This window comes from Ixodes scapularis, unplaced genomic scaffold (genome assembly GCF_016920785.2).
Source record: "Ixodes scapularis isolate PalLabHiFi unplaced genomic scaffold, ASM1692078v2 PGA_scaffold13__105_contigs__length_92229423, whole genome shotgun sequence".
Lineage (NCBI taxonomy): Eukaryota > Metazoa > Arthropoda > Arachnida > Ixodida > Ixodidae > Ixodes > Ixodes scapularis.
Window position 1 is genome coordinate 20,291,217 of NW_024609839.1, and position 72,089 is coordinate 20,363,305.

A 72,089-nucleotide genomic window follows, 5' to 3' on the forward strand; every position below is an offset into this window, starting at 1 on the left:
TTTACAAATCAGGCGAAATGGCCCTGTAATGTTTTGTGCACAGCGGACACGTCCCTGATGCACACGCCAAGTGAACTGATCTGCTTGCATCGTGGTGAAAAGGAATTTCGGGAATGTTCACCCCGCAGAAGAGCTCTGAGAGGCTGACTATACCATTCCGCGTTATGCATAACGGGTGTACGAATAGCTAACGGATTTCTTCGAGAATAAACGTCGCGGCGACAACGATGTGGGCCTTTTTTTTTTCTTTTTGCCGTTCGCGGCATTTGCTGTATTTTGTTAGGACAACTTTTAGCCCGAGATTCGCCCTCAATATATGCCATCTCTAGAACACTGTAATGCCAACGTATGCTTCGACGAAACTTCGCGGAAATAGACCAGAGCCACGATGACCCTGTTGATATCTATTGTAGTGGGCTAGATCGCGGTTCGGGAGCCTGTCGCTGGCACCACCGGTGGCCATTGCTTTACACCAGGCAATACACACAAGTTTATGGGAGAAAGACAAGCAAGAAAAGGATTTTTGAAGCTTGTATGTGGTGTTCAAAGGCAAGCATTTTATATGTGATGCGATCATTATATCGGGTGTTTGGAGATTGGATGGGTATTTGTAAAGCATTTGAACGCCGATTAAAAAAAAAAATCGGAAGTTCCGGAGCACCACCGACTCTGCCAGTTGCTAGATAAATGATGCTCCAGTTGCTCCAGTTGCTAGATAGATGCTCCAGTTGCTCCAGTTGCTAGATGCTCCAGTTGCTAGATAAATGACACGTTCAACGAATGAACGAAACGCTCCGAGCTTTAGTTTATCACAAAAGCCTTCACTGCAGTTCATAGCAAAAGCTTGCACCAGAAGTGCTCTGTACAAGCGCTTGAAACGATGCGAATGTTCCCAGTGAATTCCTTCTAGCTTATTGCCTGCTAAGCTATGATGACTTAGAGATCACCAGCCACTCCACATTGACTCCGGCCAACCCTTGTCTCGTACCACAACACAGTTGACGCGCAAATAAAGTCGCAACCCTCAAACCTTAACAAAAAACAATAACATCTATAAAAAAATTATATCCTAAAGCCTTTGGTATTTCCTCAGAAGATATTAGTTGTCATTCTCGTAAAACACGATAAAAGTGTGGTCGTCGAGAACAACCTACTAAGGTAAGAATTCGCAGTTTTCCCCCTTTCTCCGATAGGGTCCCGTGCATTAGCTGGTGCCCCTTGGCCCCAGCAAGACAAGCCTAGATCCGCGATCCATCCTACTAGAATAGATATCAACAGTTAACCCGACCAACGTTATCATCCGAACGCTTCCCTATCTGAAGGCGATCCTGCGGTGACAGCCCGCTGCGCAATGGTGGAAATAAAAGCAAATGTTTGGTGCGATTGTGCTCAACAACCTTACCGATAAGATGGCGGTCGGTAGCAAGGTCGAATATAAGACGCTTGTCGTGGGCCCAGTCATTATCCGACTCCTTTTTTTTTTAGTCACATTCGCCCGTTCGGAAGTCTCCACAGTCCCCAGGCTCGTCGCGAGCAATCTCAGCGTGGTGGGCGCGCGGTGAAGGGTCGCTGCCTCTTCGTTTTGTTCGCGTTCTTCCCCCAGCATCAACCGCGCCCTCGTGGCCGAGGCGGCCGCGATGAAGGCGACCAGAGTTCTGCTCCGGGTTCCTCGGCGGGCGGCCCACCCGGGGCCTGCGGCAGGTCCGTCGGCCAACGCCTCCCGCGGCGGCGAGTCAAGGGTCACGGCTAGAGCCCTGCGTATCCGCGGATTATCCGCGGATATCCGCAAATAACGGCAGCAAACTGGTGGATCCGGATAAAAATTAGACGGATTTCGGCGGATTGCGGATCGGATGCAGATGTTAGGGGCTGCGGATGCGGATATCCGCGGATCCGGATCTAAAGTTTTGCCCGGTGGCATTCAGTCCGTCGACTGACGTTTCATCTACAGATCGTTTCGCCAACATGCGACGTTTCATCGAAAGACTTCTCGTGTTCGTTCCATCGAAAACCCTGAGGTGTTTCGTTGTACACAATCCTGATATTTTCGTAACAAACATTTTGCGTCTTGCCTGTATTACAGGGGGGAGGGTGACATGGTTTGGTTAAGCACGTCTTAGTGAATCGCGCGCTAGCTTTTAGTGGCTTAGCAAAGAAATACGTTGTCGACAAAGCGTCGCCGGGGCATCTGCCCACGAAACGTACAGCGTCGACGAACCGTGTGCCGTGAAATATATGTCCTTGAAAAGTTGTCCACGAAACGTATTTCCACAAAACGCGTTTCGAAGAAACGATAGGGATCCGCAGAAAAATCTGATTCTTACTGGATCGCTTCAGTTAGTGCATTTCATCTCGTCAAAAATGCTATGTATAGAAAAAGTAAAAGTAAAGAATGCAGGGCATCAGTCGTGCCGAGACAGCCAGTTCTTTGTGAGGGAAAAAGCGGAAAACTTTCTCGGAAAAGGAAAGTTCAAACGAACAAGTCACAAGAAAGTAGAAGTAACCTCCCCCTCTCCGCAGAGAGTGGTGTGGTCATGATATCAAAAACAAAAGAATGCTTCGAGAGCGAGCGCGACCCTGTGGCGCCATGGCTTGCAAAGTTTCGGAATCAGCGGCGCACGCCCATAGGCAGCCCTTAAATTGTTTGTTTCTTTTTTGTATGCTTACAGTTCTAGCCAAGAAAGTCTGGTAGTTTATATTCGTCCGGTTACGACGCCACAGCGCCAGCAATGGCAGGGGCTGCCGCGCGCAACCTACGTAGCTGCCCCGAGCAAAAAAAAAAAAAGTGTTCTTTTAATATATATATTTGGGCGCCTGCGGGCCGCCATCTTTCTCGAACAACACTTTAGTGGATCCGATCAGGACTTGGACTCTGACTTAGCGGGGTATCTGCTCGCTGGCTGACACGAACACCGTGAGACTCGAGGCGGCCGCATACGCTCGTTAACATTACAGAAAGGATTTTCTTCCAACACTGCTCCTCCTCCTCTCTTTCCGAACTTTTTTTCGTGACCTTTTTTTTTAGGCGTTCAGACTTAAAGGGAGAGTTAAGGGGCCACAGGTGAAAGTTTCCGATTCCGCGTGCGGCGGGGAAGTACGCGGTCGGTGTGATTTCCGCTGATTTTGCTACTTTAAACGTAATTGTAACCTCTGGTGGTTAGCAAGAACGTCGACATAGTTCCACATTTTGCTGATGCGGTTCGGGCACGGATACAAAGTATGCGAATGCGGATCGGATGTGGATACAATAATGTAAAAAGTTTGCGGATGCGGTTCGGATGCGGATACAAAGTCTGCGGAGGCGGATCGGACGCGGATATTCAAACTGTTATCCGCGCAGGGCTTTAGGACTCACGGCCAAGCCCTTCGGCCAGATGCCCGCGTACCGTCGTTCCAGCTGGTCATCAGCTCGTGGATCTACTGGCCCCTCGTCGGTGAGCGCATGCCCTCTCGGCGCAGCGCACTAGCACAGATTTGGCCAATCATTGGCCAATGGCTGGAAATAGTCCTTTGGCCAGTACCCAGACAGTGGCCACCCATTGGCTCATGACATGCCTTTCTCTGGCCATTGGCGAATGGCCACTGGCCCTCAGCCGTCGGCCAAGCATTGGCCGATGAATGGCCAATCTTTGGCCATTGGCCAAAAGACGATCGCCAGACATTGGCCAATGCTTGGCTAAATTTCGTGCTGCTTGGGAGGGCTCTCTTTCACCATAAAGCCGCAGCGACACTGATCGTAGATCGTACACACGAGACGCGGAGTTTCTCCGTAGACACGATCACAGAAATATCGGCAACGCGTCTCAAGAATGTTGAAGGGCTTCGTGGATGTGTACGCTCCAAAGATACCTGCAGACAGCGTTTGTATGCCTCACGGGAGCGTCGTGCAAATAAGAACCACGTCTCAGGCTAGGCCTGCAGACTTCTTTTTGCACATTGTGTTAGCTATTTGACTTAACCGTGTTTCACATGCAGCGGTTTTGGACCTAGAGCGGCGCGATTTCTGCCGTTGCGGCGCTCGTGCCGCTCAACCGCTGGTGCAGGCCAGAGCGCCGTGACGGCAGAGATCGCGCCGCTCTAGGGCAAAAACCGCTGCATGTGAAACACGCTTTAGGTTTACCGACGTGGCCAATCGAGTGACAGCAAAAGTGCATAGTCACGGCGTTTGTCGTCCGAACCAACTGAGGACAGTGCACGGAAGCGCCTCTGACCTGGTGCGTTCTGTCCGCGTTCCTGTGTGTCTTCTGCCCTTCCACTGCGCTAGGCATATTCTATATTGAAGTATAGAAATGGGAGGGAGGCAGCGTGGATTCTGCGAGGACAGATTCCGCGGGTGGCGTGACTGTCGTCGCCCCCAACGTAAATTTCCTGAAGCAATTTTGGCGACGATTGTTTTGAAGCGACCTACCTTGCGAATGCGATGTAACGCGACGAAAACTTGGTTTGTTTTCGCTGGGTGTATATAACAATGCTCAAGGCGTACACTGTTAGCAAGTCCCGTGTATTTGGCGAATATTTGGGGTGAAAAACACGCCATTTACACAAATTACCATAAATTTAGACGATGAGTAACGGATAATTCGTTCAGAAATCATGCGAGCTTGTAAAAAACGTGTTTTGGTTCGGTCATACACGAATAGCCGTGTAGCCGACCTCGAAAACACGCATCGCCCCCGTCGACGACCGCGGCATTGCCGGCTATCGAAGCACCGAAATGCTTGGGGACACACTTAGAAAAAACCGTCGAGACAAATGCCGCGGAAAGAAACATGTCTCGGAGACAGATATGCACCAAAAGCAATTGCGCCATGTCGCAGGACGTTGGCGAAACCCACGCTTACCGGGCTCGCCGCCATCTTCTGGTCGATGGCAATGCGGCTTGCTTCATGTCGCCCATGTTTGTATTTAGTTTAGGGGTCCTGATAACAGTTTCTTAGACACCACAAATAAAGTTATGGGTCTAATTATTCGTTCCAAACAGTTAAAATGGATATAAAAAGCGTGTCCTCGATGTGAACACGTGACATTGCAGTTGGTTTCGTTTTTGCTTCAACCTTCAACTGCAAGCGATCTGGCGATCTGGCCACGGCGCAAGCGCAACGCCGATGTACGCTGGAAGCAAGCGCCGGTTGGCTTTCGTTGTTTTTGTTTGACCGGAGAAAATCTGGCAAGTACGCATGGCGTCGCTACTGTTTTGGTTTGACGGGACGCGAGAAGCTTCGCATAGAGCTTCGGAGTTTGCGAGCACATAGTGAAGACGTGACCGGAGAAGTGCCCCTGTGATGTTCCTGGAAGACGAAAAGTAGCATTCGTAATCGTCGTGTGTGCTTTGAAAGCGAAGGGAGTCACCGGGTCCACGAGTTCGATACCACAAGCCAAGGTTCACGACAGCGCGGCGTTGACTTCGGCGATTTCGTTCTGTTTGGTGCAACCCGGCGATGCGAAAAAGAGCTGAAACATTCGTCGTGTGTGGTGCGGTGCTTTGTATTCCGGGTCTGTTTGAACCACGATTTTAACACGGAGCGCAAATTGTTTGCTGCGTGGTGGAGGTTCAACGGGTACAGTCCCGTCGTCGTCAGCTGATCCGGTCCAGCTGGTCCGGGAGGACGCAGCGAGCGTTTTTAAAAGTAAATCTTCCCTCGTTCCGTTTCGAACTGTGGAAGTATCCCGACACATACCGTGAGTAAGAAGCAGCGGGCGTTTTCAACAAAATTACGTTGTTTTAATTGAATAATGGACTCCGAATTGTTGTCTTAAATCTGCCGTTTTTTTATGTTTCGTGTTGAACTGCGTTTGCATAGCGACGCACACCGCTCGAGTATGATTCGGTCCTGCAACGACTTTGTTGCGGCAATCATGCGGCGTGAATAAATAAGGGCAAGGTTTCCTACCTGCCCACAGATGCATGTACTGAGACCATTTTTTATGTTGTGAACGTAGTGCTCTTTCTTTATTTTGGAAGACGCGTTGGTGCATTTATTATGGTACAATCACTTGAGAGTTGAGAAATTAGAGAGCGAGGAAGCTTTCTCAACTTTGTCTCTTTCTCTCTGGCACTGCCCTGTTTCAGTTTCAGTAGGCATATCTACTAGCAGGTACAAACTGCTCTAAAGCAGGTAAAAAACGGGAAGCTTAGGACGGTGCGGACTCCGTGTTTCGCGCTTTTCGCAAGGTGACAGGGTAAATGCTTTTGTGAGATATGCGGAATATGCAAGCGATTTTGTTACGCCCGTCGTTTGCGTCTCTCCAGCAAAACGAATAAGATGATCTACTACAAAGGCGCAATCACAAGCCAAGATTTAAGATAGCAGTCGTTTGCTTCGGTGATCCGTGTAGCTGCATTTTACCCTGCTCTCTGCAACACCATGTCATGACGAAGAGCTGGAATGGTCATGGTTTGTGCTGGCCTCCCGGTTGACAGAAACCCGCGTCGCCCGCATCGGCACCGAGTGCGCTTGAGCTGTTGATGCTCCAGCCTTTCATCCGCGGCTTGTCGCCAGCTCATCCTGCTGCTCAACGGTGAGGAAGCGGCGAGAGTAACCTCGGAAGTGAATGTAAATCCTCGTTCATTCAGTTATCCGGTGTCAAAGTGTGGAAGATGTCCAACGTGTACTGAGGGCGGGAACTACGAGCGTTTTGCCTTGCTTTTATAACCGAAACCAGAACAACGAGATATCTGCCTTGCGTACTCTAAAATGACGGAAGCAATAAGTTTCAACAGGTCGAGTACGTCACCGGGGATGTAGGCGAGACGGTGCACACTGTTTAAACGCTTGCAGTATCCACGAGTGGTACCAGGAAAGCGACGTCAACAGAAAGGGAGCTCGCGATTCAGCATAATACACTGCTACGGGCCCGTGTATCTTCAAAGTTCAGGGTGGCGGCAGTATAAAAAAAAGACGTATCAGCGCCCCACACCAGTGTTCACGAATAACACCGGTCACAAACTCCCAAGCCCCACAGCTCTTCTCGACACCGACACGACATACGACAACAAACTGCATCAAAACGCCCCAAAAGTGAAGGCGTCTGCTCCCGTACTGCAACTGCTGCAACTAGTGGAAGTGAAGTGTTGGGCGGATGTCCGGATGTCCTTCACAAAAATATATAAAAAATGCTTTGCGCAAGGATCATGTAGGGATCGCTTGAGAATTTTGTCGTTTCCTGGAAACTGAGTGAATCGACCTTCAACCGTTCGGATGGGGGCACCCCGACGGCTCGCCCCGAGCATAGGGGGATGAGCGGCTTGAGCCCTTTTTAATCTTTGGCCCGGGAAGGAGACAGACATTCTTGCCTGTCGCCGCGAGGTAGTGGCATCCTCCCCGGCTTTGTCGTCACGGTGCGTTCCCAGTGACGGCTTGTCCAGTCGGGAGACTGCTACAATGAGGTTTTAGCGATGAGGGGCGCCGGTCTGGGTCCACTTGGACTCTATACACCTTTTCCGCGTAGTCGTCGCCATCTTACGTGGTGCAGTGACAGCCGCGCCGTCTGGCGTACGGTTGTTGTGCGCCCATTTTGGAATGCGGAGAGCAGCGTTGTTCCTAGCTCCCACGTTGTCCCCATTGACCCCGTGCATCGTGTCTTCATTGTTTTGCCTTTAGTGAGTTCTTAATTTCTTTCTTATTGAAAGTGTGAATTATTGTTGTGTTCTGACGTGTTTATTCGCCTTCATGGCGCCCGTTGTTGCGCCAACAGCGCCAAGAGGTTCGTCGCCAGCGTCGCGGGTAATCAAATTCGGAGGCATGTTCACTTTTCCTGAGGACGTTTACCAGTGTTTACTCTTCGCATGTTGTTGTTTGTGAAAAATGACAGCCTTCTGCGAATGACTAACGGAGGGTTTCTATGCGCGAGCGAGGGCGACCCTGGGCATAGAAGTATCATCGCTTAATCGTAGAAATACTCACAATGGGATTTGGCGACGCGGGCCGAACTGTTTATTGTTATGGTGCACCGTCGGTAGGAGAAGCTCCTCCCACAAGCGTGATGCGCCCGTTTCAAATCTCTCCGCAGTCGAAAGCGTTCATTGGAAACGCTCCTTTTTCCGCTTCAATGAATTCCAACTTGTCTCCGATCCCACTTTTTAAGAAAGCGACCTAATCGAGAGGGAACCGAGCCCCTGAAAGCAGCCTCTGTATCCATCGGAGGGGGAAGCTAATCCCCGAAAGTCGTATTTGTTTCCATCAGGGGGAGGGGGGGGGAGGGGGAGGGGAGGGGAGGGGGGGCGGACTCTAATCTCCCTCTCGTGGCTTCCACAATGCTGCTAAGTCAAAGTCGAAAGATAAAGCAAATATGTACAAAAGGCAAGACTCTTCTCGCGCGTTGGCCGCGACGTCACCGAAACGATGGGACGCTATTGGATACGGAGGTGGCGGAGGGATATATGATTCCCTTTGAGGGGCATTTCCCGCTACCTTCTTAACCTGTACCCGACTGTAGTTACCGGGACATCTCTACTTCGTATGACGCCCAGACGCGTCGGAACTAGAGTGCCTTCATGTGCGCTTCGCATAGAGTGATGCCAACTGCCTGTTTCCCTTTCCCACACCCTCTTCTACCGCCATTTTGTTCCCCTCATTGTTTCCCCGTGCGCCGGAAGGTGGCCTTTGTGTCCATCGGTAATCCCATCCGAGGGGAAAAATGCTAATCCTCCCTCCGTGGGTTCCACAACGCTGCTCCGAACTTCTGAAATAAGGTGCTTGTTTCCGGGAGGGTTATAAGTAGGGTGTGTACTTTCCGGTGTTTATTTGTGAGAATAATCGGCGGTTGTTTTTCTGTGTTTATTTATTTTCAAAACACCGGTGTATATCGGTGGAACGTCTCATGACGAGGCTAAGATCGGTGATTATCGGTGGAAAAAAAGCGATTGATCACGGACAAAGATTTCCAATTTTATTCACATATAGTTTATACACTTCTTCTCTAGGAAGACACTATTTCTCACACTTGGTTATTATAGTAGATGCAAGCATACTTTCCTGCTTGCATCTACACGCAAGGAACGTGCTGCCGTCAAAGTACCACGTTCCTTGCGGTTCGCAACCCGCATTTATGAAAACGCACGCTCCTGTACGACACGGACGTTGGCAGTGTCTTCCAGGAACCACAGCAACCTCTAAATACATGGCTTGCACCGACATCACTTGGCCAGACACAATGAGGAAAAGGCACGTGAGAGCCTACCCTCCACTGCGTTAATTTGTCCACAAAAGAGGGCCATGGGAGACACTAGGGGGGAAAGGCGTTTGAGAGCTTAGCTTCCACTGCGTTCACTAGATGCTTTTGACCCCCAGAAAGGAGGGCGGACTGACGCCACCTGCAACCCATGTATAAACACTGGAAGAATGCAGGATTCACAAGATAACACGTTTGACGAACCTCTACGGGGAAAGGGTTTCGCTAGGTCGGAAACTAGCAACGACCGGTGTTTTTCGGTTTTAACCAGGGCGAAAATATCCAACCACCGGTGTTTTTCAGTTTTAACCGATTTTATATTTTCGTCACCGACGGATGTTTATCGGTGTTTTTCGGTTAAAACCGGAAAATGCACACCCTAGTTATAAGCCCCACGGATTATCGCCGAGGAACAAAATGGCTGCTGGTTTGTCGGCGAGTGGTATTACAAAGGGTGGCATCACCCTAGCAAAGCGCACATGAAGGCTCCCTAGTCGGAACTATTGAGGAGATGGGGGTGAGAGGGGGGGGGGGGGAGCACGACGACGATTTTGCGCCCTCTTTTCGTATTGTTTCCATTAACGTATTTTAACGGGCGTCGCTACCGAGCAACACACAAAATTTAGTGCACATCCTCGTAGGAATGAACGAAATGAAAAACAAAACTTGAGTAGCCAATAACAATCATTACACCCAGGGTCTTACATTTCCACAAGCTGCAAAATTCGTCCTACATTTGACTTGTCGAGGCCTATTACTGCACTTGTAGATGTCCGTGTCTATACTGCCTAATTGCTTTTATGTGCTGATATTGCATCGCTTCCCGACTGATATCAGCGGGGAAGCGATGCAAAGTGTATACGTTACAGCCGCATTCGCTTTGCGACTTCTTGTGTTCGGTGCACAATTTGTCGCGCGCTACCTTCCGTTTTCGGAAATTGCTGCTGCAGCCAACGACTGCGCAGTGGCAGCCCGATGACCAAATATGCGCGGACATGATACATCGACGTATTAATCCACCTTATTACAACTCACTTCGCTATCAAGGGCTTCAAACCCCATTTAACGCGCACCACTTCAGCATCTTGCCAGCCGCCTAGGCCTGCTCCCGCATACCGGAAGTGTTAGAACCGGAAGAACTATTCCCGCTGTGCGCCGAGTCGAGGCTACGCACGTTACGCGCTGGGTCGAGGTTAGACGGAAAAGGTGTATTACGCTTTACTCGCTAAGTTCGAAGGTCACGGCGCCAATTTGTTTTGACGCAGCGAAGTGGGGGGTGTTTTCCCCGTAAAGCGGTAAAGTATCGCCCCGATTGAAGAGTTCCCCTAGGGGTTTGGCATTGTTTCTCTTCTTAGAAAAGGGAAATAACGAGTTTGGTGGCCTTTCTGTGATTTGTGGAGGACCCGCTGGCACTGGGGCCAATAGAATTGTATAATCGTCCTGATTGGACAGGCGCTGTGTCAGCGGGGAGTTTTCTCGTCCGCGCTGGCGAGGAAACGTTGAGTTTGAACAAGCCCGTGCGCGGAGCAAGTTATCTCCCGCGGTCCTCCGGTCCGTGTAGCTTTGTCGCGAGCGACGAGCAGTTTTTTTGAGCCTCACCGTGCGCGGTGGGCACTTTGCGCCAAGGCGCGTTTTTTTCGCCTTTCTACTGCCGTGAGCGGACAGTAGAGTCCTGTAACCAAGTTTGCTGTTGTCGTTTTAATATATTTGTTTTTATCAATCGTTGCTCTCGACTTTGAGCGTCTTTCTTCGAGGCTCCCCCACCACCAATAAGCACCGAAGCGACCATCCAGCGCGGCAGTCCACGATCGCCCGGCCCTGACCTACGACTTCTAGGAAGGACCGGGACAAAACAACCTGGTGACCCTCAGGGAGGGACGCATTCTTTAGTGATCATTTTCATTTATTATTGTATACGTAATGACAAAATCCCAATAATTTGTTTTTCTATCTGATTCATGCTAGTCGGACTGCTCATAACACTGGTCAAGCAAGAAAATAACAAAAATTTGAACTTTTTCATGACCGGTTTAAGATTTATTGTTAACATATCATTATTTATTGCAACGGACTAGCATTATAGATTTTGCCTCCATACTTTTTAAATGCCAACAGTTCTAACACACGGCTGTCCATCGCGCCGTGTTTTGTGTATTCTTCTATAAATCTGTAATGGTCAGTGACCAAGGAGCTCACCCGCACATGTCAAGCTTATATGCGCCGCGGAGAGAAATGGATATCGAGTAGGAAGTGTCGGGCGTTTTGTCGGTTGTTGTGTTTGTGTATATGTTGGTGCCGTGTAGCTGTGTGCTGTGTTGCCTGCGTTGTATGTAGGGTTGCTGTGTGGCTGTGGTCGTTCCCAGTGTTAACAGACTCGTCTTTTTTAAAAAAAACAGGCTGCTAGAAATCTCGATAGGTGGCGCAAGTTACCGCCCGATTCTAAATAGTTTGCTCAAGTTATTTATTCATGTGAGTTCGGCATTCGTTTTTTTCTTTTTTTTTGTCTAGCGGCTCGTTGAAGCTATTGACGCCGCCGACCGCCGACAACACACGTACGTACCTTTGCAAGTAGCTGCGTCTGCCGCTTAAAGACTTTACTGTGTATAAAAGACATCGAACGGGAACTAACGCGCCCTGTGTGCTTTCAATTCGGCTGAAAGGCGCGCGGCTCGCTGGGCTCGTCTCTCGCCTGTTCTCGGCCGCTGGCCGCCATGCTTCATAAGGAACACGCTCGAAACGGTTTTGCGGAAGGCAGACACGGTGTAGCGTGTTAAGTTTACACAGCACCTCATGTGTAGACGAAAAACACAGATGGCCTCGTGTCAAACGAACACGTTTCGACGTGTCCGCTATTGGACAACGGTTTACACGTCTGGGCGTGTTATTTTTGCTAACAGTGTAGCACTAAAAAGTTGTCTTGAAGTGCTGGTTTATGTGGCATTACGGAGTGAACGTGTATTTGCAAAAGAGCGCGGAGAGTGGACACTGCCGGAATATGTCGAATATTTCGCAGTTCTGCTACTTTTCCCTCCTAAGGCTGACGGGGAATCTAGTTTCGCCATAAACGCACAATTTAGTTTTGAATTTCACCCAAAATCATCAACAAGACAGTAACAACTGTTTGAACCTCCTGTTCTAAAAGCTCGTGTAAATAAAGTTGTGACATATCTGTAGTGCTAACTTTATTATTATGATATGTATATGCAGGGACAGAAAGATAAAAATACTACTAAGTTATATTATGCAGAACTTCAGCATTCAAAGAAAGAAAAATAGACCGAAGAGAAGAGTCCCATACAGCCACCTCAGTGTTGGTCCGTCCCTCTGGCCGGTTCCCTCGGTCTCGGGAATCCATTATGAACAATATCTCTTCGCTTGCTAAATTCACCAACGTTCGAACAACAAAAATGATATTCCTGCGTGCCGCTTAACGGACCCTCATATTATTGCCAGTGAAAGAAATCTGTTTCTTGTTAGAAGACCCGGAAGAACGAAATTTAAGAAAAAACTGAAATGCTTTACATCTAGCAAAAACAGTAGCGGTTGGTTACGGCAAAATACGACAACAATAATCTTTCAATTAGCACGCGTTAGGGGTGTTAGCAGCACTGACCCGCAGTGAATTCAGAATAAAAAAAAACTACAAAAAATGTTTTATATAAATGTGAAAGACCCTGGACGACGTTTCACATGTACAAAATTCAAAACCTTCGTAACAAACAGTAAGATATTTTTCTTTACATCAGGCTTTGCATATCTATCATGGTGATCAAAACTTTTTTTTGGTGTGAAACGTGTTTATCTGCGTCGTCACCCAAAGCAATTAATCTCTTGGTTTATCTTCGGTACTTCGTCGATTTTAGGGTTACGTCTGCTTTTAGTCTAGAAAGTTTCCCTGAACTAGGGGGTGTCATTTCTTTTGGAATTCTTGTCTAGTTCTGTAAATGCCGTATACAAAAAAAACTAACTTTTGTGTGTGTGTGTGTGGGGGGGGGGGGACTTTGTATGGACGCGGTCAAGCGCAACTGTGTGTATTGACCTACAGCCTCCTACATACTGACAAAGCCTGGCAAATCGCCACAAGAACCGGACGCCGAAATGGAAAAGGTAGAGCGGCAGACAACGCATGAGAAGAGAGCCACGTGACTGGCGCCCCGCTGCGGCGACACGCCTAAACACACTTCTTCTGAGCGAACATGTGTTTCAGGTCCTCGCCGCCGCAAAAGCTGCGCGCTGACGTTCAGGTTCACAGAGAATTGGCTCTTGCATGCTCTGTGCTACCAGCTCCTCGCGCTCCAAATCTGCGACCGGGCACCCTATGGCTCCGTCGTCGAACTGACAGGCTTTGTGAGCATAGAGGAGGCTATGGTGGACCTTATTTTGTTTTCGTCAACAGGATTTAATGCCGATCGCGTTGCGAGCATCGCTGTCGCAGTACGAAAAGCAATAAATGCTGCGTACTGCTCTTGTGTAACAGGTGAGACAGAACACCGTGATAGGCCTAACGTGGCCTCCATCAGTTTTGCTAACCTATGACATTACGCAAGTATAATAAGATATTTATTGCACTTTTGGGGCGGTCCTGCTCAAGGACGTGCTGCGTAAGAGCGAACGAAGTCTTGGATTCACGCTGGGGCGTTTAGCGATGGCCTCGTTCCTGTACGCAACACTTCAGTACACCACAGGCGCAGAAAGAACTCGATGGACGGAAGGCTGAACGGATGTACAGGAAATATCAAGGCACGCCAGACGAGATCTGACAGAATCTTTGTGACACGGATCCTGAGGAGTACCGGAAACGGTACGGGCACGTCAGCCTGGAACAGTTCCTGCAGCTCTTTTCAAACGTGGAACCTGAATCGTAGGATAGAGCAGCGAAAACACAATGGTGCGCCAGTTTTGTTTTTCTCATCAGAAAAACAACCACAACAAAAAACTTGCGTTTTCGTAAGTTTTTATTTTCATAAAACAGAGGTCAAAGCCCTCCGTTTTATTTATTCCGACTATTCCCCTTACGCTAGCATATCAGGATTTCGCCAATCAGCCAACCTTGACACTCTTTCTTTCCGCCAGAGGGTGTCTGGTATTGCTCTTCTTCATCGGATACTTTATTACAACAGTCATATCAGACAAAGTTTTCTATCGCCTCCTCACCGCATTTTCCCTCGTCTCAATCATTCTTGTAAACTCCGTCCCATTTCATCGTCAACCGTCACTCACCAAATGTCTACTTTACCATTGGCCAGTGACGACTGGAACTCACTGCCTGACGTAATTGTGTCCTTATCTGACACTAAGAAATTTTCTGCAGCCATTAGCTTATTTTTTCTAACCTATAACTAGATTGCAGCGTGTTTTTGTTAATAAATAGTTTTTTTTAAGTGTTCACTCCCTTGTATAATGCCCCCTAGGCCTCCAAGGAATAATAAATGATGATGATCATGATTTGTAAAAAGGCAGCACTGTGTTGCGGGTTTTTTTTTATCCAGAAAGTCATGCGTCACAGCATAGAGGCAGGGGATCCTTAAAAACATGTATGCCTGTAATATCCGTGGCCGTATTTTGTGATGCATAAGGGAATATCTGACGGACACGACTTTTCAAGTTCGTCTGATTCCTTTGTTGATTCCTTTGTTGAAGAAAACAGATTCCCACAGAAGGTGTTTTAAGTGTGACTTTATTTTTGCTAACAATGAATTTACTCGCACGCCTGCTGTCACCTTCTATTTTATATTATTTTTAAACAGACAATACACACACTTCATCATCTTGTATCCTTTCTAGTTGCACTTAGTTAGCCGTAAACAAACTTTCCAAGTTGGTCGACGAAAATTGGCTCAAGTTATCTGCTTCAAAAACGGTCTGCATGCCTTTTTCTTTGCGCCGTGGTCTGTCTTTGAATTTCTCCCTGGACTTAAATGAAATTTCTATCCCTGGTTATGAAGGAGCAGAGATCTATGTTTATATTTGATAAAAAAAATGATTTCGTACCTGAAAGCGCCGACGCATAAATGACTTCACTCCGGAAACCTTTTGAAAGTTTTATCTCTGTTAAAAAAAAAAACTGATAGAATGACTTTGTACGATTTCGTCTTGGCTGCGGTGGAGTCGTGTATGAACCGCTCGGACTTCTGCCCTAAAATGTTGGATTCAGATCACCGTCTTGGCCTGCGACTCGCAACAGGAGCTTTACGGACGTCCGGTGTCCTCGATTTGTATGCAGAATCCAATGAGCTGTCAATAAACAAACGACGTAGATCTCTTAGTTTAACACATGCTTACAAGGTTCCAAGCCAACTCTCAGCATCCTACTTACACTTCACTTACGAAGTCGAGGCTTTTGGCGGCTTTGTAAATAAACCAAGCATTGTAACACTGTGAAGCTTCCTCACTGAACATCTTCGCACTTCGCTGCACATTTCTCTGGACCAGGTCTGCCTCGTTCGGAACTTTGACAGCATTCCACCCTGGTAGACACAGAGAGTTGATTCCGACTGGTCTCTCACAAGGTTCAACAAGCACGGCATTTCCCATGCTGTAATTAAGTAAGACTTTGGTGAACTGCAAATTAAGTATGATAGTTATATTCATGTTTATTCAGATGGCGCCAAGGCTTTCGATTTTGTCGGTAGCGCCGGTTTTATTAATACTTATCCAAGATTCAACGACTTGATTGTATTTCCAGCATTTTTACTGCGGAGCTCTATGCAGTATCAATGGCGATTGAATTCATTATCAATAGAAAAATACTGAGTGTGGTTCTGTTTGTTTACTGGCAAAGTAATTCTTGCAATTTTCTTTCTAAAACGTACTAAAGTATGATTGCACAACAAATTCGATATAAACTTAACTTTGATTGGCGTGATGGTCAAAATATAAAATTTTCTTGGGTACCAAGTCACGTCGGCATACTAGACAAGGAGGAAGCTGACAAGCTTGCGGGTCTGCAGAAAGTCTTCCCGAATCGCTGTCCTGTTTACCCTATTAAATATAAAGCCTTTGGTCAAGTCTTCGATTCTTAACTGCTGGTAGTTGGGATAATACATACAGTGCACAAACAAGCTTCAAGTTACCAAACGTGCTTTGAGAGTTTGGGAAAGCTCTTTATGAAATACCCGACTTCATGAAACGTTTTTGTGGCGTCTGAGAATTGCACACTTTCTTATAACCCATAGGGATCTGCTTTGGGGGGAAGATCCACCGGTCTGTGATCAGTATGGCGACAAGTTCATTGTTTTGCGTATCTTGTGGTTGTGCCCCGGCCTTGAGCTTTATGCGCGGCATTCAATTTCCTAAAATTTTCCAACATCATATCCCATTTCATCCGGCTCTCCTTTTGGGAGAGAATCCTCCAGTCTTTTTTGAACGAGTAATTAATATTCTTGGTAGTATTGGCCTATTGCACTAATTCTATATCGTTTTATACTTCTGTCAAAGCCTTCCCATAGTACAGTGATTGTTTTAATTAGTTTAGCTCACACGGCCTCGTAGCTTTTGAACCATACACCCCCCAAATTTGTCTATAGATGCCCAACGCAAGCCAGTGAAGCTAAATTGCTTGCCGTATTATAAATGAGGTGGATTGATTGATCGATTCGTTGACGTTTTATATCGATATAAATGCGGCACCCTATTTACACAAAGGAAGAATGAAAATCACAATTCAGTTTAATGGAACTGCTAAAGAAATACTTTATGTGACATGCACTCTTCTTTTTACATACACCTTGCATGCAGTAAGAAAAGCGACATCCAAAAAGAATGTTAATGAAAAGCTACCAGTCATACTGGAACAAGACGTTTCATGATCTGCGAGATTCTCGCGTATGCCTTTGAACCGGATGGACTGCATCTTCTTTTGCCGTCGATCGTCTTCTATTTGGTGAGGCCTTGCTCGGTCCTTCGAGGCCTCGATGAACCGGTACGCGTAAGGACATTGAAACCCAAGCGAAGACTGGATGCTCCGGTACCGTGCTTTTACACCGTTGTTGGCCTAAAGCCTAGGTCACACTGCTTATACATCACACAAAAGACAGTCGGCATACAGATTCGAACGCCAGTCGCCGCGAGATCCGTGCTTCGAATGCCGCATGGCAATGAGGTCGGGGAGAAGCTTGGCATGGGGCATTCGAACGCCGGATATGTCGGTGACTCGTGTTTGCAGACTGTTGTTTGTATTGTGTATGTGCAGTGTGATTCGCGGCTTTGGGAAGCTCGTCTACAACGTGCCCATGACATGTGGGGTATATAACCAAACACGACCCTGACATGGGGCCACTGCGGCGCCCACATCTCGTGTTTGTAAACATACGGGTTGGCCTACATGTAGGTAAGAATATAATCGTGTGACGCTAGATAATAAAACGTAACGGTAGTACGAATGTTTTGGTGAAAATGTTAGCAGTGAGTATTTCCTTTAGGAGCGTGGTGCCAATGAAGTTTCTCACTGCGAGAAAGCAGCGTGGATCTACGTTCGCCCTGTTTCGTTGCTAAGCTGTTTTGTGGCGTGCTGTTTAGGCACCTGCTCTTCTGTAGCTCTGCTGTTTTGACGCCGGGGGCTGTTTTGTCGCGTGCTGCGTTGACGCGTGCTGTTTGGATGCGGTGCTTTTTTGACGCGGCGCTGTTTTGACGCGAGTTGTTTTGAGGCGTGCTATTTTGACCGTGCTCTTTTGTCGTGTATTGTTTGATGGACTTCCCGTGAAAACTGGCTAGGAAACACCTTTTTATTGCAAGCGCCGACAGATGGCGGGCTGGGTGCGCTCTTTCGACCTCCTGGGAGGCTCCTGCCGCCAGCTTTGGAGACGTGTGACCGCAAACGGGACGCGGTTCCCTTCTTGGATCTGCCGCGCCGTTTTTGACGCGCAGTCTCCTTACCATGTCACCAGGCCGCTAGCGCAAGGTGTCGTCGGCCCCATATGCACCACACGTCTGGCAACGCAAGGCTCATAGCTGGGGTCACACTGATTATACAAAATGTTTCAGTTTCCGATGCAACACTTTTTCTTTTCGTTCAGAGTTACCCCATACATTTTAGCTAATTAAAAGTATGCAACGATGTTCTTTCCTTGTGAACTGGGCACTGTATTTATATTTCGTATCACTTCAGATGTTAACGGATATGTGTATTATTATTTTTTTCAAGTCATTATGTGCTTTATGTCACCCAGCTGCGCAAATGTTTGGCTTATCTTCATGTGCTCAGTTTAATATTTTTTGTATGGAGTCGCCGTCCTCTCTGCATTTCTCATTCATATTAATCAGACTGTACAGTCCCCCCCATGTGATGCCGACGGGCCTTTGAGGTTCTTTAAATAAACAAATAAATGCAAGGGGCAGTCTGCATGCAGATTCAAAGGAGAGCCACCTCGAGATCCGTACTTCGTATGCCGCATGGCAGTGAGTTCAAGGAGAATATTTAGCACGCGGCATTCGAACCATGGATAGTCTAATTCGTGTTTGCAGACTGTCTCATGTATGATGTATGAACAGTGTGACCCCGACTTACAAGAACCGGCAACGCCTTTTGCGCAAAATCGCCGACTATTCACCTCAATATTAAACGAACGTTGGTCGTGATTAAATACGCACAACAAAATGGCTCTGCAGTTTTATGTGCATCACGCACATGTCCTTGATGCACACGCCAAATGAACTGATCTGCTTGCACCAGAGTAAACGCGGGTTTCGGGGATGTTCACAGAGCATAAAAGCGCTGGGAGGCTGCACTAACCATGCTGCGTTACGTATAACAGGTGTGCGAAATGCTAACGCATTTCTTCGAGAATCAACAATTTGGGCCTTTTTTCTTCTTTTCGACAATCGCGGCATTTACTGTGTTTTCTTTGGACAGCTTTTAACGTGATACTCGCACTGAACCGAGCGCTCCATATTCCGACCTACGCTTTGACGAAACTTTGCGGAGAAAAGTCCAGAGCCACGATGGCGCCATTTATCTCTATTGTAGTAGGCTGAATGCGGATTGGGAGCCCGTCTTTGGCCCCACCGGTGGCCATTGCTTTACAGCTGGCAATACACACAAGTCTATGGAATAAACACACACAAGGAAAATGAATTGTACGTGGTGTTAGAAGGCGATTATTTTATATGTGATGCAATCATTAAATCGGGAGTTCGGAAATCGGATGGGTATTTGTGAAATGTTCGAGCGCCAATTAAAAATAATCAAATGTTCCGCAGCACCACCCACTCTGCCAGCGTCACTTACTTCATTTGCTAGATAAATAACACTTTCAACACTTTCAACAAATGAACGACACGCTTAGAGCTTTGATTCGTCACCGAAGCCCGCACGGCAGTTCATAGCAGAAGCTTACACCAGAAGTGCTCTGTACAAGCGCTTGAAACGATGCGAATGTTCCCAGCGAATGCCTTCTAACTTATTGTCTGCTAAGCTATGATGACTGGGATATCACCAGCGACTCCACATTGACTCTCGGCAACCCTTGTCTCGTACCACATCACCAGTTGACGCCCAACAAAGTCGCAACCCTCAAACCTTAACAGAAGGACAACAACAACATCTATTAAAAAAAATGATGTCCTAAAGTAGTTGGTATTTGCGCAGAAAATATTAATTGTCATTCTCGTAAAACACGATAGAAGTGTGGTCGTCGAGAACAACCTACTAAGGTAAGAATTTGCAGTTTTCCCCGTTTCTCCGATAGGGTCCCGTGCATTAGCTGGTGCCGCTCGGCCCCAGCAAGACAAACCTCTATCCGCGATCCACCCTAAACAGCGTACCTTTTGCCGACAAACCAGTGTTGCCTACCTCGTTACCATGCAACCTCCGCTGTTTTCGTCGACCATTTTGCCACACTCGCCGGTCGTGCGCTCGCACTACGCCGGTAATCCTCGTTAGGGCTAGGGAGCGCTCACCGCTCTTGTTCCCCCGGCGAAATTTCGGCGTTCAATGCCGGTCTGTTGCGTTTCATTTTGTCGCGGGAACTCGCGTTTCGATAAAAGCAACTCGCACTTCCTGCTCGCAACTTCAATATATGAAACACCCGAATAAAGAGAGCGACAGTTACAACTACCGACATCCCGCTGAGCCTACGACTCCTCTTCTGAACGGAAACGGAAGTGGCCTCACAGTGTTGTCGGTGTGACGAGACTGCATAAACTCTACATTGTTGACGTTTAGCCAAATAAGAAGTGGGGAAAAATGGCGGTGGGAGAGGATCTGGGAAAGGGTAACAAAATGTTGTCGCCACCCCAAAGCGTAGCAGAAACATGTAGGCACCCTACATCCTACTAGAATAGAGACCAGTAGGTGAAACAACGTTATCATCCTAGCGCTTCCCTATCTTCGATCCTGCGGCGACAGCCCGCTGCGCAATGGCTGAAATAAAAGAAAATGTTTGGTGCGATTGTGCTCAACAATCTTACCGATAAGATGGCGTCAGTAGCAAGGTCGAATATAAGAGGCTTATCGTGGGCCCGGTCAATATCCGACTCCTTTTTTTTTTTATAGTCACATTCGCCCGTTCGGAAGTCTCCACAGTCCCCAGGCTCGGCGCGAGCAATCTCAGGCTAGTGCGCGCGCGGTGAAAGATCGCTCCTCCTTCGTTTTGTTTGCGTTCTTCCCCCAGCGCCAACCGCGCCCTCGTGGCCGAGGCGGCCGCGATGAAGGCGACCAGAGCTCTGCTCCGGGCTCCTCGGCGGGCGGCCCACCCGGGGCTTGCGGCAGCTCTGTCGGCCGACGCCTCCCGCGGCGGCGAGTCGCGGGTCACGGCCAAGCCCTTCGGCCAGATGCCCCGCGTGCCGTCGTTCCCGCTGGTTGGCAGCTCGTGGATCTACTGGCCCCTCGTCGGTGAGCGTACGCCCTCTCTCGGTGCAGCGCACTAGGGCTCTCTTCCACCAGAAAGCCGCATTGACACTCCTCGTTCATTGTACACAAGAACGCGGAGTTTCTCCGCAGGCACTATGGCAGAAATGTCCGCGGACACGTCTCGAGAATGTTGGAAGGCTTTGTGCGTGTGTACGCTTGGAGCATACCTGCAGACAGTGTTTGTATGACCAACCTGACTCACACGCTTGTTTTGTCTTGCGTGCTGGTTTCTGTGGCATTATGAAGTGAACGCTCGATTGCATAAAGGACGCGGAGGGTGTACTTTGCTGAAGTATGGCGAATATTTCGCAGCTCTGCTACTTTTCTTTCCTAAGTCTGACATCGCATCTAGTTTCGCTATAAACGCACAATTTAGTGTTGAATTTCACCTAAATCATCAACAAGAAAGTAACAACTGTTTGGGGCCCGATGCCAAGAGCTCGTGTAAATGAAGTCGTGACATTTTTGTAGTGCTTACTTTATGAATATGATACGTATACGTAGAAAGAGAAAGAGAAAAAAGACTAAGTTATGTTAGGGAAAACTTCAGCATTCATAGAAAGAAAAATTGCCCGAAGAGAAGAGTCCCATACACCGACCTCAGTGTTGGTCCGTCCCTCTGGCCGGTTCCCTCGGTCTCGGGCATCCATTATGAGCAATATCTCTTCGCTTGCCAGGTTCACAAATGGTCGAACGTCAGAAATGATGCTTCTGCGTGAAGCTTAACGGATCCTTCGATCATTGGCAATGAAAGAAATATTTCTTCTTAGAAGACCCGGAAAAACAAAATAAAAAAAAAACTGAAATGCTTTACATCTAGCAAAAACAGTAGCAGTTGTTTACGGCAAAAATATGCCAGCAAAAATAATTCAATTAGCATTCGTTGGGGGCGTTAGAAGCAAATAACACGTAATGAATACAGAGTAAAAAAAGTGTGTGCATGTCTCGTTGTATGGATTGTTGATATACCGACTGTGCTCATGTTTAAATAAAGGTTTTGTAAGCATTCATTGAGAGTCGTCAAGAACAGAGTCATACCGCCTTAAACTTCACTATTATGTATGTAAATTGATATTTATGTTTTATAGCGGAAAACAATAGCCGTGTGCGATTTGCTAGTGAACCTCGCGCTCTATTTGGGGAGAGGTCTTATCGTAAACTATTGTAGTCCACCAAATTGTTCGTCCGGCGGGCGCAGTTTTATTACCGTCGCTTACATTACGGCTGAACAAAATGCGTCAAACTCAAAGTCGCATAGACGAAATGAGAGCCGTTTACAGTTCCCTGTTACGCCGAATTAGAGCGCAGCTCTTGAGGAGGAGGAGGGGAAGGTACGGAGAGCAGGGTTTGTCCCTTCTCCTTCTTGCTTGCCTCTCATTTAGGGGAAAATTTTCTTTAAATATGGCGGAAAGTGTTTTCTGTTAAATTTAGCGGGAAACGTTTTCTGCTAAATTTGGTGGGTAAATTTTTCTACTAAATTTAGAGGGGAAATTTACCCATAATGCACCGCGCGGTTACGCCGACGGCGACGGCGACGGCGACGCCGACGCCGCTCAAGCCGGAATCGGGCGCCTAAAAGCTGCGCTCTAAAAAAAAAAAAAGCCACGAAAAACTGTCATATTTAAATGTGAACGACCCTGGTCGACGTTTCAGGTTTCACCTACAAAACCCGACACATTCATGAAAATGCACTATATTTTTTTTTAGTCAGGCTTTACGGATCTCGGACACCTGTCGGACGGACCACTTAGGCTCCTTTAGGGACATTGTCCCAAAAAGAAGAAGGAGTTCGTGCCACACGTCACCGCAGATCCTCCTTTCCCGGAAACATCCATTTCGGGAGAGGAGCTCGCTAGCGTCCTTCAGCACAAAGGGAGTACATCATTTTGTCTTCCTGGGGTTAGAACTTTGAATGACTTGCCCCATTATTGTTGTTTCTTGAGGGCAGGGATGGGCAGTATTTCAAATACAAGTATTTGAAATACGTATTTCAAATACTTTGTGTATTTTGCTATTGTATTTAATTACAAATTGGGTAATGTATTCGACTTGTGTATTTAGATACTAAAACGTGGGTATTTCAAATACAATTTTAAGTAAATACAATTTTGTGGGAGAAAATACATCCCTCAAATTTATTGTCACTGTCCAGAGCAGGAAGAAAGCTACGTTCTGCACCGAATGCAGTGTCTCTCAATCAAGCCCAAGCATTTAGTGACTTTGTGATTACGGTGCTAGTCCAGGGAAAGAATAGTGACGAAATCGACGTTCACAGGCAGACTGGCTAAATATGTGCCTGTGCCAACTCGTGATGCTTTCCAGCCTGATTTTCATCCATATTTTTGCCTGGAACATTCTAAATGCGCGGGTCGTCCTGATTTTCGTTATTGGTGCGAGTTGCAACAATAAAAAATACTCTAGCTAGTGCTGCGCGTCTTGGTCGTCTCGGTTCTTTGTTGGTCTATACCAAAGTGTAATCGACAACAAAAAAACTGCTTGAAGCTGTGTACTTCTTTAACCTATTACGTCCAAGCTGATTACATTTTTTTGTGATTATATTTCTATTGCGTTACTACAGTCTGGCACACTAACTCCCGAGTGTGCGATTCAAAATTAAAATGAGATACCCGGAAACCCCGTTGCGGGTTCCCTGAAGTCGCTGACGCAAATTTTGAGGAATGTATTTGGAAAAGTATTTGGAGGAGATCAAATACATTTGGTTGTATTTGTATCTCGTACTTAAATGCTTTTTTAGAAATGTAATTAGATTTTTAATGAAATACATTTTTGACGAAGTATTTTGTATTTGTATTTCGATACATATTTGCACGTATTTTGCCTATCCTTGGCTGAGGGTACTGTACCCTTCAAAGGTCTTCGTTTTATACTAAAACCTTAGCTGCATCAGAGACGATATGTACATTCTTCCTTCTCACGCATCTCGGGCTATTCCACATTTTGCCCGCGCGCTCAGACCTCTTTCGGCTATTGCTGAAATGAAGCACTTAGCGTGGAAGTAAATACTTTTCGGATTTTAACCATGGAAAAATATTAGTTTTCACTGATATATAGGTTTCAGTAAGCAGGGAATAATGTTGTGCGCTGTGAATTTGTGACACGGTGACACGAAAGCTTCTTGCGAATGTTTCCTTTCATGTTTATTTGAATTATTAGCGTTTCAAACATTGCCCGTAGAAGAGGCATTAACTTGTAATGTTTTAAATGGTAATAAAAGTTTAGAATATTTTTAGTTCCGGTTTTAACTTTGTGTAAACAGTCCAAAGGAATCAATACCGGTGGTAAATAACATTTTGTTGGCCGTGCAATAGCAGCTCCTCTAGCAGAATATTTTTTAGTGAAAAGATTAGTTAATAAAATGGAGCTTTGGGGCGTCGTCTGACTGGTGTACAAGGTGGGGATCACACATTTCGCGTTGTGAAGCGTGCTCTTCTGAGTCATTAGCTAAAGCGAGTAATCTTCTATGTAAACTACTGTACTTGTTCCTTGATTTTAGGGTTACGACCGTTTTAGTGCAGAAAGTTTCCTCGAATTACGAGGTGTAATTTTGTTTAGATGCCTTGTGTAGTATTGTAGATACCTTATATCAAAGATTAAAGTTATGTTTTGCGGGTCTATGGTGAAACCGAAACTACCGGCTCGAGAAGATGGCAACCCGAGTCGCAAGCTGCATAGCCATCGTGTCGCGCAAAGTTGGTACCGCGGTACCGCAAAGCTCTGTTTCATACTAAAGCCTCGCTCACGCAGAATCATTTGCTTAGATACTCTTACGGCATGTGATAAGTCACCGGAACATCCCTGTCTCCAATATCATGTCCAATGTTCCTCATTAAACTCGCTGCCACGCTTAATACGAAGCATAAGTGTCCCGGTGAATCTCAACGTAAGCCGACGTAAGCTTCCTTAACATAACGCAACTTAATAAAAGGTGCCGTGTGAACCGGCCTTTATACTCCGTTCACCCTTAAAGGGGCGATGCCACAATTTTTGTACTTTGCGCAAATACCGCTTAGAACGGATCCCTGACATTAATGGCCTATGAAACAAGCGTTCGTTTTTCACCCCACGCAATAGAAGTCCCAGAAAAAATTAAAGAAAAACGAGCAGGCAGCGTTCACCCCCCCAACTCGCAGCCAGAACAAGCGGCCACGTGATCTGGAGCCGATTATATGCCACCAATGTAGATCATAGCCACGCGCTGGGGGATGGCAAAGCACAGAGCACGCGCTGAGTTCCAGATATTGTTATGGCTCGGCTTTTGTCGTCGTTGCAGCGATTGGACACGGGCCACTACCCGGATGCTTCTCGAACTAGTAATTATCACGAGCCCAAATCGAGTGCCCACGCAATGCTCGGGTCCAATCTATGAACAGCATTCAAATGTCGTCATATGGGTGTACTGCAATCTCCACGTTACGTCATGAAATTTTGCAACGGAGAGATCGAATGAAAATGATCGCTTTTGTCCTTGAACCTACACCGCAACAAGGGAGTTTCTTGGACAGCGGAGTTGCGTGTGAGTATCCTTGAGTCCCAGGTGTGCCAGTAAGCTCGTGTCAAGTTAAAAACATTCCAATTGAATATCGTTGCACCGCTCCTTCAAGGTGAGACTAGAAGCTGCGCCTTCAACGCGAGCTTTCTGCCCTCGCTAAAACAAGTGTGAACGCGCAGGCAGGCGTAACCAAAGCACTGCAGAAGCCAGTGGGCTCGCGCCGAAGGCGGAGCTTCTAGTCTTAGCTTAAGGGTGAACGGAGGATAGTGTGCGACGCTGTCAAAGGTTCTGGTGGAAGCATGGGGTTTGATCTCGCAGATCATTTTGCGCGCGTTCTCGCGCAAACGAAATTATGGATATAGGCACGCGCTCGCGCAAGTAGCTTTCACCGCGTTGTATTCGCGATGTGCGCGGCCAAGAGCGTCGCTGCGGTCAGCTTTCCACGATTGGCCAAACCATGGGCATATGAGCATTGTCAGATTGTCAACTTTGACGGTGTTGGTTTCGGATTGCGATGGCTCCTAGCTTCTACTGTGCTTTTTAAACACACCATCGAACTCGTCGTCCCTCCCGATGGTAAGTAGCCAGAACGACAACTGGTGACGTCACGGCGAGGCAAATCCCAGTCGTGACGTCACGGAGGGAAACCATTAGAGGGCGCCACCGAGACATCTCGGCGCTATACGGAGTATAGGCGACGTGAGCGATCGTAAGCGTCGCTGCGAACAGTCTTCCACCATTGGCCGAATGCTGAAGATGACGTCACCAAAGGATGTCTCGTCGACGGAAATAAGAGTAATGGAAGAACTTCAATTTTGACGGTGTTGGCAGTGTTGGTTTCAGAGCGCAATGATTTCAAGCTTCCACCATGCTCATAACAAACACCATCGCACTTGTGGTTCGTAATGTAGTGACGTCACAAGAGGACTTCATACCCCTCGGTCGAGCGATTATTGTTTATGGTGTTATGCCCCTCCGACCACCAAAGTATTGGAAAGCGACTTCGCGCGTGTTTTGGTTATTTTTCCCTTCCTGCTTGTCGCGTCTACGGCTTCTCGTGGCGGGAGATATTGAATCGAACCCTGGCCCCGAAACCCGAAGCGCTAATGTTCAAACAACAATCTTAGCAACTATGAAAAGAATTGCAGTGGGCCAAACACAAATTATAACTGAGACTGCTAAAAGATAAGCAGAAAACCACAGATGCCAAACTGCAACAGCTATCGGACAAAGTGACAGCAATGGAAGCCGAGCTTGCGCAGTTTAACTCCTAATCTCCATCCCTCTTGCCTGCTGAAACCATCCCGTCACTGGGATCTAAAATTAGTCCTGTTTTCTGAAATGTCGCTAGATGCGACGATGCAGGAAACAAACTTCGCCGTTGTAACCTTTTGGTTTACGGTATCGCAGATTTTAAAAACGAATCGTGGGCCATGAGTGAAGCAAACATTTTTAAATTCTGCACGCAAAAACTTAAACAGACCGTAAGCTTTGATTGTGTTGAAAGGACCCATCACCTGGGACGTTTTTCAGCCGGAAAAAATCGTCCAATAATGATAAGTGTTCCCGATTCAATGAGAAAAAATTGGATTTTAATGTCCGGCCCATTGCTTAAAGGGATACCTCAACGAAATTTAAAATATTCCCGTCGTGTTCAAAAATAGGTTGAATATGATCCACAATATCCGTAAATGATAATCGCACGTTTCTATTTTGAGCCTGGTTGCTGTATTTTTCGTTATAAACGGCCCACTCTGGCAAACGCTCGGAGAAGGCCCAGCGGAAACCACGTGACATCCAACGCAATCGTGACCTAGGTCGTCTCAAGACGAGCAAAGCTACGGCTAGAGTCACTAAATAAGCTACGCTTAAGAGTAACGACACTGTGGAGCAGCGGCGGCCATCTTGGGGCGTGAGACCAATGTTGCCAGATGGCATCGAATCTCACAAACTTAGTTTCGGTTTCTCTCGTGCGTAAACGGGGCAAGGGCAAACCTCATACACGCTCCCGATGCTAGCGAAAAGCAGTGTTATTTTTGTTTTCTGCTGGTTAATTCTAGTCAAAGTATTATTACTGTATTTTTGATAGTTAGGTTCAAAAATAAAAATGCAAACTTTGCCGCAAGAAAAGTGATTTTCACAACTGGCAATGAATGATGGAATCCTTCAACTATTCCAAAGGGATCTCAACTTAATTTTTATTTTTCAGTACGGCAAGTTTCGCGGACAGTAGTATGTCGATTCTTTCTGTTGGGTAGTGTTCGAAGCAAGGCGCGCTTACTACCTAATCACTCGTTTGGGTCATTCTCCCTGGGTAGACAGGGAAACATCGGTGGATTTTCGAAGAGTACAAGTTAGACCACTGCAAAGCTGCTGACTCGCGTGTATACTTTTAACAGTTAAAGTTTACGAGGTTATAATTTTCGCTAGTGTCACTAAATAAAGTTACGCTTTATTTAGTGACTCTAATCTTCGCGCATCTCAAGAACTGAATAAGTAGCGCAATTCAGGGACACGCCAAAATTCCGCCTTTCATCCCTGATACAAACTGTTTTCACTTGATCAGCGGACTAAAATTGTTATGTTTGTTTGAAAAGTCGCTGAAAGTTTGCAAAATGAGCTCAAGAGCAGGGAATTCCCACCTCGAGTATTACAGATGAGTCACTACCACTGCTAAAAATAGTTTTGTACAAAAAAAAAAAAAAAGTTACAAAGTTTGAGAAGACAAAAGGAACAAAACGCTTTATTTACACCTCAGCAAAATTTCTAACCGTATATACATAACAATGTGAGAATCATCTGCAGAAATACCACTGTCGCACAAAAATGCAATATGAGTAACGGCATTGGCAAACTAAGTATATACAGTTTGTGCCGAAAGAAAACCCGACATCTGTTGTAGTTAATACTATTTTACCTTGTGGCCAGCTGGCAGTAATACAGGACAGATAAAACAACTCGAAGCAATGCATAGCCCTCCGGTGACTCAATTTTGTGAAACTGCTTAAAGGCCGAAGACCAGTTCGCGCTTTCCACTTTTGCCTTGCTCTCTCCTCTCCCCCGTTCTACCCTGTCCACCGTTGCCTGTTTCTTCCTCCGCCATGGTGAGGAGAATCTTCTGCCTTGCAGAGTCTCGAGTTTGGTCGTCGGCCTTTAAAGACATTTCACAAGATTGTCAGGATCATGATAATGTAATACGGGTTCACCAACAAAAGCAAGAAGAAAAAAAAAGCAAAGTTCAATCTCTGGCAAATTGGACATCAGACACACATAAACTATAGCTGTTCAACCTCCTGTGCTTTGAACTAAGCTTGCAAAGCCATACATTGTACATAAACACAAATGGGATGCATTAATATAAAAACCGTTCGAGAGTTATCGAGCTCAGACGAGCTAAATATGACGATTCTTGAAAAACAAAACAATCCTTTCCCACCTTCTGCATGATATAAATTCACACAAAAGTTTTTCAATCCAGCTCCTAGAAGATGACAATTGGGCAATGTTTTTAAAGGGATACTTCAACGAAATCTGAAATTTTCCCGTCGTGTTCAAAAATAGGTTGAATATGATCCACAATAGCCGTAAAAGATAATTGCACGTTTGTATTTTGAACCTGGTGGCTGTATTTTTCGTTATAAACGGCCCACTCTGGCAAGCGCTCGGAGAAGGCCCAGCGGAGACCACGTGACATCCACTCAAACGTGACTTAGGTTGTCTCAAGACGAGCAAAGCTACGGCAAAGCTGACGTCGAGAGGATGGCCTAGTCGCTCCAGCCACCAAAGCGGCTGCTTTTGTACGAATTTTGAGTGACGGGTTAATCTTCTATAATCTTGTAGGGGGACAATAGCGACCTCTCTGACACACAAAAGGCATTCTCGGGAAGAGGGGAGTTCCTCCTTCCCCTCTTCTTTCGTCGTGGCCGGAGGCGAGACAACCTCCGTCACGAGCTGTCAAGGTTCCTAGACGAGCATTACAAACGAGGCGTTAGCGACATCCACCAGGTGCTCTTTGCTAATTGTTTGATTCGTTTTAAAATACCTTGTCGAGACTTTTTTAACAAGATATCGGTATGTTTGATCTGATACTGCTCCTTTGAACACATATAGACCAAAAAATGAGCGCCAACATTTTGTTGTAGTATCCCTTTAAGGCCCCGATTGTATGTAACAAGCGGTCGTAAATATGTGCTTTTAACTTTTTCGCTAAAATTTTAAGGTCGCAGATAATTCTACAAGTTATCACAATAGAGTTAATACAGCTGGTATGTTGCTACAAACAATTCTAAGCCTCAGTACCACAATGCTCAGCGGATTAGAGAAACAGCTGCTCTCATCCCGACACTTTTCGACCCACATTTTGACTTGACGGCCTTTGCCTTGCTGCTTAGCTTTCGGAGGGTGATCCGCAATCGGAGCATCAAGAAAGCTGTGGTCAGATGCTTCTCCAGATCATGGCAGCGAGGAAACTCATCTGGAAGTTGGTGAGATTCCAAAGTCGCTTTGATCAGGGAGGCAAGTGAAATGTTCACCACTTTGTGCTCACAACTGCGGAACACCTTGTCCGCATGCTGCAGCAGGTTGAACACATGGCGTGATGGACGGACCAGGGGATTTGGCTGAGACTGAGATCGGTAGGACTTCAATTTTAAAAGGCTATCACTCTGCTCCACTGGGTCAGTCTGAAGGAACTCCTTGCACAAGTCACAAAGCTTGTATTTTTTACACACGCTATGGGTGATGTACCCCGACAGATACACAAGAGACTCTGTCTTCACCTCGTCAATATCTGGTACTCCATCCTCTAGGAAGCTGTCCTCAAAAAAGAAGTCGTCTCCTGCACCAATGTTCTTTTTTGAGGCAGACTTCTTGATTTCAATAAATTCAAGTAGGTCGGCGCTGTCGTCAATTGCATAGCTCCCTTTGCGGCTTGGTCTGAAAAACTGACTCAGCATAATCAGCCGCAGCGTGAGTTTGAATTCGAGGGCCCTAGGCACCGGATTTCTTGAGCGAACGCACGAGAAAAGGTTTTCTAGAGCGTCTTGCGTGAGCCGACCCAGCAAGACGAACTTGAACTTGTGAATGCTTAGAAGCTGGTACTGGATAGAAAGGGCACTTGATGTGGATACAAGCACACCAGCTTGTACAGGCTTGAAACACGGCCCCTGGTTTTTTTTTCCTTATAGAAAGGCGGGAGAAGATGGTAACAAACTCTTCAAGGAAAGCGACTGCTTGGTCGTGCGAGCCCGGCTTGAACAGGCTCATAGCCATACTGATTCCTCGTGACGTCATTAGGGAAAACCACCGGAACACCTGTTCCACAAACCAAGCTGTAGTTAGGGCTTCCGAGGGAAGTTGTCCTAGGCACACAAGTACGCGGATGGCAGCTCCCACACTGTGGTTTAAGACAGCCACTGCTGAAGACACGTTCATTTTTTCGAAGTGGCTTGGATCCAGGTAGCTCGGCTTCAGGTGAGGCGCCAGCTTCAAGTCTCGTGCTGCATCGATTTCAGCAAGGGCCTTGATGTGCACCACCGATACCTAACAAAGACAAAAAAGAATAGAAAATTAATGAATGATGGACTGCTGGTGTACCAAAGTTCAAATAAATATGCTTAATTTATTGCTGAAAGGAATTGACAACTTGGAACGTACACCCACTCAATACATACATTCGAAGGAGTTAATAGCTCGGGTGTTATTTTTCAGTCTGCATGGCAAAACATACGGCATTTGACCGGAAGAACCCGTTTTCTTATGGCAATTTTTGATCCTGCCTTACTATACTAACGTTGCTTTTGCCATTGGTGAATGTAATGAGACAGTTACGAAAGCTGGTTGTAGCTCAGGCTGTTTTTATGCAATTAAGAAACAGCCAGCATCACTTCAGTTTGCTCATCTTCGTGCCCTCAAGTAGGAGAAAGTTTATTGCAAACTTTGTGACAGCACGTAATTGGTGATTAGAAGTCTAATGATTTATGAATTACTGCAAAGGGTTCAGCAGATACAGCGCACTAAAGATTACTTTGCAAACATGCGTATATAGTACTTGTTTAAAATGTATGAATTTGACTCTTCTGCTCACTTCACTGGTTGGAAGGCCGTACTTGGCCACGATGTCATCTGGCAAGAAGATCGATTGTCCCCTGACCAGGTGACCCCTGATGTTCTTTAGCACATGGGGTGCATCAGCCAGGAAGTACAGCTGTCGGTTGGTGTCGGCTGCGCAGGGGTGGTTGCAGGAGACTACAGGCGTTGCTGACCGTTTGGCGGAAATGCCACATTTCTTCCACAGTGCCTTGTTGCTCGGCCCCATATCCGAAATCACAGCGTCCACATAACAGCCTGCATCTTCACATTTCTTGATGACCGAGAAGACGAGGTCCTTCAGGAATGCACCGTCAATGGAGTCCCCTGGCGAGCAAGATAAAGTTAGATAAGACATTAATACAGAGCACTTACTGAAATATCCAATCAAATCAGCTTTTGGATTATAAGTATACAAGCATAAGCAAGTATATAAGCATACAGTAGTCAGGGTGGGAACCGCTGCACCGATTGGGCCATTCTGCGCCAGAAGCATTTGCCTGTGCCATTCTGTGCCAGTGAGTGCAAACTGCGCCACAACCATTTACTTGTGCCATAGTGCGCCAAACACTAAACCCTGCGCCAAAAAATGCATTTCCTTTAGTTTCAATTTCTACCGACTGACAATACGGTTGTCGGTTGGCAACGGTGAGCATGTCTGGCTTGGCTGGATTTGCTATTTTGGTATAGAGTGACTGTTGCCGTTTTGTCTTTCTGGTTTTTGTTGGGTGTCTGTTGTTGCAGTTTCTTAAAGTAGCCTTCGATGGTGTCATGTCCCTGCACCATGTGGACTGCGCTCTACGCTTCCAAGCTCTAAGCGTGCGGAAAACTCCTTGGTTGGGCGTCGGGTTTAATACCCACAACCACCTGGCTTGACAGGTATGTCGAGAATCCTATCCGAAAGTTCTTTGCCCAGGCCAGCTGTTTGGTGTGCTTCAAATTCGTTTGCTTATGCTGCTAGTTCTTGTTACAACAAAAGCAATCGCTTCAATTATTATGGTCTGCCATCTACAATATAATCTTGTTTGAAAAATATCATGAACTGGAGCTGCACGTGCATCGGATATGAGTGATGCGCATCATGCAACCTGTAAGCAGCAGCTGAGTTTGAGCGGTCAGCCTAGTAACTGCGGTGAGCTCGGTTGTGGCTGAGTTACCAAAATCGGTACTTTCAACGCACTGTAACAAGCTACTTTGATAGAGTTGGTTGCCCTATTTCGTGCGAAGCACGCATGTCTCTGTGACTCGTGGTCGCATCTTGACGCAAGGCTCCGCAACGCAGTAAAACCCCAAGTATCTGAACCAGACTTTAAGCTTAGCTCTTCAAATTGAAAATCACTTACACTGCTCAGAACCACATTTTGAGGAGCCCAATTTCTAAATTATTTTCGCAATCCAGTTTTTTTTATTCTGAGTGTGGATTGGGGTTCCTTTTTGTATTACGACTCTAAGGGTCCTGCATTTTTAAAAAGAAAAAAAGAAAACCTTGTACAAGCAATAAATGTAGGTATGTAAAGAATCCTTTGTCCTTTAAATGACCATTTGTGACCTTTTGTTTTAGGTTAGCACTGTGATTTAAACTAGCACTGCAACTGCGAACCACTACCCAAACTTCTGAAGTCAGTTTTCTATTGTAACAATTCACTAATGCGGTGCTGCAAAGCAAAATTAAAACTACTCTTAAATGCAGGCCGAAATGCTCCTTATATGCTCTGAAAAGTGATCTGCGCCGCTCCTTACCAGCTACAAAATGCAGCTTTAGCACTGCCAGTGAAAGGTCTACTAAAGATAAAAGAAAGATGGGGGTTTTCTGTCGCAAAGCAACTAAGGCTGTGAGCGAATCCCGAAAGACAACCCCCCTAAAGGTTGTGAGTAAACAAGATATTTTGAATTAATGTACGAGGAGCGTGTTGGTTCGAGTCAGGAATATAGAAAAAATAAACATTTAAAACAGAGACAACAAAACCACAATAAAATGCTTAGATGGGCCAGTTGGTACATCGTGGGAAAATAAGCGCCAAAAAAACACGTACGGCCTGTGGTGATACCATATATGCACGGTGTCTCCCATAACCTTAAGAAGGTGGCGGGGCGCTATGATGTCCCGGTCGTATTTTTAGCGCCCAACAAAATGTCGCGATTATGCAGGAGAATTAATGATCCACAACCGATAACTGACCCGTGCCATACCAAGCACAGGAATAAGTACACTGATTGCGCAACCGCCGTCGTTTATGATATACCAATGACGTGTGGTTTAAGCTATGTAGGGCAGACTGGAAGGTGTATTAATGATCGGGTCCGCGAGCACGCCGCTTCAACTAGAACTACACCGTCAGGGCATTTGGCTGTACATTGCAAAAGATGCACTTGCGACCCATCATTTGACAGCACTAAAATATTGGCGAGGTACAGAAACAAAGTGTCACGCGAGCTTCACGAGGCATTTGAGATTAGGAGAAGGGGTAAAAAATGCATTAGCGATACATCATTGGCTCTGTCTACGAATGAGTTTGAATATTTGAAACGTGGTCTGGGCGGAGACTAACGTTACGTGTGGTGTCTGATAGTGTGCTCCCATTGGTATATAAGTTTGTGTTTTTTTCCTAATAAATTCAGTTGAGAGTGCGCCCTGTGTCGTTGTCAATCTACTCTTTGTCCGTGTTTTTTTGGCGCTTATTTTCCCACAACAAAACCATATCTTTCAAAGATGTGGCTGTGTTGTCCTTGGCTTAAATGCTTATTCTTTCTATATTACAGAAGATATTTGACATGAAAATTCAACCTATGGAAAGTGCCTACTCAGGGTATTGAGATAATCTAAGGTACGAGAGCAAAGAATGCAGATGGAGCACAAGGTAGGGTCGACTTCATGGTGTGACGTACAGGATTTATACTTGACTTCTTCAGTATGGTGTTCTACGCGAGTGCATTATTGGGACTACATGCCTGACTGAGAAAAGCCAATGCTTCATTGCCCTCGGGGATGCGGCCGTGACCTGGCTTCAGTGCGGGCAGCACAGCAAATTCTGGCCTTGTCTTTGTGGCGAGCAGAGAGAGCGAAGCCCGAGCTCAATGCGACCCTCTCCAACTCCCCGAGGATAAGGAGAGGCACTCGTCGAACTGGTTGCTTCGCTCTCTCTGCTCGCCCCATATACAAAGCCAGTGTTTTTACTCGCACACAACACCGCACTGAAGAAAAAGAGCACACATCCCGTACGTCACAACCGCATGTCAGGCAAGCTTCACCACCTTGCCCCAGTGTACTCGGAGAAGCGGCTGATGTGGAGGGACATTTCGGTGAGCTTAGAAGTCTCAGGAGGGCACATATTGTGACAAAGGTGCATGCTCGGTATTTTACACTAGAGTTCTCATTGTCCAAAATATTTATAAAATATGCAATGTTTATCCTTCGATAAACATTGCATGAACTTTTCGACGACCGGTGCTTCGACCAACGACAAAGTACTTATAATTTCAACTTTAGAAGTTTGTATACGTTAATTTAAAGGCTAAGAGGTATTTTATTGTGGTATAATTAAGCATGAATTTGTAAAAGCATGTGCTTGCCTGTCAAGTGGTAGGCAACCACCTGCTTCCAGCGAGAGGAAAGTCCAGTTAGCATTATTACTAGGCCGTGTGTGGCAAATGTCAGTTCACTTGAGCATCCAGGTTTTGCAGGTGGTATGGTCACCAGACCGATTGGCTTCTTCACTGTTGGATCAAAGTCCAACCCAGCAGTGACCTGCATCTCATCCAGCAGAAGTGCACAGTGCTTTTCTTGTGGCCGCATGGTCTCCAGCTTGGACTTGAGCGCTGGAAGAAGCTCCTCCAGAATTCCTTAAAAACAGGAATGGAAGGCATATAGACAACCTTAGCATGCTATGATCAATCTGAGAGCGGTTACATGAGAGGAGCGACGGTCTACAAACCTGGCTCGAATTTGACCTCTTCGATGCGTCTCTGGAGTGTTCTTTCAGACGGCAAAGGTATTACCTCGTCCTTGAGGAGCTCATATCCTCTGGTTCCACATGCCAACCGTATCTGAAGAGCCTTTTGTACGGTCTTGTTACTCCACCTGTTTCCATGCGCGTTACGATTCTTTACACAGAGTACTTGATCAGGCGCAAGATTCCCCAGTTTGCTGCCTGTAAAACAAAATATACAAATAAATGGTTAAGTCATTCTCCCCAACAATTAACCTTTGGGTTTAATAAAAAAGCTTGGAGACATTTATTTTAATTATTTATGTTATGTTTGCTACTAAAATAATCATTTCTAAACATTATCTAAAAATATGGCCGACTTCCCAAATTTTTATTGTTATTCACGGTACTGTAGAATGTTCCCCCGGTAAGGGTGAGTATTTACTATCTTACACCTTTCTTTTTTTCTCTTACTTGTCGCGACACATCTAGTTGTAATTTGTAGGTTAATTACATTTGCAATAGTATGCACGAAATTGATACAGTCAGTTTTTATTGTCAGGCTAAGAAGTATTCGGGCGAGGGCTGCTTTTTTCCCAGGAGAAATGAAAATAAGCGCCACCTGGTTTGTCTGAAGCTTAAGTCAATTACTATTAAAGCATTAAGCGTACACAAAACAATGTCGGTTAAACCTAGCGGCAGCACGCGACACCGATCGGTGCCCCAATACTTATCAACCCCGTGACGTAAATGAGTTGTGGCATGTCTGATCTTGTTACGTTACTGACTCGTGACATGACTGACCCGTGACACGACTAACATATTTCAAGCAAATGTGCGTTTTGCAACAAAAGTCTTAGTTCAAATTGAATGGCTTTAACACAGCAGGAAGGTATATTAGTATAGCTGATCCTCCTAGTTTTCATAGAGAAATTAAAGAAAAGAGGACATGCATTATTTGTGACACAAAAAAAGGTATGCATTATTTCCTATTTTTTTTAAGCCCATAAAATTTTAAAATTCTGAAAAAAGAGGATATCACTTTGCTTCAACACTGTGTAAAGGAGGCATGAAAAGCAAGTGTAATTGGCATATTGAAAAAGTTGGGCAGAACTTTTAAAACTGTTTTATACCTTCATCGTGACACCACTGACATCTTGGTCGGTCACCAGTCATTTGTTGGTTCTCTTCGAAAAATTATAATTACTTTAGTAACACTTGACACTATAATTATTTCGTAGTCGATATCGACATGAATCTAAGTTTTTTTTAATCGGGCAGATAAAAGTTTAGTTTACTAGAACTAAAGTGAAAGACCTTGAAACTTTTCTGATACTTAATAGATACAGCCTTATTGTCGTAACTGCACATAGGAGGCATTCCAAACTTTATAGGTTCCGAAAAAGTATTGTTTAGAAATTCCCTGAAATATTTTTATATGGGCTCTCCAGCCCCATGTTCTTTTAACATAAGTCGTAAATGACGATAGGTAAAAAAAAATTATAAGTTATACATCAGTCACACAAACGTTAACTTTCCGGGAGAATGACCCAGTCAGCGAGCTGGTACAAGTATAACAAATGAAGTAAAAGAATGACTTGGAACAAAAAACACACATACACAAAACACAGTGTATGAATTAGTTTCTACATTATCTTAATAACATAGGGTCACACAAATGAGCAATCTGGTTTAGTGTTTCTGCAAACATCTCTATTGCTTCACAGATACCTGTGGTGTTTCGGCCTTCAGGCCGAGAAGAAGAAGAGAGTAAACCAGCCATGACCCAACGAAAGAATATCAAACTTTATCAGACGACACAATTATATACATGGGAACAACAGCGCCACATACATGGCGGCTTCCACTTGCTTGTCCATGCCCGGCCACCAAAACCGCTCTCGTAGTCGCGCCTTGGTGCGCACTATCCCGGGGTGGGCTTTGCGCACGGTGGAAATGAACTGTGAGGTAAGGAAAGGAGGAACTACGAGCCGTTCCCCACGCAAAAGCAGGTCGTCGACCACAGACAGTTCTTCCAAACGGCAAAGAATGGCTGAAGAGTATCCGGGATGGACTTGTGGAAAGGCCAAGATGATGCCACGTAAGCCTTGACTTGTTTCAAAGTAGCATCCTCACGCAGGGAGTGCTGGAACTGTTCCTTGGTGAGGCAGAGTGGCGCAACAAAAGACACGACCTCTTCGTTGAACGAAGCATCCTCATGCGAAACAGACACTGGAAGGCGGGACAATGCATCAGCGACTTGATTCTTTGAACCCTTGCGGTATTCCACAGAGTAGTTGTAGCGCAGAAGACGCTCTGACCAGCGTGCGATGCGAAGGGGCCGTCGTCTTGAGCCTTGAGACGACAGAAGAGAGACCAACGCCCGGTGGTCCGTACGAAGTGTGAAGTGCCGTCCCCATAGATATGTGTGCCAATGCTCGCATGCCTAGACGCACACGAGTGCTTCTCGTTCACCGACTGAATACTTTCTCTCTGCTGGAGAGAGAGTGCGAGATGCGAAGGCGACTGTGCGTAGCTGGTGCCCATCCATTTGTGTAAGAACGGCGCCAAGGCCGCAGTCAGAAGCATCCGTGGAGACAACCACCAGAAGAGTGGGATCAAACATCTGAAGTACTTTACTGGACGACAACAAGAACTTGACCTTCCGAAAACTGGCGTCGACGGCATCACTCCAGATGAAGGGTTGATTCTTGCGGAGCAGTGCGCGCATTGGTTCCACAACTCCAGCAAGGCAGCGAAAGAACTTGGCGTAGTACTCGACTAGGCTGAGAAACGAACGCAGACCAGCGGCGTCTGTGGGGGCGGGAGTGTTCAGGATACAATCCACTTTCTCTGGCAGCGGTGAGATGCCTTGGGCAGTGACCTTGTGGCCCAAGAAAGACAACTCTTGGACGCAAAAGGTGCACTTGTCATAGAGTTTGAGTCCAGCTGCCTTGATGCGGCGGAGAACAGCGGCCAGGTTTGTTAGGTGCTCTTGCTCGGTCTTGCCGAACACAATGATATCGTCAAACAGAACGCCGGAGCAATCTTTGAGAATCTGCGACATCAACTGCTGGAAGGCTGCGGGGGCGGACGCCAGCCCAAAGCATACCCGCTTGAAACGGAACAGTCCGTCGTGGGTCACGAATGCGGTCAAGTCTTGGCTCTCGGGATGCAGCAGAACCTGGTGGTAGGCGGATGCGAGATCGAGCTTGGAGAAGGTAGTGGCACCGACGAGGCTGTTCAGGAGCTCTTCAGTGTGAGGAAGCGGGAAGCTGTCGGTGATGACTGCTTTGTTAGGTTCCCGGAGGTCAACACAGAGTCGAATGCCACCGTCCTTCTTCCTTACCACGACTATGGGGGACATCCTGTTCTTCCAACCGACGGATCTCTTCCGAAACTTGTGGTCGGAGTGTCAGCGGGAGACGCCGAAGTTTCGATGCCACGGGAGGCACCGCGAGTCGGATCTTGATCCAATGGACGAAACCCTTGGCGAGACCAAGGCCTGGGGCAAAGAGGGAGCCGAACTCGCTAGACAGGGTCTTCGGAAGAGGGTTGGGTTGAGAAGCTCGGCCCAGGCTGGAGAGCTGGGGCGCGTCGAGTGTCATTGGCATGGTCAACGTCTCGAAACAATGCAGGGACGACCCTTCGATGTGCAGGTCCAAAGCCTTGATCGCATCAATTCCGAGGATGGATGTGCCTTTTGGCACAACATGGAACAGAAGGTATGTTGCGCGTCCCTTGAACGTGACTTCCGTGAAGAAGCAGCCACAGACTAGAATGAAGCGCTTAGAGTAATCGAGAAGTTTCACTCGCGGAGCGGAAAGAAGTGACTCGTCAGCAAAATGTTGCTGGAAAAGGTTCTCTTCCAGGATAGAAACAGACGACCCAGAGTCGAAAAGAAACTTGAAGGACTTGCCGGCGACGAAAACGTCAATGAAAATGCCGGCTCGAGCCGGACCGACGACAGAAAGAACGCTTAAAATCTCAGCATCATCGGACGAGTCCTGGCAGTCGACTTCACGAACGGCAACGGTGGAATGACGCTGTCGCTTGTTACAGACTGAGCGGAAGTGCCCTATGCGACCGCAGTGAAAACAGTGCTGACCTTGTGCTGGACAAGAGGATGACGAGGCGCGGTGCTGGCGGGAACCACAACAAAAACAGTGCGGTGACGCATTGTTCGAGGAACGAGAGCGCTCAGGGGAAGCGGACTGGCGGTTACGGCGTGAGGGCCCAGCTGACCGAGAGGCACGCGGTGTCGCTGAGTCATGGCGCGACTGTCGACAGGGGCTTGCTTGCGGGGGAGGTAACCGACGGGGAGATGAGCGCGGCCGCGTTGAGTCCCTGGAATGCCGAACGCCTCGTGAAGTTACCTGCTGAACGTGCTTGGGAGCAAGTTCGCGAACTTGCTGAGCGGCCTGCTCCAGTTGTGCCAGAAGCACGGCGCGCGAAAAGGAGAGCGATGAACCTTCTAGAAGCAGACGTTCACGAAGGTGTTGCGACGCGATGCCTTCTAAGAACTGGTCGCGGAAGGAGTCGTCAAGGGCGACGAAAGAACACGAAGCAGCAAGCTCTCGTAAAGCAGCGACGTATTCTTGTATGAGCTCGCCTGGTTGCTGGATACGGCGGCGGAAGCGATGGCGTTCCACGACGACATTGCTTGCCGAGGCAAAATGCTGCGTAAACGCAGCGACGGCTTGGTCGTACGATGACGGGGCAGTGGAAGACTTTTTGGCCTCATAGGAAGTTGTCGCGGCGGCAGCCAGAGGGGCGGGTTCGGAGACGTCGGATGGCAGAGCGTAGAAAATACGCTGACCTTCAATTCCCAGGCTGTGTAACAGGAGGGCCTTGCGTCGTTCGGGCGGGAAGTCAGATGCTCCGGATGCCAGAAGAAAGGTTTCAAACATACGAATCCATTGCGGCCACGGAACACTTGGGCGGCCCGGCGCAGGCAGAAACGTAGGTGGTGGAGCGAGGCCCGAGAAACTCGTGGCGTCGCCGGCGTGGCTACAGGCAAGGTAATGCCTTCAGAAAAACTAGAACAATCTAGAAGCCTCGTCGCCAATGTGGTGTTTCGGCCTTCAGGCCGAGAAGAAGAAGAGAGTCAACCAGCCATGACCCAACGAAAGAATATCAAACTTTATCAGACGACACAATTATATACATGGGAACAACAGTGTCACATACATTCACAAGGTTTACAGACGAGATATAGAAACCAAAACTAACGACACCACAATACCATTGCAAAAGCTTTTAATTTTTCTTACACACACTGTGCAACATCCAATGTGCTGAATGATAGAACTGGTTGCATTCGAAGGATAAAGTGCTAGCACACGAAACGAATGTGAATGTACTATGCCAATATGCTTACCAAGAACAGCCTCCAACTCCTTTTCCAGCTTTCTGATCCTCTTCTGAGCCAGATCTAGCTTGCGCAGCAATTCTGCAACACTAGCCTGATGAATACACCGATCTCCATTGCAGGGTGCTTGCTGAAAAGAAATGGGGGTTACAAAGAAATATCTTTAATAGTACTGCACTCAACAGCTAAATTTAAGGCTATAATCACCACGGTTTGCACCAGGCATACTGCATATCTCTTTCCTTCATTTGGAGGATACAAGAGTCAAAATATATTTATGCCGCATATCGACGAGGAAACTATACTTCTTGTCACTCCAAGAACCATAGTAAAATATTGACTCCTTGGAGTGTTATTAATGCTCCCCTTTATGGGGTAAATTAAAATAGTGGTATGTGCATTTCAGGTAAGTTGGTGGATTTTTTTAAAAGTACATAATTTGATTGAAAGTAGCATAGCGTTTTCCTGTTGCAACCATATCTTGCACAAACTACTTCGCCTACCGCGTAAACTATGCACAAAACAAGCTCTCTTTCTGGACGTAACGAGGATAGTTTCTTGCAGACATTGAAACCGTTCACAACCATACTTGACTTTTCGAAAAAAAAAAAAAAAAAGAAAGCTCAAACCAAAAGTTCAGAAACAAAGAGTTCCCAACGTTTCGGGGTCGACTCGACTCCTTCTTCAGGGGTGACTAAAAATGGAATGGGACAGCGCGAGCTTCGACCTCTCCTTCCTCTTCTACCGAGGTGATGTTTTGTGAACGTGACGCAGGCCATGGACGTAAATGGAGGGTAAGGCCCCGAGGGACCTGTTAATGTTCCCCGGTGTATTCTGGATATGCCACGACTCCAAGAGCAGGCGTCTTCGAATATGTGGCTCCGTGTCTATCACGTGTGCATTTCCGAAGTCAATCCGATGATCAAATACCTCACAATGTTCCGCGACGGCGCTACGCTCGCGATCGAAATTGCGCATATCGTTCTGGTGCTGGCGCATGCGTTCGGAAAAAGATTTAGTTTCACCGATGTAGGCGGCGGGGCACTCCGCACACGGTATCTTAGAGACCACGCCTTGTGCTTTCTCTTTTGGGAGGTGATCTTTCGGCCTTGGCATGAGCCGTCCTAATGTTGACACTGGCTTGTGCGCCACCTGGATCCCTTCTTTTCGGAGCACGCGCGCCAGCGTCTCGCTCGTCCCTCTTACATAGGGGACGCTGATGCGCGCGATGGGGCGGGGCTGTGTGTCACCCGACGATCCATGGTTATTGCGCGTGCAGCACTGTCGACGGGCAACGCGCAATAATCGTTTTCTTTCATACCTTTTCAAGAGCATGACTGGTGTCCAAGGGCTCGTGCTGGGGCTCATTTGTGAAGTAGACGCACTGCACAATACCTGCTGAAAAAAATTTGGTACGCCCTACAGATTTCTTCCTATAGAACATGTGAAACGCCTGAACAATAAACATTCAGACATTCAAACCTAACTAGGCAGGCAGGCTGGTTATCGTTCGATACAATACTGAAACCCGAGACAGATTTTAGTACAAAATTCTAAGAAACAGTTGTCGACAAGGCGCAAAACACAAAAAGCAGATGGAGGCAGACGACTCGCTGAACCGTCGATTACAGTGCCATTTCGAACGTTGCGGCTAAACTAGTTTTCCGCTGTCGCTGCACAACAACCGTTCCTACATTCATTTGAACTCGGACTGAACTTTCCATATGTCTCAGTTCAGTTTGTATGTCGAACAAAAACTGAACAGTTTCTTACCTTCATCCATAGGCAATGCCAGGTCTTCTTCAGCTTTGGCACATTCGGAAGGCATCCCACGTCCTAGGTCCATGGTTGTACCTGATTATAATAATTACCCATTGTGTGCATCCTTCTATATACGTTTAGCAACAACATTTCAAACTGAGGAGTTCTGGTGGTGTTCCAGGTGTCCACAATATCTTCAAGCTCCACAATGGAGGCACCTATTGAAAGGTTCTTATTTCAGCTCCCATACGTAATAATGTGAAAAACAGTATGGTTTTCACTTTATCCACATTCTCCAACCGGTACTCACTTTTAGGCTCGGGCGAAGGTGGCATTTCGACTTCCACGGTGAGCAGCTCCACTGGAAGGCATTCCTCTGACATGACCTCAGGGAAGGTTGTCCTCTGCGTGGCTGTGGTTGCTGCAATTCAGAAATGGTGCCTTAGTGATGAAATGTGCTATACTTTGCACTACTTTAACTCATATGTGGAACTCCAAGGGCCACATATGAGTTCGAGTAGTAAGAGTATGTCACGGGTGGTGACCAAAAAAACAATAAATAAACAGGAGGAAATAAACGTTTAATGGGGCGAACTTGTGCCCAAAAAAAAAAGGATAGAAACAAAATAACAGCGTCGCAGGTGTCAATGTCGGCGTGAAAGCAGAGTCAAGCGCTGGCGAAGAACCGACCCTGTAGAGCCACGCGGAGCGCCTTTTGTAGACACACGGGCTTCGCAAACATTCGAACTAGAATGTTCGGCCTTCAAACATTCTAAACGAGAAGCTTCTCAAACATTGTAGAAACTATTATTACAATACAATAATAAAAGTTGCACGACCCTCAGAAATTAAACCTGGGGCCTCTGCGTGAGTCAGGTGCGTTGCCACTCGGCCATGCACACGGCAATATGGGGAGCTTCAAGGGCTAGTTTTTGTGATCCCTCTCATCTGCACATAATTGCCGAGTCTGAACAGAGCTTAAAAAATGACCAACAACGTTACACAAAATTGATGTCGGACAAGAGCAAACTGTGCTGACACTTGACGAAGTGCCGTGAGCCACTCCATACTTCTCGAGATATGCGTCCGGATCATTAGAGTCTTTCACTAGCAGTTACCGCATCTTTTCGCCCTAAAGCGTTGATACCCTCAACAATTTTAAAAACCAAAAGTCCCCAATGTTGTTCTCTTTCCTTTTGGATTGTGTCTTAAAGGGATACTACAACGAAATTTCGGCGCTCATTTTTTGGTCTATATGTGTTCAAAAGAGCAGTATCACATGGAACATATCAATATCTTGTTAAAAAAGTCTCGAAAAGGAATTTTAAAACGAATTAAATGATTAGCAAAGAGCACCTGGTGGATGTCGCTAACGCCTCGTTTGTAATGCTCGTCTAGGAACCTTGACAGCTAGTGACGGAGGTTGTCTCGTCTCCGGCCACGACGAGAGAAGGGGGGAAGGAGGAACTCCCCTCTCGCCGAGAATCCCTTTTGTGTGTCGCAGAAGTCGCTATTGTTCCCCTAGAAGATTATAGAAGATTAACCCGTCACTCAAAATTCGTACAAAAGCAGCCGCTTCGGTGGCTGGAACGACTAGGCCATCCTCTCGACGTCAGCCTCGCCGTAGCTTTGCTCGCCTTGAGACGACCTACGTCACGATTGCGTTGGATGTCACGTGCTCTAAGCTGGGCCTTCTCCGAGCGCTTGCCAGAGTGGGCCGTTTATAACGAAAAATACAGCCACCAGGATCAAAATACAAACGTGCGATTGTCATTTACGGATATTGTGGATCATATTCAACCTATTTTTGAACACGACGGGAATATTTCAAATTTCGTTGAAGTATCCCTTCAATGTGGTAACTGACTATCAGACTCAACCCCATGCTCGAGCTGGAAAGCTCGGAACTGTCTGAGCTTGAGTCACTAAATAAAGCACATGACTCTCGTCTCAACAAGAGATTTGCCGACCCGGCAATTCTTTTGTTGAGACGAGAGCCATGTGTGGACATGGCTGTCTCCCAAGATGAACACAACGACTGCACTTGTCCAGCATGCATCGCTCGCAGGCTGCGGGTGTGTGCACTCTATAGAAGCTCTCTAGGGATTGAGAGCCTGATTTTTAACTGTAGATCAGCATGAACTTTTTTCTCCATTTATATGGCATTGTAGGTGGCTTTTTTTTCCTATTCAGTACTTACTAGCTTCTTTGGGTGCAGCTTGGACTTGGGTTTCAGCTGCTAGCAGTTGCTCTGCATAGCACTGCACTGGCATGACCACAGGTTCAGTTTTCTTCTGCACTTCTGTTGTTGCTGCAGTGCTTGAAGTTGCTAGAAATGCAGAAATTATGCATCGGCAAAAAAACATAATGTGCATTCTTTAGCATCATATGGTGAATTCCGCTCGCAGATCTCGAGCGCTCCAAAAGCGCTCCATTTGGATCGCGCATATTCCGCTTGCAGATCTGGCTCGAGTTGGTCATCCTCCGCTCGTAGATCTCTAGCAGCACCCGATCCATGGAGCACCTCCAAACCCGCCGAAATTGCTCCGCAGGATTTCACAGATCTATCCGGAACTTGACAGAGTGCATACGACATTTCCTTCATAGCTCGACGGTGCGCATGTGCGGCAAGGTCGCCGAGGCCGACCAGTCGTGCTGATCGGGCTGTCGAGTTGCATCTGTTCGGATGCGTCGGTTGTTTACGCGGGATTGTGACGGCTCAAACGCTCCTGCCTCGCGTAGATCAGGAATACAAAGCCGGGACTGGAGTGTGGTAAATTGTAAGCGCCGACATCTGTGATCGTGAGAGCAAGAACTAGAAAACGAACGACAGAAAATCCGGAGGCAGACGCAAGGTTAGGCCCATTCATTCTGCAGCCGATGATTGTTTACCGTTTTACACTGCATGCCGCCCACGTTTTCTCATGCAATAAAGCAAGAACAGATTAGGCAACGACCGTGCATGTGATGGTCTGTTACCTCTTTGTGTTTATTAAAGTCTTAGCAGCAATCTGAACTCCACCGATGGCGATCGCTGTGCGTGCCCCGCCACTTCGAGGCGGCTGAAAGGTGTGTGACAGTGGTGAACGCGGGCGTCTTACTCGTTATTTGTGACACAGGCTCCACGGTACGGACATTTTCGCCCGGCCTGTGTCGCGCAGCTGAACAGTGACAGTTGCCCCTGGTCGTCGGAAAGATCAGTCGGCTGAGGCGTTGGTGGGCTTGGCAACTTTGAGCAGAGGCCATTTTGAACGGCCGAGGGGGAAGCAGGGGGGGAAGCAGGGGGGAGGGGAGTGGGGGAGGTAGCTCCAAAAATGCGACTTTATCTTCTGCTCGTCGATTCGGAGCGGGTCCCACGGAGCGGAATTTTGCCTCCCTCGTGAATTTGGAAAGCACTCCGAATCGAGTGGAATTCACCAATAATAAGTGAGCTACGTACCTTGCAGCTGACCATTGCTTCGCTTCTTCAGGACTTTGCTCCTTGGCACTTTTTGTGCATTTCTCGGCGCTGGTATGCTAGGAACAGCATTCGACTTGAGCAGTCTTCGACCGTCCGCCCTGTTTGCCTCAAATTGGCTCTGTTCGAAATGGTCCTATGAAAAATAGCAGATAAAGAAAAGGTTACCAAAACACAACAAAAATTGTCCCAGGATCATTTACTGGGAGGTATACAGTACAACTGAATACTGCAAACCCTCGAACTTTTAGGTATAAAAGCATGGTTAGCAAGTTAAAGAGCTCTAGTGTCAAGCTTATAGCATGTTTCTGCACCAGACTATTTACAAATCGCCGAACATGCGAAAGTGTGGTCACAACGATACTGTTATATTGCTCAAGTATTGCACATTGCTCGTTCGATAACTTCTACTACGAGCTGGTGCGTGCACGAAACGTGCGAGAGCGCTTCCATAACAGCATTACTCACTTCGAAGCCCGGGTAGTTAACAAGAGCTTGTGGTGGTTTGACAAGTGACCCCCGACCTGACCCCAGCCTCCCTTTCCCTCTCCCTCCATCCCCCCCCCTTAAAACAAAAAGATATACAAAAGACAAGAAGCACGGCGGTACTGATAAAAGCATTTATCAACAAAAGTGGCAAGACGAGCCAGCTCTCAACGGCACCTTAGCCAGCCGCTCGAAACGGACGAGTTGAATCTTTCGAAACGGCAAACGAACTCAGAAAGACGGCTCACCCAACATTACAGTTGTGCTTGAAAGGAACTTACCTCACAGACCCTGGAGTGTGCCGTGGGCTCAAAATTTTCGCGGTCGACGAGCTCCAACCACGCGCGAAGCCGGTGTTGGTCTTTGCTGCCCAACGGAAAGCGCAGCAAGCGCTTCCCATCCTCCCGCTTGGTGAAGCAACCTCCAACGGAGCAAAACGGCATCGCGCAAGGGTCTTTTAAGCGCTTGTCAGGCGCTGGAAGTCGGCGAAGCGTGGCATCTCATAACTTGTCCGTCGCCTCCGTCGTGAACAGCGCCCGCAAAGCCCCTACTCGCCTACCGAGGGAACTACGCCACAAGATGGCAGCGCCCACGAGCCAACGTCGCGTCAACAGATGTCACGTGACTCAAACTGACGAATGACTACCGTGGCGGCATAAAACAATGGGAGAAAAGAGTGCCGATACTCTAAAAGCGTAGCTTTATTTAGTGACACTAGCTACGGCGAGGCTGACATCGAGAGGATGGCCTAGTCGTTCCAGCAACCGAAGCGGCTGCTATTGTACGAATTTTGAGTGACGCGTTAATCTTCTGTAATCTAGTAGGGGGACAATAGCGACTTCTGCGACACACAAAAGACATTCTCGGGAAGAGAAGAGTTCCTCCTTCCCCTCTTCTCTCGTCCTGGCAGAAGGCGAGACAACCTCCGTCACTAGCTGTCAAGGTTCCTAGAGGGGCACTACAAGCGAGGCGTTAGCGATATCCACCAGGTGCTCTGTGCTAAACGTTTAATTCGTTTTAAAATTCCTTTTCGTGACTTTTCTTAACAAGATATTGGTATGTTCGATATGATGCTGCTCCTTTGAATACATATAGACCATAAGATGAGCGCCGAAATTTTGTTGTAGTATCCCTTTAAAGGAGCTGTGCAACGATATTCAGTTGCAATGTTTTTCACTTTACACGAGCTTACTGGCACTAGTGGGGCTCAAGGATACTCGCACACAACTCCACTGGCCAAGAAACTCCTTTGTTGCGGTGTAATTTCAAGGACAAAAGCGATCATTTTCATTCAATCTCTCTTTTTCAAAATTTTATGACGTAACTTGGGGATTGCAGAACACCCAAGTGACGATATTTCAATGCGGTTCATAGATTGGACCCGAGCATTGCGTGGGCACTCGACTTAGGCTCGTGATAATTGCTAGCTCGAGAAGCATTCGGGTAATGACCGGTGTCCAATCGCTGCAACGGCGACAATAGCCGAGCCATAACAATATCTGAAACTTGGCGCTTGCCCTGTACTTTGCCAACCCCAGCGCGTCGCTATGATCTACATTGGTGGCATATAGTCGGCTCCAGATCACGTGGCCGCTTGTTCTGGCTGCGAGTTGTATACCCGAGCCCTGCGTGGGCACTCAATTTGGGCTCGTGATAATTACTAGCTCGAAAAGCATTCGGGTCGTGGCCCGCGTCCAATCGCTGCAACGACGACAATAGCCCAGCCATAACAATGTCTGGAACTCAGCGCGTGTCCTGTGCTTTGCCAACCCCAGCGCGTGGCTATGATCAACATTGGCGGCATATAATCGGCTCCAGATCGCGTGGCCGCTTGTTCTGGCTGCGAGTTGAGGGTGTCAATCCTGCCCGTTCTAGAGCGCAGCTCTTAGGCGCCCGTTTCCGTCTTGAGCGGCGTCGCCGTCGCCGTCGCCGTCGGCGTAACCGCGCGGTGCATTATGGGTAAATTTCCCCGCTAAATCTAGCGGAAAAATTTCCCCGCTAAATCTAGCGGAAAAATTTCCCCGCTACATCTAGCGGAAAAATTTCCCTGCTAACTCTAGCGGAAAAATTTTCCAGCTAAATCTAGCGGAAAAACGTCCCCGCTAAATCTAGCGGAAAAATTTCCCCGCTAAATCTACCGAAAAAATTTCCCCGCTAAACCTAGCGGGAAAATTTTCCCGCTAAATCTACCGGAAAAATTTCCCCACTAAACCTAGCGGAAAGATTTCCCCGCTAAATCTAACGGAAAGATTTCCCCGCTAAATCTAACGGAAAAGTTTTCCCGCTAAATCTAGCGGAAAAACGTCGCCGCTAAATCTGGCGGAAAAATTTCCCCGCTACATCTCGCGGAACAATTTCCCCGCTAAATCTAGCGGAAACATTTCCCCGCTACATCTAGCGGAATAATTTCTCCGCTAAATCTAGCTGAAAAATTTCCCCGCTAAATCTAGCGGAAACATTTCCCCGCTATATCTAGCGAAAAAATTTCCCCGCTAAATCTAGCGAAAAAATTTCCCCGCTAAACCTAGCGGCAAGATTTCCCCGCTAATTCTAGCGGAAAAATTTCCCCGCTAAATCTAGCGGAAAATTTTGTCTTGTCAGGTGACCCCCCGAGGTCACGTGACACCCCCAGGTCACGTGACCTTGGCGAGGGGGTCATGTGACCCCTCCAAGGTCACGTGAGCACCCCTCCCCCCCCCCCCCGATAACACGTGAACCTCAGTACCCTTCCCTCCTCCTCCTCAAGAGCTGCGCTCTAATTCGTCGTTACAGGGAGTTGCAAACGGCTTTCATTTTTTAGAGCGCAGCTCTTAGGCGCCCGTTTCCGGCTTGAGCGGCGTCGGCGTCGGCGTCGCCGTCGCCGTCGGCGTAACCGCGCGGTGCATTATGGGTAAATTTTTCCGAAGATACCCGAGGACTCCCCGAGGTCGTCCCGAAGGAACCCGAGGTCCTTCGGGAGGACATTGGGTCCCTTCGGGAGGACCTCGGGTTTCTTCGGTAGGACCTCGGAGGACCTCGGGTTCATTCGGGAGGACCTCGGGTTCCTTCGGGAGTTGCATGCAACAGGTTGCATGCAACCTGTTGCATGCAAATGGCATACAACGAGTTGTATGCAACCTGTTGCATGCAATCCAGGTTGCATGCAACCTGATGACGTCATCGTCATCCGTATCATTGTCATCACTGATGGCGTCAATGGCATTCGCATCGTCATCGTCATCATCACTGATGACGTTATTGGCATCCGCATCGTCATCGTCATCTCACTGATGACGTCATAAAATCGTCATCGTCAAGGTCACGTGACCCCCCTGGAGTCACGTGAATCCCCTGAGGTCACGTGGCCGCCTAAAGTCACGTGATTCTCCTAAGGTCACGTGACCCCCCTTCTCCGAGGTCGCGTGACTCCCTTGACGTCACCCGACCTCCCATGAGGTCACGTGACCTTAAGGAGTCACCTGTCCCTCAGTACGCTTCCATCCTCCTCCTCAAGAGCTGCGCGCCAACCGGCGTTACAGGGAATTGTAAAGGGCTTTCATTTTAGAGCGCAGCTCTTAGGGGCCCGTTCCCGGCTTGAGCGGCGTCGGCGTCGCCGTCGCCGTCGCCGTCGGCGTCGGCGTAACCAAGGTCATCCCAAGGTCACGTGACCCCCAAGGTCACGTGACCCCTCCAGGTCGCGTGACCCCTCCCAAGGTCATCTCAAGGTCACGCGACCCTTTGAAGGTCACGTGACCCCCAAGTCACGTGACCCCTCTGAGGTCACGTGACCCCCAAGGTCACGTGACCCCTCCCAAGGTCATCTCAAGGTCACGGGACTCCAAGGTGACACCCACGTGACCCCCAGGTCACGTGACCCCCAGGTCACGTGACCCCTCTGAGGTCACGTGGGGGTCACGTGACCTTGAGGGGACCCCCATGTGACACCCAAGGTCACGTGACCCCCAGGTCACGCCTCCCCGAGGTCACGTGACCCCCCTCCCCGAAGTCACGTGACACCCCCCTCGAGGTCACGTGACCCCCCCCCCGGAGCATATTAAAGAATGAGGGGAGGAGGAGGAGAAGGACGAGGGGTCTACCCTCCCCTCAGTACCCTTCACTCCTCCTCCTCAAGAGCTGCGCTCCAATTCGGCGTTACAGGGAGTTGTAAACGGCTTTCACTTTTAGAGCGCAGCTCTTAGGGGCCCGTTCCCGGCTTGAGCGGCGTCGCCGTCGCCGTCGCCGTCGCCGTCGCCGTCGGCGTAACCGCGCGGTGCATTATGGGTAAATTTCCCCGCTAAATCTAGCGGAAAAAATTTCCCCGCTAAATCTAGCGGAAAAATTTCCCCGCTAAATCTAGCGGAAAAAATTTCCCCGCTAAATCTAGCGGAAAAAATTCCCCCGCTAAATCTAGCGGAAAAATTTCCCCGTCAAATCTAGCGGAAACAATTTTCCCGCTAAATCTAGCGGAAAACTTTCCCCGCTAAATCTAGCGGAAAAATTTTCCCTGCTAAATCTAGCGGAAAAAATTTTCCCGCTGTCTAGCGGAAAAATTTCCCCGCTAAATCTAGCGGAAAAAATTTTCCCGCTAAATCTAGCGGAAAAAATTTCCCCGCTAAATCTAGCGGAAAACTTTCCCCGCTAAATCTAGCGGAAAAAATTTCCCCGCTAAATCTAGCGGAAAAATTTTGGTCACGTGACCCGGGGGGTCACGTGACCTGGGGAGTCACGTGACCCCCTCCCGAGGTCACGTGACCTCTGAGGGGGCAAGTGTTTGCCCCCACGTGACCCCACCAAGGTCACGTGCCCTCGGGGGGGGGTCACGTGACCCCCCCCCCGAGAACACGTGGCCCTCAGTACCCTCCCCTCCTCCTCCTCAAGAGCTGCGCTCCAATTCGGCGTTACAGGGAGTGGTAAACGACTTTCACTTTTTTTCTTTAATTTTTTTCTGGGACTTCTATTGCGTGAAGTGAAAAACAAAGGCGTGTTTCATAGGTCATTAACGTCAGGGATCTGTTCTAAGCGGTATTTGCGCAAAGTACGAAAATTGTTGCATCGCCCCTTTAAGGGGACACCTTTCGCCGTAGTGGAAGACGTTTCTTTGGACGTTCGCATTGCTGAAAGAAAATTTCTCCATTTGGCGAAGTAAAAAATATGTCTGATAAGCTGACGTTTAATAAGCCAGAAATAAATAACAGAATATTTGTTTCCAATCCCCTATCAGGCAGTGTAGAACAACTGACAGCATAACAGTGAACAAAACAAAAATCTAAGCCCTTCTGTCCTAATCGGGTCTTATCAAGAATCTTGGATAAGAAGTGCAATGTTTCATTTTTGTTCACTGACACCCGAAACATGATTTACTGTCATCATACCTGTACGATAACGATACCGACGTTGTAATCCTAACAGAGACTTCGCTTAAACCCTGAACGATGAAGTTGTAGTTCTCTGCAAAGTCCATGATGAATATTGACTCGGTTGGTGGAAGTGTTGAGGTCAGAAACCTAAGACGATTTGACAGAAGTTTTCTCACATAGTGATGACATTTCAAGTTCTCCAGGTTTTCGAGTTTTCCCACTACTTCTGTGGCACTCGATACAACTGTCATGAGCAGGCACTTGTCCGAGTGAACCCACCGCTTGTACTTTATTTCGTCGTCTTCGGGAGTCTTGCTTTACGGAAAAGTTTTTAGCGATTCCGGTCCTGGGTATCTCGAGCTGGTGTGCATCACGCAGCTCTCCTTTTCGATTGAACAAACGGTTAAAGCCAAAAACCCTTTACAGGTTTCTTTTATTCCCAATAAATGCAGCATAAGCTTGACGTTTTTTATGGTACTCGCACACACAAACAGACTTTGTGCCAGTTGAGCCTGCTAACACACACCAGGGGGGACGCATGGATGCGAAGGTTGAAAAAGAGGCTGGCCGGTCTGGATTTTCCTCTTTCCATTCAATGAAAACTTCGTCTAGGTTCAACAAAAGAAACCACTTTTGATTTCTTTTCAGGCCGTCTTTCATCCCAGGAAGACAGTACGAAATTCTGTCATCTTGGTAAAAGGCCTTAAATGAGGTTTTCACCTCGGAGAAGAGTGGGCGATTTTTTCGTGGATCGGGTTTTTCAAGAATTCCTCTCGTGTCGCGGAGTTGTCTGGCAAATCGATATATCTTCTTGCCGCAACCAAAATATCCACTATTTTCTAATATTGTCCAAGATGGCGGGCATAGTGCTAAAATTAACAGCTTTTCTTGTCTTGACTTCGAGCTTTCAATTTTGTCTCGAAAGCTACCCACAAAAAACTTATAATCGCGCAGAAATGATTTGTTTTCTCCAGGAACTTCAGTTTGTGAGATATTCGGATAGACACTGGCACTGGCATCCTCGCAGGAATTTGAACCCACATTTTGCACTTGGATGGCTTAGGGCTCTCGCGGTCCTTTGCAGGACGCTTTCTGCTTCCAGGGGCCTCTGTCGTGGGGCTGTAAGGTGTATCCGCAACACCCTCCTAGGATGACGTTTGAGCTGGTCTGTCGCTGCCGAGTCCGGATACCTCTTTCAGACTTGCACACTCCATATAACATTTGGTACATAACCTGTCACCAAAAACTAAGGCGAGAGATATCAGCCTTTGTGCCAAAGTGTTAGAAATAAGAGAAGTTCCGCGGCATGGTCTTCTGCTTTTCGCGAAGGGGTTTATGCACAGCTTGGAAGTGGTTTGGGTCGTGTACTTTGATAACAGTAGACTTGAGTCGTTTTCCACGACGACAAATAACGCCCTGCTGGTTGTGCGGCAAGTCTAAAAACAGCTTGCCCCTTGTTATTCGTACATAGTGTTTGAGATGGCAAGTTCCTTAGCCGAATGAACAAACCGCCGCGTTATCAACGGGACTGCAATTAAAAAGAATGTTGGCATTTGTGAACACACTGTTCTAAAAGTAGCCTCCTTTCTTCTGCACTATCAGTTCTGACATTGTTTCTGATCAGCTCTAGTCCTACATGTTTACAGCGGTGCTGTTCTGAGGCATAGATAGGGTACAAATGTCATTCAGATAAGGCCTCAATATACCAGGAAGGTAAGCGAATGATCATATTTAGGGGTTTTAAAATGGAGCACAACGAGGAACTTTTTTATATAGAGTAGACTTATCTTTTACAATCGGTAAACACGCAACATACTTCTGTGGTGTCATTACCTTCGAATGTTCGTTGGCCTGAGGTATATATTTTTTAATGTTCTGCTTCTTTCAATGTTTCACTCTGTTTTTCAGTTGCACTATGTATTTGCACTACAATACCTTTTCGTGGAAGGGGAAGCCATATCTTTATTGAAAAATGTCATTTGTATGAGAAAGTTTTGTGTCCAATAAACACATATGAATCATACAAGATATATAAGAACATATAAGATCCATATAAGAACCATATAAGAACCATATGATATATAATAATATATAAGACCAATATAAGAAATTTGTGAGGTGTTTCTTATGTTTTTTTATATGGTTCTTATATATTTTTATGTACCTTATAGTTATATAGCTCTTACAAAATTCTTATATGTTCTTATATATCTTGTATGATTCATATGTGTTTATTGGACACAGGAAATGTCTCATACAAACGGCTTTTCACTAGGGACCTCCGCTATCGTTCGGCATCGTTGACGATCTCCCGTGCTCACTATTTTATTTTTTATAAGCAAACGCAGTATGACCAAAAAGTGAAGACGCGCCATCTGCTACCCAATTCTGACGAACCGTTTGCATTCACAAACTCGGTTAGCAGACGATAGCTTTGTCTCCCGTCACCTGGGCACAGGTAAAGTGGAACTAAAGCGTTCAAATTAACATGAAAAAAAAAATATTATTACGTGCTAGCTAAAGTAACAGCCCCATTCACCGGGCAGGAAGAATTTTGCGTGCAAATATAAAGAAATTGCGGCAGACGGATCATACCGGGAACGTTCCAGACGTGCGCAGTTTTCTGGCATATGACATGAACTGAAAACTAACGAAAGACTGATATTCTAAATTTAATATAGTACTTTTGGGCTATAGTTTATATTTATTACATAAGAAAAAAAAACGCCTGGGAGATACAAATGTGCTTTGTTTTGCCTTTGATAAAAAGTATCTCAAACAATATTTCGAGTTGTCGCTATTCAACTTGCCAGTGTACCCGAGCATATTTTTTAGAGAAAACGATATGCGCTCTCAAGTCGCTATAAATAGACATGTCATAAGATCAATATTCTCAGCGTTACTTAACATCGAAGGATTAAACCACGGAGGACAAGCACACGACAACCATACACGTTCTTTCATTTCAATGAAAGAACGTGGTTGACCTGTGATTGTCCACCATGCTTTATTCTTTCGATTTTAAGCATTCATGCTAAACTTGCTCGCTTTTACCACTCTCGGCGGTAGCTCTACAAATATAATTAACGAAAATAAGTACGAGGTGCAGTGTTTCACTCGACCGTAGCACACGACGGCGTGCGTTGCCGACGAGGTGGACGCCTAGAGGCGAAGCCGTTCTGCCTCTTATTTAAAAAAAAAAATAATAATAATAATTTCTGCTAAAGAACAAAAAAGTACTTTTTACTTTTTTTTATAGTTGAACAGATGGAGTTGGTTGAACTTTCGGCTATTTCAGAAAAGGTGAGCAACGTTGGCCAATGGCTTTCTTTTTTTTTTACCATTTTATTACAGTGCCGTTTTTGAAGAAAGGGGCATTCACCATTTATTTAAAAAAATGTACGAAATTTTTTTTACAAGTGTAGTGCAACTTAGTCGAGACAAAGGTTCAGAAATTTAAGTAAAAAAAAGTTTCTTAGTCAAATTCTAATTTAAAGTTATCTGAAAAATCAAGAAATTTTAAAATTCTGCTTATGTTTAGAGTGGTTCTCTGGACCCAAACTGGCAGCGCAAGGTGTTTTCTTTTCAAGGTAAGATAGAGTATATTAGTGCTCGATCGCACGCAAACGTAAATTTTTGTAAAAAAAGCGTTTTTCAGCAGTTTTTGAAGTACAGAAGCTTTCCTCCGATTTCCCACACTTTGGAGCACGACCTCAGCAAAAATAAACCTAAAATAGCCCTTAAACTGAGCCATCCTTGCTTTCAGACGTGTCTTTATTCATAATATGTTTTTCAAGCATATCCAAAATATTACGAAATCTGGCGTCTCCTTTGTCATGGAATGGCTCAATAAAAACCGAGAGCCATAGAGCTATTACTAATCAACTTCCCACATCAGTGTAGTATGCACACACTCATGTTTACAAAGAAACCGGAGCGCCCCGAGCAAACGCCACCGCCGCCGCGCATGCGCGATGGAGAGTGGGCAAGGAGCTCGCCGTCGCCCATAGATAAGCCACTGAAATGTGATGTTTTCGGCGTCGCCGTGCTCTTTTTCGCGTTCCAATTGTTGATTCTGCGTCTTCCTGGCAATGTCTGACTACTTGACCGGCCTCAGCGAAATTCTTCCGCTGGTCTCCCTCGAAGAGACGGGCTTGCGCTGCGTGGCCTTGGGGGAGTCCGCTTCAGGGGCATGTGTTACACTACCCAACGCCTCCACCAGATGTCACGGGTGAAGAGACGAGACAGCGTTCGGTGAAGAAGCTAAAGGCTAATAAAGGCGAACTTGTGTCAAAACAAAGGGTTAAAAGAAGAGGTGTCGTAAGCGAGCGACGATGTCGGCGAAGAGGCAGATTCCGGCGCTAGCGTAAAACTGACTGCGGCTTGCCACGCGGAGCCCCTTTTGTACACGCGCGGGCTTCTAGAACAATCGGCGTAGAAGGTTCGGCACACAGAACATTTTAACCTCGAATCAGCAACACGGTTCTCGAATTGACCAGAACACCACATTACAGAGCCAACAAAAATGTGTACGCGCGGCAAGGCTTTTTGCGTGGAAGGCAAGCGCGATTGCCGTTAGGCTACGAGCGCGCTGCCTAGTCGGTCATATTGGGGCGCGCTGGTGGCAAAATCGACTCGTCGCTGGCAAAAAATCTAGTTATTGTCACGAATGACAATTGATGAGGCGATAATAACTGAAGAAACTTAACGTTTAATGGGGCGAACTTGTGCCCAAAAATAAAAAAAAGGGATTAGAAGAAAGTAGAGCGTCGCGGGCGTCGAAGCCGGCGTGACAACAGAATCGAACGCTGGGGCGAAAACTGACCTTGGTTCGCCACGCGGAGCCCCTTATGTACGGTCGGGGACAAAAGTCCCCAGGACACGCGAGCTGCGACTGAAACGCATTGTTCTGCCATCTGCCGGTGGGTCGCCTGGTTTCAAGATCACACAAAAGCGCATGCGCGTCCTTCTGTGCCTGCAAGCATGTGTGTTCTTCCGCTCTTTTGCAGCACGGCGCCAAACTAGCACTCGGCCGGACTTACTGACATGGCACCTATAAAGCAAGAAGTCACAGTCACAGCAGCTCAACTGGTTATAAACCAAGGTGCGCTGACACGGCGAAGTGCGGCGCAATGCTGCAGGCGGTATCTCCAGTTCCGGAATGCGTAGCAGACTTTGGTCAGCCGCAAGCGCAATCTCCGAGGCTGTACCACGCGCCCGATTCCAAGTTAGCAGTCGCGTTGCAGAAGAGCGGGAAAACGCAGATGTTTGCAGGCACAGTAGGACGCGCATGCGCTTGTGTATCATCTCGAAACCAGGCGACCCGCCGGGAGGTGGCAGAGCAATGCGTTTCAGTCGCAGCTTGCGCGTCCTGGAGACTTTTGTCCCCGACTGTACATGCGTGGGCTTCTGGAATAATCGGCGTAGAAAGCTCGACGCGTAGAACATTCGCACCTCGAACAATCCCAACAAGATTCTCGAATTTACCAGAATACTAGTCGGCAGGAATAAACAAAAAGATACGCCGCTTCCAGGAATCTAACCCTGGCTTTTCGCGTGGGAGCCAGGTACCATAACGTTAGGCCAAGCGCGCTCTGCCCACTTGGCCAGCTGCGCGCACGGCAATATGCACTCTTAAAAAAAAGTGTGTTTCGTACACCCTTTGACCCATATAAAACACCGCACAAATTAATGGCCAACTCGTCTGGGCCTGCATCGCACCGGTGCAGTGTGGCTCGTTGTACACGGAAGGCCAGAGGGGAGAGGGGAGCTTCCTTCTCTCCCGCCAGTCTTTCGTGTACTCAAGTGGAAAGAGTTTACTGCACTAGACGGGTGAGGTGCGGGCCCAGACGAATAGACATTATTCAGGTTTGCCCGCCATCTATCGGACGTGGCGCCAACCTCCCTTCCGACGCCATCTTTGAGGCGACTGGCAAAGCGCTGTGGCCGTTTGCGGCGTGCGATGCGCAGCGACCGTGCGACTTCTCTGTTCCGCTACGTATTCAACAAAAAAATAAAATGAACAGCAACCGATTTAAAGCTTAGGATCGTATTTAATTTTTCGAGTTAAAGGTATTATAGCCAACGTTTGAATAGCCGTAGCGCTTTCCTGTACTATTCATGCTCCTAAAAAGAGCACACGCGCGTTAGTGTTGCGTGCTTTTACCGGGCTCCTAAACCTTTCTTAATATATGACACTTTTCACAATCGCATGAAAGGCTCATGATATTTGTATCTAACATTAGCGATCATCTATTTTTGCATGTGATTTTTTCGGAGCTTGATGTTGGCTAGCATCGTAGCTTCACTCGCGCAGAGGAACGGCGAAGTCCAGTCAACACACCTCAGATACACTGTTTTGCACCTGTTTTTTTTTATTTGTTTTTTTCTCTTAAGTATGCCGTTCACACCCAGTTGAAGGCTAATGCAAAGTGCAGAAAAGCGAGGCAACGTAACAACTTTGTTTCGCACATGAATGACAAAGACAATGGTGCTAAAAGCAAAGGTGAACTCTCGCTATACCTTTACGCTGTATGATTATGAAAAATGACAGATTTTTCTGCCCGTTTAAAGACGGGGGCTTTCGTACTCTCGATTATTTAATTAGAATCACCGAATTATGAACCGCTTATCTTCTTCATCCCCCAATATTCGTACAAACTTCTTCTGTCAAAGAGTTGGTTCGATAATTTCTTGGTAGAAAACTTGTCAAAACAAAGGGCATCCTTAGAAAAAGGTAGAGAGAATAGCAACGAACACAACTAATTTCAGTACTCCAAAGGTAACCAAATTACTCTTGCAATATGTTCATAACAAATGTATTGAAATGATTACAAAGTGACTCCAAATGTAATCGGTTACAAGTAAATTGATTACTTGTAATGATTTCCGTACGGGTCTGGGTAGTATCCAAATTTACTTGTGGCGCTGGCTTGACTGCGTGGATTCCTTTAACAGGTGAGCTATTTTCATGCCATTCGCTCTTCGTATCGGGCGCTAGGCGAGCGCAATGGTGCAATTAATAGCGTAGGTTTCAAACTAAACTCCCGCGTCCGTTTTTTTTTAATTCTTGTTTTTTTTATTGAGGTTTTTGTTTTTTGCCGGAGCTACCCGCTTAGGAAGGGTGTGCTGGTGTCCAGTTGATGTTTTTGTTGTGGTTCAAGATAGTCATATGTCAAACAAATCCTGCAATTTGACAAGTGATACAAATGATTAGCGTTCATATTCATACATAGAATATTAATGTACGTATCAACTCTTCCAAACTTATTTCCCCAGTCGTTTTTGTTCCCTCCAATAGAGTAAGTTTTATGCAAACAGGTACGTAACGCGTTACTAGAGACGAGTTACTTCTACGTAGTTACTTTTTTGGTAACAAGTAACCTTTTAAGTTACCTTATTAACAAAAGGAACGAGTGAACTACTTAGTTACCTTGAAGGCCAAGTAACGAGTAACGGTATTTCGTTCCTTTTGAGGAGTTACGTGCAGAACACCGTTTAAACAGTCTCGTTTTAATTCCAACCTGAGTATGCATCTATCGCGACAAAGGCAGATGGGCCACCCGAAAAACAATAAAACAGTATGACAATATGGCAGTGTTTATTGCTGAACGCCGCAGTATGACATTAGAGCCTAGGAGTGTCCTTCACCCTTCTAAAAGGTTGAGCCTTTTAGTTAATTGTGTACAGACAAATGTCAACCCAGAGGCTGCCAACACGGCAAGGAACAGAACCCATTGTCAACCAATTGGAACTCTAGAGGCAGACAGGACAAACCAGAGAGGGGAAACACAAATTCACCAGTTCTTCCTAAGCAGAACACTGCCGTCTCTTTAAACGCGTCAGTAGAACGACTCCGGCGTTCCCAGAGATGTATTCTCAAGGAAGCGGGGAACATAACTGATCAAGACATCGAGGCCAAGCTACCGCTTACGTGCAAAGACTACCGAAAAGAAAACAATAAAGTATAAAACAAAAGCTGTTATGTATTTGGTCAATAAAATGACTACTCTTTACTTTGAGGTAAAATTTGTTCTACGGTTAGGTAACGAGCAACGTATCTGGATACTTTTTGGGGGTAACCTGCACCTGTCTGCTTTCTTGTTGTTTGATTTAGGAAGGCAGACAAATTTCTCAACTGTACGGTATTGAATTTGTAGGCAATCCTTTCTGTGAGAGTTTGGTTCCGTATGCATTACAATGTTACTATAAACTGTATTGTCATGTGGTATCATTCCGTGGAACGTCTTTTTGTGATAATTATTGGTTATAAAACATCCCTCTTGCCGAGCAATGTGCCATTGGGAGCGAGGGAGCGATAGAGACATTGGCTTAAAGGCAAATTTATCTTTTCCGGCATCGTTGTGCACGTATTGTTCTCACACTGCGCCTCAATTTCCTGAGCCCTGATAATTTGCCTTTCCACACTTCTCTAGCTTAATTACTGTGTACAGCTATCATTCTGAAAAACAAAACATCTATGATTAACCCGAGACAGAGGAAGAATAAAAAAAAAGTTTTTGTCCGTTTTTTTTTTATTTCTCTGTTTTGCTTTGTTGTGCTTATCATTCACCAGCGGAAAATAGCGCTAAATTAAACTCAAACTGAAAGTACGCGCACACCGGAAGAAAGATTACTCACATCGCGCTTACAGTTAGCTAGTTACCGCGACGTGATTTTTGTTCCCGGTGTGTGTGTGTGTGTATTTAAAGTGGGAAGAAGTTTATTTTTGCGCTTTTCCCTACATGATGAATACCAAACTCGCCCAAACATTCACCCTCAGAAGATTCAGCTGCAGGCCTGCGTTTTTTTTGTTTTTATAGGATATGACTGCGTTAACAAAAAGGATCGAAATACACCTGAGCACTTCTTATGAGTTGTGAATGCGAAAGCACGCACGCCGATTTTCGCTCCTTTCTTTTTATCTGCGGCGTACAACGCGGTGACCTGGGGCGTGGAACGGTGGAGCCGCACTCTAAAAATTGTTTGTGAGTGTGCTTTCCCGCACAACACTCGGAGAGCCAATCACCGCAACTTACGGAGGCAGCTCAGCGAATGACAATGCCGAAACATAAGTTAAGAGCGAAAAACGCAGTCTGAGTTGTGACATTAAACAATGCAAAACGTCACGCTTGCATTGCTTAATGTCACAACTCAGACTGCGTTTTTTGGTCTAAACATATGTTTCGGTATTGTCACTCGCTGAGCTGCCTCCGTAAGTTGCGGTGATTAGACAGTTTTAGTATAGCGTTGCTGGATCTTACGTACGCAATACGCAATAGTATAGCGTACGCTAAAAATGACCTGCTCGGACCGAATTTAGTTGCGCGTTACATTTTCGAGTGAACACCGCGCAGGATCTTGGTTAAATTTGCTAGAGCTGTAGAATTTCGCGTGCTTATAGCGCACCCATGCTCCGCGTCAATTTTGGAAAGTTGTTAACCCTCCTTCTAGTCCTGGCATAGTACTTAGAGACACCCATGGAGAGGATGTGCCAAGTGAAGTGTGTTCTTTTTTTGTTAAATGATGTGTTTGTTGGATCTTTTTCATGCACGGTAACCTCAGGCTGTCCGGTATTTAGAACATATGATTTTTGCCCATGTTTCCTGTTATCATAGACTGCGAAGGTATATCTAACATTGTTGAAAACTTTAAAACCGATACGACAGCAGGCATTGATAATATTAATGCTAAGTTTTTGAAAAACACTAATACGTTCTCATGCGTTATCTTATGTAAATTATTTTCGCGATCACTTGAACAAGGAGAATTACCAAAGGTTTGGAAGGTGGGGAAGCTGCTCCCCCTCCACAAAGGGGGCGATAAGCATAACCCTTTAAACTTTCGTACCATGTCTTTAACGAGCCTTTCTTGTAAAATCCTTAAGCACATCATTTACACTAACATTTTCAATTTTCTAGACTCAAACTCCTTTTTTAACTCAGCGCAACATAGATTTAAAAGGTTTTATTCATGTGAAACTCAACTCCTAACCTTTACTCATGACCTTCACGTAACACTTGACCAAGGTTCCAGGACTGACTGCATATTTCTTGACTTCTCAAAAGCTTTCGACAAGGTTCCTCACGCGCTGCTTCTTCATAAACTCCGTAAACTTAACATAGATTTTAATATAATCGCTTGGATAGAATCGTTTCTATCAGACCGTTACCAATTTGTTCACGTTAATGGAACTAATTCTTCAACCTCACGTGTCAAGTCCAGTGTCCCACAAGGTTCCGCATTAGGTCCACTTTTATTACTTATACATATTAACGATATTCCCACGCATGTATCCTCTTCAATTAGCCTATTTGCTGATGACTGTGTAATTTATAAGGAAATCATTAACGACTCTGACATATCTGCTCTTCAGACCGATATTAACAACGTCACCCGCTGGTGCGATAATTGGCTTATGGAACTTAACACCTTTAGATGTAAATTCATGAGAGTGTCCCGTCAAAATAACACTTGTGCCTCCTACTGTAGTAGTAACTCCACCTTGCTTTCTATGTCAACCTATAAATATCTCGGTGTTCATATAACTCACGATCTCTCCTGGAACATCTATGTCGAATAGATCACTAACAATGCTAATCGATTATTTTTTATCTCAGAAGAAACAACTCCCTTGCCCCTGTTTCACTTAAACTTCTCCTATATAAAACTTTAGTGCGCACCAAATTACTTGAGTATGCAGGCTCTATCTGGAACCCTGGCGTATCCCTAGCATCATTCATTGAATCCATTCAAAATTGCTCCTCACGTTTTATACTTTCTAACTATCACCGTACAGCCAGCGTCACCTCCATGAACGCGTCTCTATCTTTGCCCAACCTCTCCTTTCGTGGAGAAATAGCTCGCCTCTGCTTATTTCACAAAATTTATCACTCTAACCCAGCACTTCGAACCTCATTATTTTCAGAACCATCACACATATCACCGCGCACCGATCATCCACTAAAAGCAGAAATCCCCCACTGCATCACCTCCACCTTTTATGCCTCCTTCCTACCCCTGACCTCTGTTGACTAAAATCGCCTTCCCGCATCCGTAGTCTTATTTACCGACGCTGCTGATTTTAAAACCGCCATAACTAATGATCCTAATAATGTTCCATAACGATTCTGTACCGTGTGTTTTGTTTTTTGCGTTTTGTTTTCATTGTTCGCTTTATATTTATGTATAATTCCACTCCTCTCTGTAATGCCTTCGGGCCCTGAGAGTATAATAAATGAAATAAATGAAATGAAATCAGCGCTATTCGCAAACGCCCGGCCCGACCGAATCGCCTCCGGCGGTGACATCGCGGGAGGAGCACTGCGGCCTTGAGGCTAGGTGGTGTTGGTTACCCACGGCGACCGGCGACGGGTGAAACATCACGTGTTCAGGCATACAACGTCGTTGTGCTCCATGAAACGAGCGTGCTCCGGGCTTCCCAGCTCAAAAAAAAAGGACAGAAAAGCAAAAAAAAAAAAAAAATCCACGGACACTACGCACTTATGAGTTGTGAATGCGAAAGCATGAATGTCGTTCTTCCGCTCCCCTAGTTCGTCTGCGGCGTAGTGGCGTGGACGGTCACGTTTCCCCGGCCGACGGCCGAGCGCGCGTTCTCCTGAAGTGGCCGCGCCGCGCTGAGCTCGGCCGTGCACCCTCCACGGAGCTCGCCGGAGCGGGCTGTGCGGTCAGGCCCGCACTGCCGGCGGCCGGGCCGCTGCGTGCGATGCGCCACCATGAGGAGGGCTTCTCTGGTGCCTTTTTTTTTTTTTTTTTGCAACTACGCCGCATGAGAGCTAATGTAATCCTCGTTCCTTGATGACGCGCGCTAGCCAATGGTAGCATAATCCATCAGAAATCGGCTTCACTTCGCTAGGTTGTGAAAGGGAATTTTAGATGCCGTTTGGCCAACGTTTGGCGTGGTTTCAAAGCTGATGAGGTCCGTTCGCTCCATGGGACAGTTAATGCTCTCGCATTAAAAAATGGTGATCAGACCCCTTTGCTGCAGCGGGTTGAATGGTTGATTCTCTCTTGCCGCCAGCTGGTACCAGGGCTCTGCTCGGTGTTGCCGTGTTTCAGTGATTCCGTTTTCGGCATGCTCTGTCTACTGCGCCTCCAGTGTTGGGAAGTATACATCGAGTACATTGTACGCTACTTCTAGGATGTTTAGAATACTGTTACTAGAAGTCCGAAAAAAAAGAAAGAAATCTCAAACAAAAGCTCAGAAACAATCAGTTTCCAACGTTTCTTGAACAAGTACATTCTCTGAGTGTGTACGTGTTTGTACTTTTCCCAAAGTACATTCCCGAATTTGGTCAATTTATGTTTGTATCCCAAAATTATGCTTTGTCAACTCTGAATCACCTTTACTTTATCCAATATCGGCCGCCATTTCCGAAAATAACTGATGCACCCCCGATAACCCCTGGGGCAATGCATACAATAAGCAAAACAAAAAACACTGTATATGGGAATTAAAGGGCATCGCGGAAGATTAAAAAATACTTGTACTTCACTTTGAAAGTACATTTTCTTTATAGTATTTTACTTCAAGTACATGGGTCCCGGCTTACTATTTACTTTACTTGAAGGACATAACCTCCCATTTTTATTTATTTTCTATTCAAAATATTTCAAAGGCTTTAAGTACTTCAAGTACTTTTCACATGTACTTTACCCAGCACTGTACGTCTCACACTTGAATAGTCCTCGAGAAAGTCACATTTGTACCGCAGCAGATGGCGCCAACCAACAAGACATCCTCAAAGTGCCCACGCGCTTACCTTGCACGATGCAGGGCCGCTTCGCCCTATCCAGTTTCCACAAGTGTACACAGGTTTTCCACACTAACATATCACATACTGTGTTACCAATGCCTTTGCCACGCCAGTACGACAAAGGGGCGACTTCTTTGCGATATGCCTTGGGCCCGTGAATTTTTTAAACTATGAACATTGTGATTTGCTAATAAAAATTTGATAGAGTTACTTTTTGTAATCTTTTTTATCTCTTTTTTGTGTTCGGCGGGAGTCTCGCAAAGTCAGATCCGTCGGTGTTGAACGTTTCAGCATTTCCACTGGAACACATTGGTGTACCCCTCCTACATATGTTTTTTTTTTCTTCCGTAGCTGTTGCTGAATTACAGGATCGAGTACCACTACGAGGACATCGGTATGCGGAGCAAGCTAGTCAACGCACCTGACAGGCCAGCGAGGTACCGCTTCCTCGACCTGCACTGACCGCGGTTCCCCTTTCGGCAGCGATGCTTTTGCCACGGCATACGATTGCTTTAGCTTCTGCACGGTCGTCCAGAAATACAGTGGCCTCAATAAAGCCTCTACGATTTATTTGTCATGTGGGACATGCCGCATCGTGGCCTTCTTTGTAAGCGCTTTTGGGCAGCGGGAATGGGAATCGACCGACACTTCAACTTCATGACGGTGGAAGAAGAGGCTTCCACCTACCATAAGATTTAAGCACATCTGTCGAAACATTACTGAAACAGTGTATATTAGCTGCACATCAAAAGTTCACGCGTAAATCGCGCAAAAAGAAAATGAAAGATGTTTACAATTTTTTTTAATGCGAAATTAGAGCACAGCTCTTGAGGAGGAGGGGGGGAGAGTACTGCGAATAGAGTAGGTCCCTCCTCCCCTTCCAAACCCTCCCGTCCTCCTCTTCCCCTCCTCTTCGTCACCTGATCCTCCTCCCCTCCTCCTTCTTTTCTCCTCCTCCTCGTGTTAAATTTCCCCGCTAAATTTTTCTATCATTTAACAAAAACCGCACCGCTAAATGTAGGAGGAAATTTAACAAAGCGTTTTCCGCTAAATTGAGGTGGAAATTAACGTCACGTTACCTACAGACCAATTCAGTTTCCCCGCTAAATTGAGTGGAAAAATTGACGTCAACTGACCTCAACACCAATTCAATTTCCCGCTAAATTTAGCGGGTAAACTGTGAGGTCCAATAATGCAACGCGCGCTGTTAGCCGACGGCAGCGCCGCCTAAGAGGTGCGCTCAGAAAGGTACGAAACAAAATATACACAAAAGTGTGCGAATTTTAAACGCAGGTATATTAACAACTAGAGAAGTGTTCAGATAGACAAAAAATCACAAAACCTAGGTCTATTAAAGAATAGAGTGGGAAGAAGAATAAAGGTCTAAACATCAGTCACCGTGCATCGCTGCTTGTGTACTACACGTCCAGTGGCCTTATAAACAGGAACCTTCCCTTTTGCGGGTTCAACAAGAAAACGGCTGAACTCCGAAAACGGTCCAGGTCACAGCACCTTCCACTTGGAGCGTAACACAAAAGTGCATTGGTTGAAACAATACAAGAGTGCGGCTTAACTCTGCTGACGGGCCAAGTCGCAACACCCGCTACTTGGAACACGACACAAAAGTGCATTCATCGAGGCCATACGAAACAAACGTAAAAAAAGCTCCACATAAAAGGTTTAATTTTAAGGAAACAAAAAAAAATACGAAAAGATGTAAAATATACGACAACAGTGCGCGGATTCTAAACACGGCTAGATAATAGCCTAACTAAAAATTTTCGTGAAAAAAAAAATGCAACACAAAGACTAAGTTTAAAAAATAATGAAAAAGGTAGAAGAAAAAAATGAGGAGTCCTGTGTTAATACGCAGTATTGCAGCCGCCGCGAAGTAATTGGGCACCAGAGTCGCGTTCGCGCAAACACGGGGTTTTAACGGCCCAGACTCGATGGGCCGATAAACTGAGCGAGGGAGGAGGCGAGTGCGTGCGAAGACTTCAGAACGCCGAGTCCTGATTGGACGAATTAGTGGGTAGACCTAAAGCGCCTTCATCTCCACAGTGCTCATCGAACGCTTCTGGAACGCGGAACGCCGGCGACCTGCGTTCTGCTCTCGCACTCGAATGCGTTCGACGAGTGCAGTGGACACAAAGGCGGCTAGCTTTAGGCCAACCCGCTAATCCTTCCAATCAGGACTCGGCGTTCTGACGTCTTCGCACGCTCTCGTCTTCTTGGGCGGAATGGCTTCGTGCTCATGAGTCTGCACTTCATTGCTCTCCCCGTGAAGAATGGGGAGTTGTCTGAGTGTCGGCGCCAGGCCGTCTTTCACCGTCTGACAACGAGAGCGACGCTAACATTCGGCGACGCCAACACACTCGTGCGCCTGCCGCTTTGCGCTGTACTATAGCCGCCTCTATACTCGCAAAGTCTGGCAGTTCGACGACGGAGCCATAGAGCGCCCGGTTGCAGATTTGGAGCGCGAGGCTCTGGTAGCACAGCGCATCAAAAGACATTTTTCGGGAAACCTGGACGTCAGCGCACAGCGTTTGCAGCGGCGAGGACCCGAAACACACTTGTTCGCTCGGAAGTAGTGTGTTTCGGCGTCTCGCCGCAGCGGGGCGCCAGTCACGTGGCTCTTCTCCCATCCGTTGTCTGCCGCTCCACCTTTTCCATTTTGGCGGCCTCTTCTCGTGGCCATCTGCCACGCTTTGTCAGTATATTGGAGGCTACGACTGTATTTAAGCAGGAAACACATGAGCGACAAAACCGGGCGCCGCGAGGCAGTTTTCATGGGAACTGGCGCGCACGCTGTGACGAGAGGGGGCTTGACATAGGTCGACGTCACAGCGTCCTGGGCGATTGCGATGGGAATCAGCGAGCGGCGCCTGTTTATGCCGCTCGTGTGTGCATTACATCAAGCTCAACGTTGCTAGATCTAAGTCAGTTGGCGAGTTTTTCTAGAATGCCTGGCGCCTTTTTGTGTCCCATCCGCTCGGTGGCGGTTCCTACTCTGTTAGTCCGCCCTAGGGACAAAAGCAGCGACACCGGTGGAACGTTGGGTGCATTGAGTTATTGTAATGTACACGATGTAATGGTGCAACTGGTGCTAGTATGCGGATTCAAATTGAAGCAGACAGCAACGTGGCTGAATTTAGCTTCCGGTAATGCGTTCGAGTGCATTTTCTGCCTGCGATTGAGTATAATAGCAAAAATCACGATTAATTAGTTCGTACTACATAGCTTGGAGCATTTCTCAGTTAAACAGACGGAGATATGAATCGGTTACGGCGGTTTTTTTTTTTCAAATTTATGGCAATAGAAAAGGGTGCTAAAATGATTTTGGACATGCATTTATTTACAGTGTCCGACTCTGTTAGCGCCAACACGACATCGACGCTTTCCTGTATGGCGGTTTATGTGTCAAGCCAAGGAACAGATTTTTGAAAACCAAGAGAGATGTCAACACCTACGCACTAACACTGGGTCAGTAACTCCTTGTGCATCCAGAAGATCAAAATAAATGTAAAGCCGATCAATGGGGAGTGCGATCTGAAAGATAACATTCGTTTTATTCACTAAGCTACTCATGTATGTGCAAAAATAAGTTTGTTGTAGCTTTTTGTTATTTCCGTAATGCTTTCAAGAGAGAGGCATACGAAAGGTGCTCAGGGACATCAAGGCGAGTCGAGACAACTTTAATAAGGACTTTGAGGACATGAGAACAGATGCGAAGACGCTTGAAAGGTACAATGCTAGCTCGAGCAAAGAAAGTACTCGTCTTCGATAGAAATGGGAAGCTCCGAAAAACCAAGCCGAGCAGAATGAACGTAGGATTCTGCTCTACGAGCAGCACTCTCGAAACCAAAGTCTAAAGCTACAGAACATTCCTTCACAACAAAATGTTAGCGATCAAGAGATTTAAATCAGAAAAGAATGCAAAAGCTCGTAGGTTGCCCCCAGCTGCTCCTAGACAGAAGTTGCTATACGGTCCCTGGAGAATACCCGAGCCCCCGTGCGTGCCCGCAGGCAACAGCGTCGGAGGCGACCGTCTTGCCCACGGAGAAGGGCATTCCATCGGACGACGCCGAGCGAGACGCAGCACCGCTCTAGGACTGTAACCTTTATATAGTCGCCCATTTGTGTATTCCTCGAAGTTTTAATTAAGTAAACAGTTTAATCCAACCTCATCGTAATTTGTTTAACCTAATCGCTAACAAAAATAAAAATCTGTCAGCTATCCTGAAGAAACTCAGCGAGTTTTATTGAAGAAGCAATCGCTCCGTGCAATATGGAGATATCTGTCATCGGGTACCAGCCGGCAATTTATCGTTATGCATGCATTTCATTGAGCCTTTTAAGAGCCGTTCAAAAGGAGACGCGATCATCGAAAAGGCGCGAAGGAAGGGAATCTCAGCCGTTGATCTCGCTCACGCTGAAGTCACTGGGTCTGGAGAGAGCGGCGCCATTGCCTTTCCTGTTTGCTAGACGCAAGAAAAAAAGACCACAAAACAGGCGACACAGCCTCTCAAGGTGATTGGCTGACCGGTTTCGGTTGCCATGGTGATGGTCATTTTAGACCTTCAAAATGTCGTAAGTGTAGCTCCAACCAGTCGCACCAAGATCGCTATGGAGCATCATCGAACTGAAAGCGTTCCTTGCCAATATAAGCGTCATTGGCACTGTGCATGCCAAAGAGAATATAACTTATGGTTATCTTTCCAGATATCTTACAACGATGTTACTCTTGCGTATTTCAAGAAAGGAAAAATATTTTTCATTGTCTTTAAGCACTGACATTGCATGTGGTGGCGTTACGCAGATGTATACGCCATCACATGTGGTGTCCATAAACACTTGTGCCCGGAACTGAAAAAAACACAAAAAGCTACTGCAAAATAGAATGAGCTCACGTGGAAGTCCGCGTGGACGAGAGGTTGTAAAATATATGTGCACAAAACCGAAGACTTTAGTGTTGTTGCGATAACTAGCGTCTATGACCTCGCCAAAATAGTGTAGAACATTTCTTGTATTTTTAACACGATAGCGGTAAAGGGGCTGTGCAGCCAATTCAATCCTTAGCCTAAATAATTTGCGAGTTGTTGTCTCGACATTTCTGAAGTAAAGAACAACAACAAAAGACCTCTTTTGCCTGCATGTCCTAGTTTTTTATTTTAAAAATGAACCAAGATTGAGGTTTTCGGCACCTCTCAACTCCTTCACCATCTTCCGAGTCACGTGCGCTGGGACGTCAAAAGCGGACGCGCGGGGTTCCGGTGAAGATCTCTCTCTCTAGAGCCATCAGTGAGCAGCGAGAACTCGCCCGCTCGCGACCACGTGACCACGTGCTCTAGCAGCCAGCCAACACCACCTAGGAGAGAAGGCCGTAGCGCTCTTCTCGTGATGTCGCGAAGGAAGGCCATCGGGAGCGCGCGGCGAAGCAAAGGCAACGCGCGTGGATCGACCGTCGTAACGCGCTTTTAGTCACATACGCGTGTCTTATTAGCTAAAATGAAAACTGCCCACAGCAACGGGTCTAAGGGCCGGTTGCACCAACGTCGCTTAGCGCAAAGCGGAGCTTAGCCGGGAACTTAAGCTTAGTTTCGGTTTTGTTCGGTTGCACCAAACTCGCTTATCGCTAAACCTAGCACTAAACTACGCTTAACTTAAGCGCTCAACATTGGGCGCTTTGCTTCTGGTTGTTTCTTAATCCTGGATTAAAAACATGGCGGCTGGTTTGACACGGTCGACGCGGTGGACGAAATTGGTTGTGCAAAGTGTTTTAGGCTACATCAGCGTGAAAGTTTCGACAAAATGGCTTTCGATTGTGACAAGGATGCAAAATATTGTCACGTGAAGTGTTGATTGACCCCTGTTTTCAAGTTGGCTCTCCACTTTCAGGGCGTGTTAGCCCTAACCGAGAAACGTACGGAGCTGTGGGGCTCACGTCTGTATTCCCGTTGCTTCTTCTGTCAACGAGCTTATTCGTATGTACTTACTAATTTTCGCATAGCTGTAACGCATTATTTACCACCTTGTTTATCTACACTTGCAGCGCGTATCCTTCAATCTGATCAGCGCGTTGAATAGTGGCAGTACATGATCTCGGCGATCAGCTGATTGTCGACACCTCTGCCGTTTGCATTAGATTGCGGCGCTTTTAAGTAATAAAACAGCGAAAATTCAATTTCTTTCGTTTTCTGAGTTTTGAGACAATCTTCAGTGAATTTTCCTTATCTTGCGAGTAGCATCTTGGCTTCAGAAAACTGTATCGTTCCATAACTGTAACTTGTTTGGTGATCGCATTTTTTTTTTTATATACTTTGCTTTATATCTTTCATTTGTTTCCCGAGAACGAGATACTGTGGTTTCCGAGTTGTGCTCTGTGATGGTGTTTTCCCTTTACTTTTGTCGTTTGTTGTCATTGTGACGATGGTTGAGACTATATACCGGAACACGTTTTCAATAAAATTCAGTTGAAAGTTGCGCCTTGTTGTGTCCTCCGTAACTTTTTTGGTGATCGCGATTTTTTAGGAATATTTTGCTTGATATCTTTCATTCGTGGCGACGACAAATCGTAACGACTACTATGTTAGATTCGTGCATTGCTGTATCGGGGCAGGCTGGGGCAGGTGATGCGAAGAGACGACCGTTCTTATCGGCACGATGTAATGTACTAGTGGGAGCTTTTTTTTTTTTTTTTTTTTTTTTTTTTTTTTGAATTCGAGAGTGTGAAACTGAAGTCCGTTTGAGGCTGCAGCGGATGTTCAACGACGGTACAGTGCAGTTCTGTCACCTTGCTGATAGCAACGAGTACCGTCGATGCAACGTCTCGTGACCTGACCTCTCGACGACTTCTATTCGACGATTTCCGGGCATTTTCGCAGCTGCCGTGGCGAGTTCGTCACTGTTTTGAACTTCATCGGTCTCAGGCTTGACTTGGTTTTAGTAGTCATCTTACCTGCCTACTTATATCCATGATGTTTTGTCTTCAGCGATGTAGCGAGTAGAGTGTCCTTCTCGCGTTCGGTGAGATTTGGGGCCCCCGATGGCTCCTTCGCCTCAAAATGTGAGCACGAAAACTACTACCACTGTCAAAATATCCTGTTATCAACCGATATTAAACACACAATCACAGATGGAAAGAGCATTCGTGTTTATTTGAAGCTTTGACTTCTGTTATTGAAAGTTAAACGAAAAAATGATTGAATTTGGAGACCTTTGATTTGTTACTCACCGAAGAAATACAGCGAAAAGCAGACGCCGACGACAACTACTACGGCAGTTTTTTTTGTTTACATCACGTGATTTTTCTCCGCCAATCGTATTCGCCGCTCTGAGCGTTCCATAGTTTGCTCTGTTT

At 46.6% G+C, this 72,089-nt stretch overlaps 2 protein-coding genes across 2 annotated transcripts; both read right to left on the reverse strand.

Annotated features, from left to right (window-relative positions):
* Positions 1–35,154: 35,154 nt before the first annotated feature.
* LOC121835412 lies at positions 35,155–42,759 on the reverse strand. The gene is made up of 5 exons (XM_042289589.1): positions 42,687–42,759; positions 42,235–42,308; positions 40,923–41,043; positions 35,549–35,764; positions 35,155–35,432 (listed from the first exon to the last, which is right to left on the reverse strand). The coding sequence occupies exons 1-5, from the start codon at positions 42,757–42,759 to the stop codon at positions 35,155–35,157; spliced, it is 762 nt and encodes a 253-aa protein (XP_042145523.1).
* A 2,188-nt stretch (positions 42,760–44,947) lies between these two features.
* Positions 44,948–47,124, reverse strand: LOC121047384 (peroxynitrite isomerase THAP4; the record flags this gene model as incomplete). Its single annotated transcript, XM_040502588.2, has 3 exons — positions 46,899–47,124; positions 46,114–46,267; positions 44,948–45,003 (listed from the first exon to the last, which is right to left on the reverse strand). Coding segments are annotated over exons 1-3 (372 nt in total), but the record flags the coding sequence as incomplete, so codon positions are not given.
* Positions 47,125–72,089: the final 24,965 nt, after the last annotated feature.

Excerpts from the sequence above, each read along its gene's own strand:
- LOC121835412 (XM_042289589.1), bottom strand. The coding sequence starts at position 42,759 with ATGGACCTAGGACGTGGGATGCCTTCCGAATGTGCCAAAGCTGAAGAA. Across the intron at positions 42,309-42,686 it reads GGCATTGCCTATGGATGAAG|GTATTGTGCAGTGCGTCTAC; the intron begins GTAAGAAACTGT and ends TTTTTTCAGCAG. Across the intron at positions 35,765-40,922 it reads GGAGTTGGAGGCTGTTCTTG|GCAGCAAACTGGGGAATCTT; the intron begins GTAAGCATATTG and ends TTTGTTTTACAG.